The sequence below is a fragment of the Vitis riparia genome, chromosome 10, assembly GCF_004353265.1.
Source record: "Vitis riparia cultivar Riparia Gloire de Montpellier isolate 1030 chromosome 10, EGFV_Vit.rip_1.0, whole genome shotgun sequence".
In the NCBI taxonomy this organism is placed as follows: domain Eukaryota; kingdom Viridiplantae; phylum Streptophyta; class Magnoliopsida; order Vitales; family Vitaceae; genus Vitis; species Vitis riparia.
The window spans coordinates 23,533,741-23,604,283 of record NC_048440.1 but is presented as its reverse complement, the minus strand read 5'-3'; the positions used below and the strand labels follow the sequence as shown (position 1 = coordinate 23,604,283).

The window sequence follows — 70,543 nt, the reverse complement described above, 5'->3', positions numbered from 1 at the left end:
AAAGACCTTTGGAGTCATATTGATGGCACGGATGTTGAAAAACCATCCACTTTTGACAAATCTCAGGATGTTGGGTCTTCTCCTTCATGGGCTGTGCTTGATGCACGCATCATGTCTTGGCTTCTTGGTTCAGTGGAGCCTCATATTGTCACCCACTTGCGGCCCCATCGCTCTGCTCAATCTATGTGGGCTTATTTGAAGAAAGTTTATCATCAGGATAATGATGCTCGTCGCTTTCAATTAGAACATGCGATTGCCATGTTTCAACATGGTAGTCTTTCCATCCAGAACTATTACTCGGCATTTCTGACTCTTTGGCATGAATATGCTGATTTGGTTACAGCGGATGTTCCTATTGCCGCTCTCTATTCACGCGACTACCCGGCGTGATCAGTTTCTTATGAAACTACGTCCGGAATATGAATCTGTCCGCTCCTCTTTACTGAATAGATCTCCTATTCCCTCTCTTGATATTTGTTTTGGTGAGTTACTTCGCGAAGAGCAACGCCTTAGTACTCAAGCTATTTTGGAGCAATCTCATGGCAGTTCCGGGACGACAACTGTAGCTTATTGTCACGGACTTAGTCGTTCACTAAGCTCGTGCGGCACTTAGACAAGCCAAGACGCTTGATCTTGCTAAGTCAGCCTTACTCCCCAATGCTTAGCTCACTCGGCTAAGACACTCGCGACTCGAAAGCTTAAGAAGTTTAGTAGGCAACTCCTTAAAGAATGGAAGCTCTATTAACTCAAGGAAGCTTTTACAAGTGCTTGAATGCTCACTTGCTTGGTTAGAAAGTGATTTGGGTGGTGCCTTGGCCAAATGAGGCCCTCACCTATTTATAGGCACCAAGGGAACTCTCTAGAACCTTGGAGGGTTCCTTACAAATCAAGAATATTCTAGAACTCCCTACACTAATCTATGTACTTCCTTATGTACAAGAAATCTCTAGAATTCTCTAGAAAGCCCTGGACTCCTCTCATGCCTTCCACCATAGTGTAGAGATGTGTGGACATCTCTAGGCATTTCTAGAACCTTCCACACTCTTCCCACCAATGGCTTAGTGTAGATGGCTCCAGGAGTCTCCAGAAGCTTCCCTCCTCCTATATAAGCCCATGGGGAGGGTCATTTGAAGCATCCTGTGACATTATGCTGCCCAAGGACGCGGACCACCTATGCATTCTAAAAACTTGCAGTGTTTTTGCTGCAAGGAATATGGGCATATTGCTGCCACTTGCCCTAAGAAGTTTTGTTTTTATTGCAAGAAGAAGGGTCACATTATCAAAGAATGTCGTATTCGCCCCCAGAATCGTCAGGCCCAAGCATTTCAGACTTCGGTTATTGTCCCTCCTGTAGCCACACACGACTCTCCTTCAGCTGCGTGCTCTGTTCCTGCACCTCCTGCACCAGATTACTGCACCCCAGAAATGGTACAACGGATGTTAATTTCAGCATTATCAGCAATGGGGTTTCAAGGTAACAATTCTACTAAACTCTGGTACGTGGACTCGGGGGCCTCTAATCACATGACTAATAATCCCACCGCTTTGTGTCATGTTCGGCCCTACGCTGGTCAATCTTCCATTTAGACTGCCAATGGCAGCTCTTTGCCCATAGCTGCTATCGGCGATGCCTCTTCTAAGTTCACTGATGTGTTTCTTGCTCCTCAGCTTTCCACGAATCTTATTTCTGTTGGCCAATTAGTTGATAACAATTGTGCTGTTAATTTTTCTGGTAATGGTTGTGTTGTGCAGGACCAGGTAACGGGGAAGCCGATCGCGAAGGGACCTAAAGTGGGGCGCTTGTTTCCACTATTTTTACCTGTTCCAGATTTTTCTCTACGTTCTTCTATTAAGTCTTTTGCTTGTAATAATGTTTCAGATCTTAATATGGTGTGGCATCGTCGTTTAGGCCATCCCAATACTTAGATCTTATCTCATGTATTGAACTCTGGTTTACCTGGTAATAAGGATCATTGTTCTTTATCTCTTGAGTGTGATTCTTGCAAACTTGGTAAAAGTAAAACTCTTCCCTTCCCTTTGCATGCAAGTAGAGCATCTCACTGCTTTGATCTTATCCATAGTGATGTTTGAGGACCTTCCCCGATTAGTTCACATGAGAAATTTAAATATTATGTGACTTTCATTGATGATCATAGCAGATTTACTTGGGTCTACTTTCTTCGCTCTAAATCTGAGGTCTTTCGTACTTTCACTGAGTTTTTAGCGTATGTTGACAATCAATTTTCTACTTCTATTAAGACATTACGCACAGATTCCGGTGGTGAGTATTTGTCTACTGAGTTTCAAGCATTCTTGGCTTCTAAGGGTATTATTCATCAACGTTCATGTCCCTCTACTCCTCAACAAAATGGAGTTGCCGAACGCAAAATCGTCATCTTTTAGATGTGATACGTACTCTCTTGTTAGAATCTTCTGTTCCATCCATGTTTTGGGTAGAGGCTCTAAAAACTGCTACTCACTTGATTAATCGTTTACCTTCTCAAGTCCTACATATGGAGTCTCCCTATTTCCGCTTATTTGATAAGCAACCTAGTTATGATCACCTTCGTATTTTTTGTTGTGTATGCTTTGTTCATTTACCTCCTCATGAGCGACATAAATTATCTGCTCAATCTGTTCGATGTGCTTTCTTGGATATAATATGTGTCAAAAGGGATTTGTTTGCTATGATCCTACATTACATTGTACACGTATTTCTAGGAATGTTATTTTCTTTGAAAATCAACATTCTTTTCCTGTATCCTCTTCTACTGTGTCATCCTCTTCTACTGTGGTCCTTCCCTCCTTTGAGCAACAGTTCTTAGATCTTCATCCAGTCATTTCTCACTTTCAACCAGGTATTGTGTATACAAGACGCTCCCGCCCACAGTCTCTTTCAGTGGCTCACCCGATATCTGATCCTACCACGCTCCAGATGTAGTCAGTTGCAGCACCTTCAGTACGTCGCTCTTCTCGAGTGTTCGTACCTCCGAATAGGTATGGATTTCCCTCGTCCAGTTCTGGCAATTCTATTTCAGCCCTTACTGCTGCATTGTCCAAATTTGATATTCCCACATGCTACTCACATGCTGCTAGCATGATTGTTGGAGACAAGCTATGCAGGAAGAAATTGCTGCTCTAGAGGCCAATCACACTTGGACATTGAGCCCTGTCCTCCCACTATTGTTCCTCTGGGTTGCAAATGGGTTTACTCAGTCAAGGTCCGATCTGATGGAAGTTTGGATCGTTACAAAGCTCGGCTTGTTGCACTTGGGAATAATCAGGAATATGGTGTCAATTATGAAGAGACCTTTGCTCCTGTGGCTAAAAGGACTACTGTTCGTACAATTCTAGCTCTTGCTGCTTCCAGTGATTGGCCACTACATCAGATGGATGTAAAAATGTTTTTCTTCATGGGGATCTTAAAGAGTGTATTTATATGAAGCCACCCCCGGGATTGTTTCCCTCTCCGACTTCACATGTGTGTAAGCTTCGTCGCTCTCTTTATGGTCTCAAACAGGCTCCGAGGGCCTGGTTTGATAAATTCCGCACCACTTTATTACAATTTTCATTCAGGCATAGCAAGTATGACACTTCCTTGTTTCTTCGGAAATCAGACATGGGTATTGTTGTTCTTTTGGTTTATGTTGATGACATTGTGATCACTGGTTCCGATTATGCTTTACTTGGTCAGCTCAAAACTCATCTCTCCGAGTCCTTTCATATGAAAGATCTTGGGTCTCTCACATATTTTCTTGGTCTTGAGGTGCATCATAGTCCCTCTGGTATTTCCCTCAATCAACATAAGTATGCGAGTGACTTGGTGGCTACAGCTGGTCTACAAGGGGCTACTTCTGTTGATACTCCATGGAATTAAATGTCAAGCTTCGCAAAGAGGAGGGCGACTTACTTGTTGATCCAGTTTATACAGGAAGTTGGTGGGTAGCCTTGTTTATCTCACCATTACTAGACCGGACATTTCTTTTGTTGTACAGCAAGTCAGCCAGTTCCTTCAGACTCCTCGTCATCTTCATTTGGCTGCTGTTCGTAGGATCATACACTATGTTCAAGGCACTTCTACTCGTGGTTTGTTCTTCCCTGCAGGCAATTCTACTCGCCTTGCTGCTTATAGTGATGCTGATTGGGCTAGTTGTGCGGATACCCGTCGCTCCATCACTGGTTGGTGTGTGTTCTTAGGTGATGCATTGATATCTTGGAAAAGTAAGAAGCAAGACAGAGTCTCTAAGTCATCTACGGAATCTGAGTACCGGGCGATGTCTCTTGCTTGTTCTGAAATCATTTGGCTTCGAGGTTTGCTTGCGGAGTTAGATTTTTCTGAGACCGATCCTACACCTCTATATGTCGATAATACAAGCGCTATTCAGATCACGGCCAATCCTGTCTATCATGAGCGCACAAAGCATATTGAAGTGGACTGTCACTCTATCCGTGAACTTTGAAGCTCGTGTTATCACTCTTCCACATATTTCCACCGACTTACAAATGCTGATATCTTCACCAAGGCTCTCCCTCGTCATCGACATTGCTTGCTAAGTAGCAAATTGATGCTTGTTGATCAACCTGCATCAATTTGAGGGGGGCTGTCAAAGGACACTTTGTTGTCCACACTTCCCCTTATTTAGCCCACACTTGCTGTCCACACTTCTTTCCTTAATTTAGCCCACCCTTCTTTCCTTATTTTAGCCCACAATTGTTTCCTTATTTCTCCATTTATTATTCTGTACAGTTAGCATATATTATTTGGCAGATTATAGTTTACATGTATAGGGCTAGAATCATGCTGGAATTTATTTGATTTTATTTGCTTTCCATGTAAAGCATCCTTGTAAAGTCTATATATAATATACAAAACTCAAGGCCAAGTATTCGGTCATTCACACAATATTTTGACACTAGACAAGTCAAACTTCATAATCCCCAAAAAGATCAAGTGGAGTGAGGTTGAGTTTCCTGAAAATTGACATTTTGCTAATGCCGTTCCTGCCATAGAACAGAGATCTGAAAGGATTGAACAATTGTTCAATATCCTGATGGGGGAGGAGATCTGATTTTCTCCAACTCTTTCCGTCATTCTAGCAGTCCTAGAATTTCAGATTATGAGCCCTCTAGAGCTTCAAGCTCTTCTATCCCAGTAAGAACCACTAGGGTAGAAGAAGGTTCCAGTTCAGAAAATCCTAAGAACATTAAGCTAACAGGTGTTAGAAATCACACCAACTTGGTCAAACCCTTTTACTCTGATGAAAATGAGTCTACATAGGAATCACATCAGGATGAGTCCCTTGATATGTCTCCTACGTATTCCCAGATGATTAACACAATAGGCTTTGAGGATGAGGACTTTGAGATCAACAAGAATCTTTTAAGAAAGGACTTCTATTCTGAAGCCAATAAGGAAAGAAAAGATTGGTTCTTTAGCACTGTCCCTAAAGACATTAGAACCCTTTACCAAGAAGAATTCTATGCATATTTAAGACAAGAAAAGAAAAACATTAAGTTTTGGATCTGGTTTGAACTCTTCAAACAAGAGGAATATCCAGACTATCCCTGTAAGCGTATTAATAACACATCTACAAAAGCTAAGATATGGAAAACCAGTGACAACATTGTCATAAATCCATTCATCCTCCTGAAACTAGATAGAAAAGAATATTAATGGAACCATAGTTAAAGCTTCACCTTTTAAGACTAAGCCAGAGGATAAAGGAACTGCTAGTGCAGCTGATATTAGAAGAATCATGGAACAGAACAACTACACTAATATGTTTCTCATGACCCTTGGTAATCAACTCAACAGGGTTGAGGAGATCATTGAAACCTAAGATCACATTAAGAATTCTTTTGTTAAGAATGACAATAAGCCTTTGTTTAAGCCTTTTGAATTCTCTAAGAAATTCCAGGAAAATCCTCATATTGATCAAACTTTCATTGATAGAATTAGCCAAAAGGTTAAAGATAGCCTTGTTATCCCTAAAACACCTCTGCCTTCCCATAGGAGAATCAATTTGGTTAAGAAGAATGTTAGTTCTAAAACAAAGGTTAATGGACAAATTAAGATAGTTAATGAACCTTCTAATCAAACGGCTTTTAAGATTGAGGATCATTGCAACAACCAACCAAAGACTATAAATGTCCTAAGCCAAGAGCAAAAGCTTGTCCTAGATACTTTAACTATTTAGGATTTTCAAGAAGAAATAAGGCAGTATAAGAAAGAAATTAAGGACTTAAGACAACCCGCAAGTTTAGGGTTTTTTACCCTCCATGACCAAATCAATAGGGTTGGTTTTTACCACAGTGATCCTAACCAGGAAGACTCTAAAGAAGTTCTTGAATCTTCACAAGTCAACAATGAAGAGATAAATGCATACTTAAATACTATTAGTAGGGTTATCTTCCAGGGGTGGGAAGTCACCCTTACTATAGTAATTAAGAACAAATTTATCTTTGATATTGTTGCTTTAATAGATTTAGGTGCGGCTTTGAATTGTTTACAAGAAGGCCTTATACCTATTAAATTTTATAAGAAAACTAAACAAACTCTTTTTGGAGCCAATGGCAAAAGACTTGCCATTAGATATAAGTTGTCAAATGCTCACATCTGCAATCAGGACATTTGTATTAAGCAAACATTCATTCTGGTAAAAGATCTTAAGGAAAAAGCTCTCCTTGGAGCCCCTTTTTTAAGCACTATTTATCTCATGAGGATAGATAACCATGGTATAAGGACAAGACTTTTAGAAAAGGAAATTCTCTTTAAATTCGCTAATCCACCTGGTGAAAGGAACATAAACACTTTAAGAGATCAAATGATTCAAGCAAAGGAAAACCATGTTAATCTCTTAAAACAAGAAATTAATCTGGTTAGGATAGAAGATCAACTAAAAGTTAAAAAGACTCAAGTTGCAATAGAAAATCTTAAGGATAAGATTGTTAGAGAAGTTTGCTCTAACATTCCTAATGCTTTCTGGCACAGGAAACAGCACGAGGTAGAATTACCTTATGAACCAAACTTTAGTGAAAGACATATTCCAACTAAGGCCAAACCTATTCAAATGAACAAAGATTTGTTAAGATATTGTGAAAAGGAGATCTAGGATCTTCTTGACAAAAAGTTGATAAGAAAGTCTAAGTTTCCTTGGAGTTGCTTTGCCTTCTATGTTAAAAAACAAGCTGAATTAAAAAGGGGAACACCTAGACTAGTGTTTCACTAAAGTCTTATCTTAACAAATTTGTTAAGAGTCTATGTTCCATTCATAGATAGTACCATTGGTGTATGAAGCTTGAGTATACTGATTTCTTTCCTCAAACTGCATGTCAGGAAAGGTAGCTCTAGGGTAGTAATTCCTAGTCTTAGGGGCTTCCAGGTTGTTGATACTTTTTAAAACAGTTTGATTATAGGGTTCCTCAAACATTTTGATTAGTTCATCAGCCTCTTCTTCCGAACTAATGTCACCCTTAACCATATTGATTCTCTTATGAAGCTGAACTGTCAGCGGGACAATAACATTATCCTTAATCTTCTGGTTAATTCTATCAATAAAAGCTTGGTTAATTTGGGGATTTTCCTGGAATTCTTTAGAGAATTCATACAACTTAATATTTTTCTTATCAGTGTGGTCATTGGTAACCCATATCTTAGCTTTTGTAGATGTGTTATTAATACGCTTACAGGGATAGTCTGGATATTCCTCTTGTTTGAAGAGTTCAAACCAATCCAAAACTTAATGTTTTTCTTTTCTTGTCTTAAGTACGCATAGAATTCTTCTTGGTAGAGGGTTCTAATGTCTTTAGGGACAATGCTAAAGAACCAATCTTTTCTTTTCTTATTGGCTTCAAAATAGAAGTCCTCTCTTAAGAGATTCTTATTGATCTCAAAGTCCTTGTCGTTAAAGCTTATAGTGTTAATCATCTGGGAATACATAGGAGACATATCAGGGGACTCATCCTGATGTGATTTCTGTGTAGACTCATTTTCTTCAGTGTAAAAGGGTCTGGCCAAGTTGGTGTGATTTCTAACACCTGTTAGCTTAATGTTCTTAGGGTTTGCTGAACTGGAACCTTCTTCTTCCCTAGTGGTTCTAATTGGGATAGAAGAGCTTGATGCTCTAGAGGGCTCATAATCTGAAATTCTAGGGCTGCTAGAATGACGGAAAGAGTTGGAGAAAATCAGATCTCCTCCTCCATCAGGATATTGAACAATCTGTTCAATCCTTTCAAATCTCTATTCTATGGCTGGAACGGCATTAGCAAAATGCTAATTTTCAAGAACTCAACCTCACTCCACTTGATCTTTTTGGGGATTATGAAGTTTGACTTGTTTAGCATATCAGAGTGAAAGAGAGTAGTCTCGCCCTTAAGACTGGTGCACAGAGCTCTAGATCCAACGCTTGTGGTCATGCTCTTATAGGCAAACCTGGTTATGATGGAAACAGGACTGTTTCCTTGCTTGAACTTAAAGCCATGGGTCTTAACATGAAGAACAACGAAATCTAAGATGTCGACATCTCTTAATCTAACTGTGAAGTTAGGGAAACACTGGAAGTAAATAGGGCCATCATTCAATCTAGCTTAGACTGCACCTATAATAGAATCTTGATAGTCGAGATGTCTATTATCTCTTAGACACATGATAATAGAGGTGTTTAAACCTAATCTTGTTAAAGGCTTAGTTACAACTTGAATCATACCAAAGTGTATGAAGTTGTAGTGGTCTTTCTTATTCTTCTCTATGGACTTACTATCCAGGAGTCTTATGACTTGATCGTCTTGTTCCAAACTTATTGACATTTCAGAGGTTCTAATGGTGTAGTCTGTAAAGAACTTAAAAGTTCATTTCTTATAAATTTATTGATTAGATACCTTGGGTAACTTCCAATCATCTAAGTCATTTTGGATCTTAGGATAATTGATCTTTTCACTGTTTACAACAGTATCTTGAGAATCAGTGGATTTCCTAGACATGGTTTTGAAAATCGAATTCATTTTAGGGTTTTAATCTAGAGCATAATAGCAGATTGACATACCTAATGAGACATCTCCCCAGCCCCTTACAACCCTAACAAACACCTATCCACGACTAACAACGGGCTCAACCTGGCAGGGATCGCACTCCTTGGCACACTGCTACTTATCATAGGATAGCTCAAAACACCCAAAACAAACCCGACTTCCCTTCCCGTGGCGCTGACTAGTCATCACCATTATAGGGAAGGTAGCTTGTTGAATCATCAAATTCTGCATAAGAGTTTTCTTGGGAAAAGCTTGAACTTCCTTCATCAAGGATTTTCTGGAATTCTTGAGGGGTTTTTGTTGCTATCGGCATGGCTTGGAATTGTTGTTTTTTGAGAAGAAACTGTGACATATCATCACCAGTTGAAGCTTGTGTGGGATGCTTAAGGAAATATTGCTTGACTACTTCCAGGGATGCATCATTTTTCAAAGCGTCTCACCATTTGGTCTTAAAAGTCCTTCCAAGAGTTGGAAAGACTGCCGATTCATTTGCAATGATAATGTAGTCCCACTGGACTATCCAAGCAAGGCCAAATTTACTGAAAAAGAATAATAAAAGGGGAAAAGCTGAAAGTTCTCTGGGGATAACAAAAGAACTGTTGAATAGCTTAAAGCCGTTCAAGATGGGCTTAGGAAGAATCTTAATAGACAGACCAAAATAAGTCCACCAATTGTGGAACCAAAATGGGAAAGAGAAAGTTGATGCTCAGATGGAAAATAGAACATCCATGAATGATGGAAGTCCCTGTTTTGGATCAGAAAAGCATTGAACCACGCTCTCTGATAATCCTAATAGTTGAAAAATCTTGGTTTTGAAGGTTCAAAGAACTCCCTTGAGAAATTGGGATTTCCACCCCATTGCTTAACAATAAGAATTTTATAGATATGACAGGTAGAAAATGTCAAATCCAGATTTCCGTATTTATCAGCGTTATGCTTAATTTTAACAGAGCCAGTTTCTACGAAGATTGCATATATATATATATAATAGATAAATAAAGCAAAACTATCAATCCCATGCATTTTTTTTTTTAAAGGATAGGTAAATATGTGAATATATAAATAAATAGATCACACACATGCATACTGTACAAATTATGTAAGTCATGCAACCATACAAGAAAGTGAGTTAAAAAGTGCCTAAGTGACCTAGGGCGAACTTAGTGGGCTTAGGTGGGCCTAAATGAGTCTAACCTAAAGTGCACCTAAGTGAAGCCTAATCTAAACTTGAAGAAAAAACCTAAGTCTAAATTAGGATGCTAAGAGTCACAATGGGAAGCCAGATAAACCCCTCAAACAAAGTCTCCAAGGTGGCAAAAAAAAAGGTAAGTTGTATGAGTAGTCATAGGCCACCAAGAGACTAATGTGGAGCACTCGAAGTGAACTTAAAGACATGTGCTAAAGGGACAAAATGGAGGGTCTACAATCCAATTTTGCATCAAATTTTCCAAGATTGTCTTTGGTGTTTGATATAAAACATTTGCACCCAAAGACTTTGAAATAACTAATGTTGGGTTTCTTATTTTTCCAAAGCTCATAGAGAGTTTTCTTAACAATGGACCTCAAAAATATTCTATTTAAAACATAACAAGAAGTGTTAACCGTTTCGGCCAAAAATATTTTGGTAAATTGTTTTCATTTAGCATGGGTCTAACAATTTCTTGAAGAGTTCTATTTTTCCTTTCAACTACCCCATTTTGTTGAGGAGTTCTAGGAGCCGAAAAATTGTAGTTAATTTCATGCTCATTGCAATACTCTTCAAAATCAATATTTTCAAATTCTCTCTTATGGTCACTTCTTATACAAGTAATTGTAAAACTTTTTTCATTTTGAACCTTATTGCAAAACTTTGAAAACTCATAAAAGGCTTCATTCTTTTGACTTAAAAACAAGACTCATGTGTATCTAGAGAAGTCATCCACAATAACATATGTATAAGACTTTCCTCCAAGACTTGGTGTCTTAAAGGGACCAAATAAATCCATATGCAACAACTCAAGTGGCCTAGATGTGGAAATGAAGCTTTTGTTTTTTAAAGAGTTTTTTATTTGCTTTCCCACTTGACAAGCTTCACAAACTTTGTCTTTTTGAAAACTTATTTTGGGAAGGCCTCTAACAAGTTCATCTTTATTGAGTTGGGAAACGAGGTCCATGTTAGCATGTCCCAACCTCCTATGCCACAACCAACTTTAATCATGCATGCTTAAAAAGCATCTATCATGACCATCATATTTTGAAATATTTATAGCGTAAATATTATCACATCTATGGCCTATGAAGATGGTTTTTATCATTTTGAATATCCTTGATGATGCAATGAGATGCTTTAAAAATCACTTTAAAACCTTTGTCACAAAGTTGACTAATGCTTAAAAGGTTATGTTTTAAACCATCTATTAATAAAACACTTTCAATAAGAGAGGATGTGTTATAACCAATGTTGCCTTGACCAATGATTATTCCTTTTGCATTGTCTCCAAAGGTAACATATCCTCTTTTTTTCTTTGTAAGAAAAGCAAACTTGGATTCATCTCCAGTCATGTGTTTTGAGCATCCACTATCCAAAAACCACTTATCCTTCTTTGAACCCTACAACATAAAACTCAAGTTGATTTAGGTACCTATATTTTTTTGGACCTTTGAGGGCTAGTGGCCTTGGATTTTTCAATCCAAACCTTTTTAGCTTTTGTATTTGAATTTTTTTTAGAACCATTTCTTAAAGGACATGTACTACTAATGTACCCTCCTCTTCTACAAAAGTTGCAAGTAGTGGCAGGACTTGCACTTTTGGATTCTTTTACAAAATAGTTTTTAAAATACTTTTGATTTTTTAAAGATTAGAATCCTAACCCTTGTTTGTCAAAAATACATTTTTGGTCAGATAGAATCATTTGAAATGATTTTTGTCCACAAGAAAAAATTGAAAGAGAGGAGGTCAACCATTCATTTTTCTTTCTCAAAATCTCATTTTTTTTTTCAAGATGAGTTTTAGAAATTTCAACAATTGAAAATTTTCTTTTACTCCTCTAAGTTATTTTTCAAGTTGTTGAATTTTCCTTTTAAGAGAAATATTTTTCAAACTAAGTTTTTCAAAATCCTCATACAATTCTTCAAAAACATCATGCATATCTTCATCACTAAAGTTAGAGTTTACCTCATCAAGTTCATCTATTGTCATGAAGCAAATGTTTGCCACTTCTTTCTCCTTTTCTTCTTCGAAGGATTCTTCACTTTCACTTCAAGTGGCCATCATCGTCTTCTTCATTCTCCTCTTGGCTTCACTTTTGTAGAGATGACAATCATATTTAATGTGTCCTGGTTTCTTGCATTTGAAACACACCAAATCTCTTTTCTCTTCCCATCTTTCCTTGTCACCATGAGATGAAGATTCCTTTTTAGAAAGGTCTCTTTTAGAGGTGAACCTTTTTCCTCTAAACATTTCACCCCTCATGTATTTGTTAAGCTTTCTTGTGATAAGGGTTAAATCATTATCTTCTTCACTTTGTTTTTCTTCTTCAACTTCTTCTTCTTCCTTAGTCGTAGCTTTGAGAGCTATGCTCTTCTTCTTTTTCTCTTCACCTTCTTGTAGCTTCTTTGTCAAATTAATTTCATATGTCATTAATGACCCTTGTATGCCACTTTGATGGGAGTGACCTCAAGATCTTCATCACATTTGCGGATTCCTTGTAGGTTTTTCTCAATGCTTCAAGACCATTGACAATGTCGGTAAACCTAGTAATCATCTCAACAATAGTCTCATTTTCTTTCATCAAAAACAATTCATAGCTATGAACAAGTAAATTGATTTTTGACTCTTTCACTTAATTTGCTCCTTCATGAGTTATTTCAAGCAATTTCCAAATTTATTTTGCCAATTTGCATTGACATATTCTATTATATTCATTTCTATCCATAGCGCATTGCAAAGTGAAAATGACCTTAGCATTTAATTGAAAATTTCTTCTATCAAGCTCATTCCATTCTTGCTTGGATTTTGGAACCATGACTCCATCAACTAGTTTTGTAAGAAAAGTTGGGTCATCTTCAATGACGTCCCATACATCTAAATCGGTTGATTGTAAATACCAAGTCATTTTAGTTTTTCAATAGGGATAGTCGGTTCCCGTAAAAAATGGAGCTTTATTTTTTGAAAAACTTTCAATGTGAGATGAGCTTGATGGAATAGTCATTTCCTTTTAAACGATTAAGTCTTAAACAAAAGGTCTAGCTCTGATACCAATTCAGAAAATAAAGGCTAAATTTAAATGAGAAAAACACCCAAGAGGAGAGGTGAATTGGGTTTTTAAAATTCTTTTTGAACACAACAAATTCAAGCACAAAAAAAGCAAATATAAAGAGATAAAAGTTAGAGAAATCAAACTCAGATTTTATAGTGGTTCGGCACTTCCTTGCCTACGTCCACTCTCCTCAAGCTCCTAACCGAGTGAGTGTTCCACTAACTTGAAGCTTCAACCAAGCTTTTAATCTCCTTTACACTTGGATTTCGGTTCCAATGGGTTCTTACACGATCTCTTCAAGATTCAACTCACTTAAAGGCTTTCACACTCAATTTAACAAGAATGAATCCCTTAACCTAGCTCAATGATAGCTCAAATACAAATCAAAACTATGATGAATCACAAAGGTGCACTAAAGGATATGCAAGTGAAGATTTAATGTACCAAGAAAGAAATGAGAGCTTTTAAGATAAGAACAAGTGGGTAGACAAATAAATGCAAGTGTTCTATATCTCACAAATGAAATGGAGCTCTCTATTTATAAGTTTCTAACCTCGGAAGCCAAGAAAATCAAAAAGCAACCTCAACTGGTCGAGCTTGAGGTCGATCAGTTCACTAGCCATTGGAGCATTTAATGCTTTGGCAGGTTACCATTGCTTCGACTGGACTTTGACCGAACCTCAACCGGAGGTCGACCAAAAAAGAGGATACCTCGACCGGGAAGGGAAGGCTATCGGAAGAGAGAGATTGTTTTTGCACTCCTTGACCGGACCTCAACCGGGCAAAGGGAATCGGTCGACTGGTACCCTAGCCGGTTTGCTTAGTGTCTCGACCGATTCAACGTTTTGGCCTTGAAAACCTATCTTTTTCTATTATTTTCTTTTCTAACACTTAGGCAAGGTCTTTAGGTAAATTAATATACCAATTTTAAAACGTTTTGCCTAAGATACATTTGATAAAACTCGGGTTTTAATGAAATTGTAACTTTAAAGAATAAATCGAGTTTTCTAAAGATGCATGAAATGATATGTAAAACCTAAGTGCACCCATGCATTCATCTTACATTTGTTTCCTATGATTAAAGGTATTACAAACGTCTTGATTTTGTATCTATTAGGTCCTTTGATGAATTTCCAAATTAATACCTGAAATTCTTTACAATTCAAATTAATTAGTAACTTAATCATGGTTTGTTATCATCAAAACCTGATTAGGAGAACCCTTGAGTTAACATATTTTAAATTTACAAAAAGAGACAATCACACTATTCAACTCCCCCTCCCCCCCCTCTCGGGTTGGATTAGCCTAATTTTTCTAACAAATTTAATACAACATTGCACCCAACACCCCACCCATGCATCTTAAGTCATATGGCCTACATTAGTTGCACACATCCCAAGGCATACGGTTTATGGTAGCAAGGTAATATGATTTAATACAACAATGCACTCAACACCCCTCCCCTTACACGCATCTTGAGGTGTACTGTCTATAGTTGTTTTGCTCATCTCAAGGCGTATAGTAGTTGCACACATCTCAATGCGTACTATTTACAATGGTTGCGTGTATCTCGAGGCATCTGGTCTATTGTGGTTGCATGCATCCCTAGGGTTCACCCATCCCCTATAGGTTTTAGTTTAAAAAAAAAAAAAACGCATTGCAATTTTTAACCCCCTAGGGTTCACCATCCCCTATAAGTTATATTTAAAAATAAATAAATAATAAATAATAAATAATAAATGGGTTGTCATCTTTTAACATTTCTCCAGGTTAGTTTCAAATAGTTGTATTTCTGTATATGGGTTCTAGTGTATCACTTGATTCTCAGTTATTGGTTTGGGGTTTTCCTCTATGCATTTGTTTTTTTTCTTCTTTTTTTTAGGTTGTTAAAAACTGCATGTTAAAGTTCTGATGAAAAGAAATCAACAGAAAAGACAATAGGAAGAAACCTTGGAGAAGGGCAGCCACAAAAGATCATCAACAAAGCGTCAAAAGACTGATGAGCCCTCCATGATCATGAAATCTACTGAATCTGAAGTGCTGGATGCAGCTCATCCAGATGATGAAACACCTGCAACCAAGGGCAAGAGTACATCTGCCGATGGAAGATGAAGAAGAAATGCAGGACACAAACTCTCAAGACAAGGCAAGACTTCTTTCCTTTTCTTATTATTTGATTGAAACTGTTTTCATCTTTTGATAATTTACTTTTTATTTTCACACAATAAAGAAAGCATTTGCAATATTTTTCCCCATCCTTATCAGCCTATGTGCTGCTCATACAGCACAATGCGAGTATGTGGCTGCTAATGTGCAGAGTATCAACTAATACTTAAAAACCATGATAATGTTATAATATTGAGACTTGAAGATTCTTATTCTACAAAAATTTACAAGAGTTATTGTTTTTTTAGTTTTTCAAATCAAATCAACAGAGGAAAATGTGGTACACCAGAGGAATTCCATTGAGTTGCTACTTCTACTGGAGACAGCCAAGTCATTAGGTCAACCTTTTATCTTCCAAATTGTGTGTCCTGCTCTTGTTGAATCTGCCATGACCAGGGAGCCTGAATTTGTTGCTTTAATTATGCCATGAATGGTGGAAGATAATATGTATTTTTTTGTTCATGCATAATAATGTGCTCCTGTAGACCATAACTTTAGTTACAATTTTCATGTAATTTTATATTTTATGCAGAGCAATGAAAAGGTAAATATGCAGAATAATGAAGGGGAAGGAAAGGCCAGTGGAGATACTGAGCCTGAAAAAGTGGCAGGGATGGAAAAGGAAGGCACTGAGAAATCTGGTGAGGAGGAAACTGACAATAAAACTGCAGAAATAAATGAATGGGCCAATATTGGAAAAGAGAGGAAAGAAACTCCTCCATTGTTAACAAGGTGGCTGTTGACAAGGAACTACTGCAGGTACATTCCTAGAAGCTTTCCACTCTCCCTTGCTGTCACCCCTTCCATTTGGACAAGTAGATTACACACTGTTCATCACTCATTGATGCCTCTTTTCTTAACTTATACAGGCTTTCAGATTTTTTTACCAGAACCAAGTGGGCTACATTAGGGTAACATTTGAAATGTTTATTTTAGCGCTCACATGGTAAAGGTTGTGAAGGGATTTATAGCAATTTGCTTGTCTTTTCAGTGGAAGAATTTTTTTTTTAATAGGTAAGCAAAGCAAATATATTAAGAGCTCTTGGAAAAGGCGCACAAAGTACAAATGAAGTATACAAGTAGCAGCTGAATACATGCAAAAGGAAAAAAAGAAACAACAATCTAATTTTTATGAATTTTTCTTGGAACTGTAGTTGGTTTCATTTTCTTTTCTTTTATCTTTGATTTCTTCCTTGGTTCTCTTCCCCTCAATGGTTGTGGTGACTTAAACTGCATCAGGAATTTGTGCATAGTGCACTCTTGGAGAGCAACACAGGAAGGGACGATTGCATGATTTACAATAAGCTGGTGAGAATGTCCGACATTTGAGGGTGACCAGAAGGATCATTTATATGAAGATTACTTTTTCCCTTTGTGATCATGGAAAAAAATATGAATTTAAATATTTGTACTTCGGCTCTGATTTTCCCATAGAATGGAGATATCATTTATATGAAGATTACATTTTCCCTGTATGAAGTCATATTTTTGGTTTTTGCCATTGAACTATATCTCCAGCATTTTTCAGCATTTTATTGTCCTTAAATTCCTTTTGAGATTCAGAAACCCTGCATGGTTGCAATTATTAAAACGGCCAAAGCCAGGAGCTTGGCTCCTGCATGTCTGCATATTACGTGGGGCTGAAGGTTACACATTATTCATCTGGTAATCCTACATCTTCATGTTACTGTGATTCACAAATTCTCCTCAAATGCTTGGAGCCATGGTTGGTGCAGTGTTAGTACTTTGATTTTGAAACATGAAGTTGGTGCATGTGTTAAATGTCAATAAAGCATTAACTAAACATTATTCATCTAGTAATCCTACATCTTCATGTAACTGTGATTCACAAATTCTCCTCAAATGCTTGGAGCCATGGTTGGTGCAGTGTTAGTACTTTGATCTTGAAACATGAAGTTGGTGCATGTGTTAAATGTCAATAAAGCATTAACTAAACATGAGATCTTCTCAAGTTGATACATTAATAAACTAACTTGTAATAGCTATCAGCTAATAGCCAAGCGAAATAAGAGTCCTCATTGCCTGTTTCTTCACCACCTTACCATATACGCCTCTTGCTAACTTCATTGCTCTCTCTATTTCCACTACCCCACCTCCACCACTTCTCTTCAGTCCAGCCATAAAGGCCTTCAAAACCCTCTCATCACTTCCCACAGCTTCCAAAACACCATCCACCACAGCCTCTACTGCTGGAATCCGCCTACCCCACCTCTTTATCGTTTTCTCAGACTCATAAGCTTCAGAGTAGGCAGCCCAGAAGGATGCCCTCAAATACCCTTTCTCCTTTCCCTTCACCATCCATCTCCTCATACCTTCTTCTAGCCTATAAACTGCATCACCCATGTCAAGTCCTCTTTCAAGTCCCATCTGGATCTCTTGTATCTCCATTTTGGAGCATAACTGCTCTTCAAACTTGCACCTCTTGCAATTACACTGGAATCCCCATGTCTTGGCCATATCCGTGCGCTTTCTCCAGGGTGAGAGCACATCAAAGTATGCGAATGTGATCTCTTCCCCTGCCTTGACATCTCTGGAAGCATGAACTATTACATGATCCCCCACATGCAAGCGCCTCGCATTGGGGTTACATGAATGGTTGATGAATGCAGGCAGTATCCATAACCCCACACCATAGTAATCACTATTCTTCCCCAAAACTTTAGCTGAGGTCGCATCCTCAACTAGGGAATTCACATCCAAGATGCTTAAAATTTTGCCCATATCCAGCTTTCCCATTGAGAGGCCACTCTCCTCTGTCTCAGGCCTAAAGAGATTCACATCAGGAACCTCAAGCACATCCTCATCTTCCCCACTGGATAGCACCGAAATTAAATGATGGAGTCTCTTGCATTTTGATGCCGATTCAACAACTTTATCAATAAAATTCTTCCACATGACCAACTGTATATTATCCGCCGAATCATCATTCTGCTCCGGTAAAATGCACCTTTCTGTAGCAATTGCCTTGGTAACCAAGACTAAAGTCCCAGCATCAACGTTCTTTGTTGCAAACAGGCCACGCCCACTAATCTCAGACTTCATAATCTGCACTGCACCAATGTACTCTGCCAGTTCCGGAAACTTTCCACGAAACCCATTTACGACCCAATCAGAGAGGTCAAAGGCTCCAGTCCTTGACTGATGCTCAAGTTTCTTGCATCTCTCCAAGTACCCTTCAAGGGCTCCACATTTCAAACCAGCCTGAGGATCAAGAAGAGCTGCTTTGAAGCAGTCCAATGCCAAGGAGTATCTATTGAGACCAAGCAAGATTTTACCTTTGCAGAGCAGAGTCTTGAAATGGGTGCACTCAATTTTAAGTGCTCCATCACAATCTTGGAGAGCATTGGCCAAATCACGCAGCCGAGACCGGGCTTCAGCCCGGTTGGAAAGGGCTAAGCAGAGGGATTTTTGGAGTTTGAAGAGATGATCGGGATCAGAGTGTTGATGGATACGTGAGATGTGCTGTTGGCAGAGAGAGATGAAATGAGAGTAGGCTTGTACGGACTCGTTCCATTCTTCTCTGAGGAGGAGCTCTGTAGCTCTGGATCTGAGCTGCTGCATCAGCTCTTCTCCCATCTCCAGATCTTCTTTCATCTGCTGCTGCTGCAGGAGACTCCCTCTTCTCTTTTCTTGATTTTGGGAATTACTATCGAAATTTAAATTTGGGGAATGTAACGGTCATATTGACTCTGCCTTTTTAAAGTATCGTTTTCTGGTCAGGTTTTGTAACGCCAACGGCTATATCGGGTATTGTTTATGTTTATATATATATATAGAGAGAGAGAGAGAGAGATATTTGTGAAATTTTATAATCACCCCTTCTCTATTTAAGAAACTTATACATTTGTATATAATACTAGTGATATTTGTATATAATAGTAATTTTGAATGTTAATTTACTTGAATTAATGTTTTATAGTAATACTTGATTGTTGTTAATTAGGTCTACTCATTGAATTTTTTTTAATATGTAATTTTTGGGGATTAAAATATGCTTATCATAGTGCATTATATATATTTTGGGTATGCAATATTCGATTCTTGATTGTAAGAGATGAATTTGAAGAAAAATTTAATGTAGTGGGTTGGTGAATGCAATTATATGTTACTGAGGTATAATTCTTTAGTCGAGGTTTTGACATATTTTGGAATTTTGATTCAAATATGTTAATTTCCTTATTAAAAAAAAAAGAAAAAAGAAAAAAGAAAAGAATTTAAAGAGTTTGATATATAACTTCTTACTAATAAAATGGAAGTTAAAATTATTCAATAAAAATAATTTAAGATATTCTAACTTTCCATTGTTGATTATATTACTTGTATAAATAGATTTTTTTTTTTTTTTTTTTTTTTTGCAACATCAAGTCCAAACTTTAAATAGTTCATATTAGTTATTTTAACTTTAATAAAAATTAACATTAGTTATAATTATTTGTTTAAACTTTTTGTACTTAAAAAATCAAAATAACTAACAAATAATTTCTTTCTTAGTTATATAAAATATTGGATTAACAATAAAGAATAAAAATATTTAACTAAAAGAGATGAAATAATCCCCAAATTGTGAATCTAATCATTCTTATGTTTTTTTTTTTTTTTTCTTGAAAAGCAACTTATTTTTTATATAAATGTCATTTATCATTTCAAGTATTTATATGTTGGTTTTCAAATAAAATGTTATTTTTACAAAGAAAATAAACAATGACATTTTTGTCAAAACAAAACAAAAAAATGATAGAGTTAAATTTCAAAATTTAGGTTTTCACTTACCCTTTTAATCAAATAATCCTAACAAAGATCTAATATGAGATAATGGACTAAGCGTAATTAGATTACATTTTTAAATACATTATCACAATATATATTGGTTTTTTTTTTCAAGTTTTTATTACTTTGCAAGCATTTATTAAAATGCTTAAAAGGAGATTTCTTCACAAAAATTGTATGTTTATCCTACCTAGTAGCCATTAAGAATATGAAAAAAAAAAAAATTTGATTGTCCCAAAGTTGGAGGTGTTCAAAAGATCATGTTTTGGTCATTTCTTACTCATGCCTGAATTTTAGTTTTTAACCCATATTGTTCATCAAATGTTGTTAATCAATGACAAGCTAAAAAGGACAAATTGACCGTGATTCTCTATTTTCCAAAATACTAACCATTTTTATGTGGTAACTTTAGCGAAGAAAAATTAGAGAAAGAGTTATCATGACTTTTGTAGTACTCCAAGTATGGTCCTTTGTTGTATAAAGAACTCATTATCACATTATTTTCCAAAGTCTATCATAAATAAATCTCAGTAAACCGGTTCTTCTCCCCTTGATATGTGAAAAAAATAATCATTTACCATTAGGAGACTTCAAGAAGGGACTTATTGAATCATGGGAAATTCATGGTCCATAACCTGCAGGAACTAAGTAATTTACTAGAAATAATAGTAGTTGGGTGGCTATATTGGGTGACATTAATCTAATACACAGAAGACAAGTTTTCTTGTATGACCAACTTGGATTGAGAAGTCAAGGTCTTCCTGCAGCTTTATGGTACTGAACTTTCAAGGGAAACTTGTGTTTTGGGCTTGCTATTTAGGAAATATATGGCTTTCGAACCAAAGCTTATGAAATATGAGAATCAGCTTTTAATATGGAAAGTAATATCGTTTTCGTGCACTCTGAGCCAACTCCATTTTATGTGCCAAGATTGCCCTTCCATGTCTTCAAGTTAGCAACATCCAAGCCTCCATGTCAACACCGATCAAAATTGAATAGGTAAAAAACACAAAAATCATAATTTAAACTTCCCAAAAAAAACACCCCACCCCATAGCACCTCTAATTTCCTACATCTGAGATTTTCCCTCTCTCTCATTTGATACTCATTTCTCTCATCTTTCTTCACGCCCTTTCCAAGCCGAACCAGAGAACCCTGTATATTTTTCAAAAATTTATCTCATTCCAGTTCAAAAGCCCTTAATCCCAAACTCCAATCTGCATTTTTCTTTCTTCAACCCCTTCTCCTCTCAAAGTCCTGACCATCCGAACCCGATGATGCCCATTTTCCCAAAACTTAATGCTTTCATTTTGCCCTAACCCCACTGTGTTTACAGCGAACCACATCCTCGTCAGGTCAATCCTTTGGGTCCCATGTATTTTCTTCTTACACTGTTCTCTTTTGCTGTTAGAAATCAGACCATTTTTTTTGCTAAGATTTGCCCACAAAATGCTGGAAATGCTATAATGTGACTCTGATGGTTGCAAGTTTTCTTGTTTTCTATTTCGGGGAAAGGAGAAAACCATATGAGAAATTGAGCTCAAAGCACGGATGAATATGAAATAAGATTTTGTTTTGCTTTTCGCATACATTTATAAGTTTTCTTCTTATCTGTTTTATCTCAAATGTGTTCCTGTTCTGATCTCATGGTTTCTTTGGATTGATCAACAGTTCGAGAACATCATAAACCAAATTACTAGAGTGCCATTTTTTTTCTTATTTTTACTTTTTATAGCGAATTGGGTAGGGGACTCTGGAATCAGGAATGACGGTAATTGTTAAACCGATCCACAAAGATTGGCTGGTTTCTGAGCTTTCGTGTTTTGATTATTATTATATTGTTGTTTGATTGAGGAGTGTTTTCTTACTGAGAAAGTTCGGTCTCCATTGATAGTAAGGCTCAGAAACTTCCTAAAAATGGAGTCACGTTCACATCCACTGACTCAACAATCGGTTAATCAGCATAGCTACCTCCAGAATATGTTGCCTGCCTCCAACACCTAATCCAATAAGACCAATAGTGCCACCATTCGTAGGACAACATACCACCATCACCACAACTTTAAGGAGATGTGTGGACATTTACAAATTTAATCTTGAAATTTGACATTTAAAAGATAGCAAAATGCATTAGAATCTTCCACCACAAGGTTGTAGTTTGAACACACAGATATTGCAAATTGAGTAAATTTTTTAATTTTATTTTTTATTTTATTTTTATTTTTATTGTTTATATATATCTGGTTAAGGCACTACATATGGATTGATATTGCTAATGATATTCTCTTCACAGGCACAAAAAGGATTAGTCTTCTCTATGAGTTCTCTCTAGAGTACTATATGTGAGACCATGAAGAAATTCAGTTCCCTGGCATCAGCTATGATATCAAAACTTGAAGACAAAATCCTTTGATATGTTTCATTTTGTGTTGAAAACACTTGAGTTTCTTAGTATACCAACTAGAATTAATATAGTCTATGTAAAATATATTGGTTGAGATGCTTTATGAAGATGAAAATTAGATTTTTTGCTTATCCGAGTTTTTTTAATGTGTTAGTTTATTGGAATGAAGTGGTTATACTTTTGCAGAAGTGGTTTTTAGTTTTTTTTTTTAATATATTTAATAATATAGTCAGATTCTAAATAAATTTGTCTACTTGAAATGAATGAATATGATCCTCGTTGTGAAGTATGGGTCACAAGGTAATGGACTTAAGGCTTCCATGCAAGCTCATGTGATTCTTTCCCCTGCTCTTAGATAGTTGAATGAGTTGAAATTGAAAACGGGGAGCAAAAAGAACTGGACATTTGTGGCTAAATCATGAAAGCATAGAAGGGCAAATAATAGAAATTGTGTCCATGATGAAACAACTATTGCCTCTTACACCAACCCGCATTGATTCATGTTTGTGAATCATTTGAAGAATCAATATCATTTTTGTTGCAGGATTTAGTTCTTTCATCTGCTACCCAAACTTCATGAGTTTTAATTGGTAACTACCAAAACAAGATGCTTCAAACCATATGAGGTTTTTTATTTCTATTATTATTTTTATATTTTGGTCGTAATGTTATGCTTGGGTAAATTTGTCTTCCTTCTAGTCAAATTAATATTAATAAAGATAATTTTTTTTTCCAAAATCAAAAGAGCAATTGGATTGAAAAAATAAAGAATTTTTAACCATCTTATTATTCTATGATGGACATGAAAAATTAGATGGAAAATAAGAGGATAGAGGGTCCATTGATGAGTCTACCTATCTCCGAGGTATCCATTTTATTATTATTATTGTAATTAGAATACCTTATTTATAAGTCATACATTTATAAATATTATAAAATAAAAATATAATACTTTTTATAAAATAATAAATATTAATTTATCAATAAATCAATAACCCTATTAAGATAATAATTTTTCTTGGTCTCAAAAGTATTATTTATAAGGTTACACAAAAATGATGTTGCAGGTTACACAAGATTCATTCCATTGGTAACTGATATTATTGCTGCTAAGAAAATAGGCAAATCTTAACCAAAATCTATATATGATAATGAGAATTACAAACAAGAGATCTTTGGTAAATTAAACAACATATCCCTAAATCTGTATTGACTAAAAATACAATAATCAATTCACCTAAACAAAGTACAACTACTAGATAACAATAAAAATTTGGAAGGGCCAGACTACATCTACAAAGTCCACAGAAGTAGAAGCTACAACTCCTAGTCCCTTGTCTCCAATGCAATCCAATATCTGCATAAATCATAGGAACTTGTCATACATCTTAATAAAGAAAGCGTATTGATTTTTAGAGATGGTAGTTAGGTTAAAAGTTAGTACCCACAATCGTTGAAGTTTCTTTTAGTAGTGGATTAGCTTTATCAACTCGGTTCCATGAATCTTTAAAGCATAATTCAAGTTAAAGGAGGTCAAATTTGAGCAAATGGGATAAATAACTAGTATGTAGTTGCCATAGTTGCTATTATGAATGACTATTGCAAAAGATAGTACAAAACGTATATAATTCACACATTTTAGGATAATAATAGTGATTATTAACTAAAAAAATTCAAAATATAACATGTCAAGTTTAACTAAGGTAGTACCTAAGGCCGGTTAAGGTAGTACCTAAGGTACAGTCACCAAAATACCAAAGGTGAACCAATTGACCACACTAATTGATCACATAATGGCATGCTCTAAGGGTCACAAATGATGTAAGTAATATCCACAAATGAAGTTCTAAGGCTTCAAATAGGTAGTATCCAAGTTTACTAAGGTAGTACCTAAGGTCGGTTAAGATATGTAGTACCTAAGGTATATTAAAGTAGTACCTAAGGTATAGTCACCAAAATACCAAAGGTGAACCAATTGACTACACTAATTAATCACATAATGGTATGCTCTAAGGGTCATAAATGAAGTAAGTAATATCCACAAATGAAGTTCTGAGGCTTCAGATAGGTAGTACCTAAGTTTTACTAAGGTGGAACCTAAGGTCGGTTAAGATAGTACCTAAGGTAGAGTAAGGTAGTACCTAAAGGCTATTAAGGTAGTACCTAAAGTATAGTCACCAAAATAGCAAAGGTGAACCAATTGACCACACTAATTAATCACATAATGACATGCTCTAAGGGTCACAAATAAAGTAAGTAATATCCACAAATGAAATTTCGAGCCTTCACATAGGTAGTACGCAAGTTTAACTAAAGTGGTACTTAAGGTCGATTAAGGCAATACCTAAAGTAAATCAAGGTAGTACCTAAGATACAAACACCAAAATACCAAAGGTGAACCAACTGACCACACTAATTAATCACAAAATGACATGCTCTAAGGATCACAAATGAAGTAAGTAATATGCACAAATGAAGTTTCGAGATTTCACACAGGTAGTACCCAAGTTTAATTAAGGTAGTACCTAAGGTCAGTTAAGGTAGTACCTAAGGTAGATTAAGGTCGTACCTAAGTGCTATTAAGGTAGTACCTAAGGTACAGTCACCAAAATAACAAAGGTGAACCAATTGACCACACTAATTAAACACATAATGACATGCTTTAAGGGTCACAAATGAAGTAAGTAATGTCCACAAATCAAGTTTCAAGGCTTCACACAAGTAGTACCCAAGTTTAACTAAGATAATACCTAATGTCGCTTAAGGTAGTACCTAAGGTCACTTAAGGTAGTATCTAAGGCTTACTAAGGTAGTACCTAAGGTACAATCACCACCATACCATGGGTAATCCAACTCATGACCCTATTAAAATGCATACTGGCAAGCTTAGTTGTATGTGCAACCGAATATACTACAAGTTCCATCTGGATTCAATGCCACTTATAGGTCATATGGTTATTTGGGAATAATATGACTTCCAACAACCTAAGATAAAAGTCGAAGTCCAGCAATGACTCCAAAATCGTTGATGTGCTCCATTTCAAACAAATGAACTAAAGAACAATAAATAAAAATTAATTACCTTCATATTTCAGTTTGGAGTTAAGGCAAAATGCAACATAATGATAGGAAGAGATATCTTGTTGATGAAACCAATATTTTGGATTTCAGCTTTTTGTTCGAGTACGCACTGCTATAGTAAAATTATAATCATAGTTGTGCCTCTTGAAGTCGTATTTTAACCGAACATTCTTAAAATGCAGTGCTCCGTGGTCTCATATGTAGTACTCTTGAGAGCACTCTTAGAGAAGACTAATCATTTTTTGTGTCTGTGAAGAGAATACCATTAGCAATATCAATCCATATGTAGTGCCTTAGCCATATATAATAATAATAATAATAATAATAATAAAATATAAAATAAATTTAAAAAAGTTACTTAATTTGCAATATTTGTGTGTTCAATCTACAACCTTGTGGTGAAAGATTCTAATGCATTTTGCTATCTTTTGAATGTCAAACTTCAAGATTAAATCTACAAATGTCCACACGTCTCCTTAAAACTGTGGTGATGGTGGTATGTTGTCCTAGGAATGGTGGCACTATTGGTGGTATGTTGTCCTAGGAATGGTGGCACTATTGGTTGTATTGGATTGGGTGTTGGAGACAAACAACATATTCTGGAGATAGCTATGCTGATTAACCGATGGTTGAGTCAGTGGATGTGCATGTAACTCTATTGGAGTGAATCTAGATGGCTAGTTCTAGGACAAGGAGTAGATGACTAAAGCTCAAAGCAAGCAAAGTGGGGTGGGCCTTGACCAACTCTTTGCCTAACCCATTGAGACCAAGTTGTGATCTTAATAAAAATCTTCAAATACATCTTTGATGCAATTAAGAACTTATAAGTAGTCAATGATATATATGTTCCCACATCTAGCATGTAGAATTGTGATATACTGCACAAGGAATATGAGAATGAGTAAATTTTCTTTTTATCTATTCTTTCATTTTAATTAATTTTATTTTTGGGACAATTGTATTTTCAACCCAGTTGGGTCCAAAAATTAAGATTTTGCCAATAAAAATTGCATAATTGATGAGAATGATATAAAATATGAAGAGACTAACATATCCTTTAAAACTATTTTGAATATTTTCTACCACAATGTTTGATAAACTTTTTTATTTAATTTTTTTTAAATAATTATTCTAAAAAATTATTATTATTAGAAAACTAATCTTTAAAAAAATATATATATATATTCTAAAAATATATCATTTAAAAAAAATAATTTTAACATATTTTTACTTATTTTTTACATACATAATTTTAAATATATATATTTTCCAAGATGTTTTATTTTTAAATAATAATAATAATAATATTTTATTTTTATTTTTTTGAAAAATGATGTATTTTTTTTCCAAATCACTAAATTAAATTAAAATTTATTGAGGTTTACAAAATGAATAAAATTTAAATTAAAGTTTTTTTTTTCAATAGTCAATAAAGGTCATTTTTGGAAAGATAAAAAGTTCATATCCTTCTTCTCAATTTTCACACTTCCTCTAGGTCTTGGGCTTAAATAGTGAACTTATATGGACCAAAACTTAATTTTTGGACCCAACTAGGTCCAAAACACAATTCTCTCTTTATTTTTGAAACCATTACATTAATTTCTCTTAGTTCTATTATCTCAACATTAATTCAAAAACCTTCTTTACTCAAATAAATTAAAAAATGTCCATGTTAAAGGCGAAAAAAAAAAAAGAATACATGGAAACACTTCACCACCAAAAATTAGAAAAGTATTAAACAAAAGGGTTCCGAATTGGACCTGTAACACCATTTTCAGGAAGTTTTTGAGTCTTACTATCAATGGAGACCAGACTTTCTCAGTAAGAAAACACTCCTCAACCAAACAACAATATAATAATAATCAAAACACGAAAGCTCACAAACCAGCCAATCTCTGTGGATCAGCTTAACAATTATCGTCGTTCCTAATTCCAGAGTCCTTTTCTCAATCCGTTATAAAAAAATTAAAAAAAATTAAAAACAAGAAAGAAAGGCACTCTAGTAATTTAGTTTCTGATGTTCTTGACCTGTCGATCAATCCAAAGAAACCATGAGATCAGGACAGGAACACATTTGAGATAGAACAGAGAAGAAGAAAACTTATAAATGTATGTGAAAAGCAAAACAAAATCTTATGTCATATTCATTCGTGCTTTGAGCTCAATTTCTCATATCATTTTCCCCTTTCCCCAAAATAGAAAACAAGAAAACTTGCAACCATCATAGTCACATTATAGCATTTTCAGCATTTTGTGGGAAAATCTTAGAGAAAAAGATGGTTTGATTTATGACAGCAAAAGAGAGCAGCGTAAGAAGAAAATACATGGGACCCAAAGGACGGACCTGACAAGGATGTGGTTGACTGGAAACACAGTGGGGTTAGGGCAAAATGAAAGCATGAAGTTTTGGGAAAATGGGTATCATCAGGTTCAAATGGTCAGGACTTTGAGAGGAGAAGGAGCAGAAGAAAGAAAAATGTAGATTAGAGTTTGGGATTAAAGGCTTCTGAACTTAAATGGGAGAAGTTTTTGAAAAATATACAAGGTTCTTTGGTTCGGTTGGGTGAGGGAGTGAAGAAAGATGAGGGAAATGGTTATCAAATGAGAGAGAGGGAAAGTCTCAGATGTAGGAGACTAGAGGTGTTGTCAGGTGGGGTGTTTATTTGGGAAGTTTATATTATGATTTTTGTGTTCTTCAGTTGTTCAATTTTGAGCGGTACTGAGATGGAGGCTTGGATGTTGTTGACTCGTAGACATGGAAGGACAATCTTAGCATAGAAAATGGAGTCGGCTCAGAGTGCACGAACGATAATATTTTCTATATTCAAAGTTAATTCTCACATTTCATAAACTTTTATTCCAAAAACCATATATTTCCCATGTAACAGGCTCAAAACAAAGTTTCCCAACTTTCAATACCATAGGACTGGGTTAGGTAGCACATGAAACTAATGCATAGCAGAGTATCTAGAGAGACTGCTACTATTATAAAAATAACCATTAATTTCTCAAATATATAAGAAATGTATCCAAGTATAATAGAAGTTTATATCAATATCAAATGACAAAGATCCTCGTCTCTTCAGAAAGTAATGAACCAAAAAATTTTGAATCTCATCCTTGGACCATACTGAAATCCATTTAAAATGCCCATGTGATGGGCTAAGTTAGGACAGCCCACCAAAGGACAAAGCTTCAGCTCTTGGGCATATTGTCACAGGATGCTTCAAATGACCCTCCCCATGGGCTTATATAGGAGGAGGGAAGCTTCTGGAGACTCCTGGAGCCATCTACACTAAGCCATTGGTGGGAAGAGTGTGGAAGGTTCTAGAAATGCCTAGAGATGTCCACACATCTCTACACTATGGTGGAAGGTATGAGAGAAGTCCAGAGCTTTCTAGAGAATTCTAGAGATTTCTTGTACATAAGGATGTACATAGATTAGTGTAGGGAGTTCTAGAATATTCTTGATTTGTAAGGAACCCTCCAAGGTTCTAGAGAGTTCCCTTGGTGCCTATAAATAGGTGAGGGCCTCATTTGGCCAAGGCACCACCCAAATCACTTCCTAACCAAGCAAGTGAGCATCCAAAACACTTGTAAAGGCTTCTTTGAGCAATAAAGAGCTTCCATTCTTTAAGGAGTGGCCTACTAAGCTTCTTAAGCTTCCGAGTCGCGAGTGTCTTAGCCGAGCAAGCTAAGCATTGGGGATCAAGGCTGACTTAGCAAGATCAAGCATCTTGACTTGCCTAAGTGCCGCACGAGCTTAGTAAACGACTAAGTCCGTGACAAGTGGTATCAAAGCGCGGTTACGAGGTGGGCATAGCAAAGGAAGCATGTCAGGCTCTAACGTGGAGGAGAGTAGCGAGCAAACCCGTGGGAGGGAGACCGAGCCTACTGCACGGGGCAGGGGCAAGAAGGATAAATCTCGTGATGCCGTTGCCAACATGGAGGCAAGGTTAGCTAAGGTGGAGCTAGCCATGGCGGACACTCGGGAGGGGTTGGACTTGATCGAGCAAGGCATGGAGAAGGGCTTAGAGGATCTAAGGGAGCAGATCCAAGACCTTCGTGAGGGGGTGCAAGTCTCACAAGTTCAGCCAGTGTCACACGAGGAGTTCATGTCCTTCCAAGGAAAGGTCTTGAGCATGCTTGCTAGCATGGAGTCAAGGATAGAGGCCTTGGCCACTCGGATGGAGTCCCGAGACCAGGAAGTTAGGCAGGAGTTGGCCATCTACAAGGCCATTGTGTCGGCACAGGTCATGGCCACACATGAGGCATCTAGGGTGGAGGTGCCGAAGCCACATGGGTTTAGTGGCAAACGGGATGCCAAAGAGTTGGATAGCTTCTTATGGCATATGGAGCGATACTTCGAAGCTATCGCATTGACGGATGAGGCGGCTAAGGTGAGAACTGCGACCCTCTACCTTACTGACACAACTACTCTATGGTGGCGTCGAAGGTTTGCCGATATGGAGAAAGGCATTTGCACCATAGAGACGTGGGAGGACTTCAAGAGGGAGATCAAGAGGCAGTTCTACCCTGAGGACGTGGCTTACCTGGCTAGGAAAAACATGAGGCGTCTCAAGCACACAGGCTCAATACGCGACTATGTCAAGGAATTCTCTTCACTCATGCTTGAGATTCCTAACATAACTGGGGAGGAATTGCTATTCAACTTCATGGACAACCTGCAAAGCTGGGCCGAGCAAGAGTTGAGGAGGCGTGGTGTCCAAGACCTAGCCACGGCCATAGCAGTAGCCGAGTCCTTGGTGGATTATGGAAGGGGAGACTCCTCCAAGGATGAGCCTTTCGAGGGTAGCCACGCCATGGGTGGGGGAGACGAGGTTCCAAAGGACCACAATGCTCCTAAAAAGGGATCAGGCAAGATGCCTAACGTCCGAGAAGAAAGGGGTAAGGCGGAAAGGAAAGAGTTCACGCCTAACCAAATGCTTCCTATGTGACGGTCCACATTGGGCACGGGATTGCCCAAAGAGGAAGGCGCTTAGTGCCATGATCGAGGAAAGGGAGCAGGAGGACGAAGCACGTATGGGCTCAATGCAGCTACTAGGTGCCCTCCAATTCAACCCGAAGCCTAGTACGCCTAAGACCTCCTTACTAGCAGGGGTGCAAGTAAAGGAGGAAAAAGGGGAGCGAGCTGAGGTAGCCCGCACACACATGGAAGAGGTCACCAAGGGAAAGGTGAACTCAATGGGTAAGAGGAAGCAGCACTCTAAGCATCGAAAGTGCACGGGTCTGCATCCATCTGGAGCCTCACGGGAGAAGGAGGTGAAGAATATCCTGGCTGAACGGGTCACCAGGAGACAAGGGGTCCCTCCTGTGATAGAGTATCTAGTCCGATGGAAAGGACTACCCAAGAGGCAGGTAAGCTGGGAACATGCGGATGCCTTGAGAAAGTTCTGGAAACACATCGAGCGGTTTCAGAACGAGGCAACGACGAGGACGTCGACGGCATCGGTGGGGGAGAGTGTCACAGGATGCTTCAAATGACCCTCCCCATGGGCTTATATAAGAGGAGGGAAGCTTCTGGAGACTCCTGGAGCCATCTACACTAAGCCATTGGTGGGAAGAGTGTGGAAGGTTCTAGAAATGCTTAGAGATGTCCACACATCTCTACACTATGGTGGAAGGTATGAGAGAAGTCCAGAGCTTTCTAGAGAATTCTAGAGATTTCTTGTACATAAGGATATACATAGATTAGTGTAGGGAGTTCTAGAATATTCTTGATTTGTAAGGAACCCTCCAAGGTTCTAGAGAGTTCCCTTGGTGCCTATAAATAGGTGAGGGCCTCATTTGGCCAAGGCACCACCCAAATCACTTCCTAACCAAGCAAGTGAGCATCCAAAACACTTGTAAAGGCTTCTTTGAGCAATAAAGAGCTTCCATTCTTTAAGGAGTGGCCTACTAAGCTTCTTAAGCTTTCGAGTCGCGAGTGTCTTAGCCGAGCAAGCTAAGCATTGGGGATCAAGGCTGACTTAGCAAGATCAAGCATCTTGACTTGCCTAAGTGTCGCACGAGCTTAGTAAACGACTAAGTCCGTGACAATATGCTGCAAGAACAAATACCATTGACCAAACCCAAGTGCTAGATTTAGGATAAATTGAGAACGAGGTTCTAAAGAATCACAAAACCAGCCTAAGTCAGCTTCATGGAAAGATCAATCAACTAATAATATTTCTTAATTAATTCTGCCAACGTCAAGCACCATTGGATATTTTAAATTGATTGTTGCTGGCTATGCTTCTGTGGTTTACAATGAATATAAATCCCTGTCTTGGCCTTGTTGGATCATATGGTGGATTATGATGTTGTGTATATCTGCAAGAGGCTGCTTAATGGCTTTTGTGGTGCACTTTGCATTGCATTTAAGAAATGTGTTCGTTTGTCATCATCCGTAATCTGTTTTATTATACATGAGAAGATCAAAATAGCTATAGGTCACTTTTCCTGAAGTCAAATACAACCTGTTGCCTGATAATTGTGCATTTCATAGAAATATGAGTTTGGTTCTTATCCTATTCTGCTTTTCTTTACCTAACAAAAGAACAGTTAGTCGTTAAGATAGAAGGTAAATACAATTCCTATTGACAGAGTTGAACAGAAAAGCACAACTGGCTGTACTGTAATATAGACCCTCATAAGAGTGATGGAACAAATTGTGGGTGATCTTGTTTGAAATCTTTGGAACATTTCAGTTGATTGAAATGAATTATCCTTCAAAAATCAAGTTAGAAACTGGAACTGAGATCAATTGTATTCATGAAAGGGCTCTTTTCTGCATTATACAAGACTAATAGGATTAAACTCCAGATAACAATATTAGTGTATATTGGTCCACAATATGATGAAATTGTGTACTTGTTCACCAGCTCCATCAGCGAGGCCCAATATTTGAAACTGTCAAACCATTGACAGAACAACCACAGACATTTTTTTCATCGCAGTCAGTGAATCTCCCAATGGAGAAGGCAGGTCGTTCAGGCTGGCGAAGGGTTACAGTTTCACTTTTCAACATGACAACAACGGATGACATGGTTGGCCTGTCAAATGCATCTTCTTGAACACATAGTAATCCAATATGGTAGCATCTCAAAAATTCATTCTGGCAGCATGATTCAGTCAATAATGGATCCATCAACTCCAACCCCTTTCCTTCATTCCATAGTTGCCATGCCTACAGCATCATGCAGTGGGGTCAGACTAAGGTTATGTTTGGTTCCGGAAAATACTAAGGAAAGAAAAAAAATGTAAAGGAAAATGATTTTTTCATGTTTGGTTGTCATATGAAAAATATCAAAGAAAATCAAATATAATTAAAACTAATTAAAAGCTTATATATTTTTAAATTATTTAATCTTTATATTAATGAGTTAAAATAAATAAAATGAGTTTGAAGTAACAAAAAAATAATTTATCAACTTTTAATCTTTTTTTTTTTTTTCCTTTTACTTTTCCTTTGTATTTTCTTTCCCTTGCATTTTCCTTCAAATTTTCTGGGAACCAAACATAGCCTAAAGCAAAACTTAAAACAGCAGTATCATCTGGAGAAGTACAGTTTAAGTTAATCCAGATAAACTCACATATGATATGAGGCTAGGAGCGCGCTTGGAGAGATGGAAGCCAGAATTCCTCCTCCCAGTTATGATCTCAAGCAAGAGAACTCCGAAGCTAAAAACATCAGACTTAATGGAATATAGCCCTTCCATAGCATACTCTGGAGCCATATATCCACTATCCAAAGAAGAAGGGATGAAATCAAAGTTGGGGATGGCCAGGGCTAAGCATATAGCATGGTGATGGGTATTTTCTTGAAAAAGATCAGTACAAGCTATTGTTTAGACAGTCAATCACCAGCAAGGAAATCTACTGAAAATTAATCACTAAGCACTTACTGTGTTCCAACTATTGTAGCCGTGATAGCTTCACCTTCACTTCCTCCAAATATCCTTGCCATTCCAAAGTCAGAGATCTTTGGGTTCATATCACAGTCCAATAGCACATTGCTTGCTTTTAGGTCCCTATGAATGATTCTAAGTCGAGAATCTTCGTGAAGATAAAGAATCCCTCGAGCAATTCCACCAATAATATTAAGCCGTCTGCTCCAATCAAGTTGTGCACGTCTCCTTGGATCTAAGAATACAAAGTAAAAATGACAGTTTCACTTTAAAGCAAGCCTTTTAGTATTGAATTTGAACAAAAATAAATTCAAACCCAAAATTAAGAGCTTAGAGAGAGCAAAATGATGTATACAAACCAAAGAGGAAGACATCTAAGCTACTGTTGGGCATATATTCATAGACAAGCATCCTTTCCTCCCTGTCCACACAAAAGCCCAAAAGCCTGACCAGATTCTTATGTTGAAGTTTCATTATTAGCAGAACTTCGTTTGTGAATTCCTCTGAACCTTGCTCAGAATCGCTTGAAAGCCTCTTAACTGCTACTTCCTTGCCATCACGCAATACACCCTAAAGAAGAGAAAACACAAGGGTAATTCTCAACATTCAACTAATTAGAATTAGAAGTCATTTTTTACCTTGTAAACAGGACCAAAACCACCTTGTCCGAGCTTTTTCGATTCAGAGAAGTTGTCAGTAGCTTCATGTATAGTTGCTAAATCAATAAAGGGAAATTCCTGAGAATTCAGACTTTTCCTTCCGTGAAATTGAGATGGACCTGTGTAACTGGGGTCGTGAATATCAGGTAATTGAACTTCTCGATTTAGATATTGTTTTCTCTCTGAAACAAAAGCAAGAGAAGGGGGTGTGTCAATAACAAGGGGATCCATGAGGCAGAGAGAAACCACAATTATTTATGAAAATATACATTAGTACAATCATTACCTTTTTTCTTTCCATTCCTCGTTGCTAGACAATAGACATAGAAAGCCAAAGTTGCCACAACCAAAGATACTGATACACTTGTAATGATTAGAATCATCCCTGTTTTCCTTCTTCCATCTGCATTTGAAAAAGCACATGAATAAAAATCAAAAACTTCATTTGCTGGTTATCATTAATCTCATTTCATTTAATGAAAACTATCATGGTAAAGATTTTGACTGTCTACAAATACTTGCCTTTCCTTGTCCCTGGATTTTGTGGAGAAACAGGAGCTTGGGGCTCAGTTGCGCCTTCATAGAAGGGGTAGAACTCATACCTTAGATAGCAACTACGACTGAGAATCCTAGCGCCCCGTGAAAAATAATAGACTGCTAAGATTTCTGTTGTGGCAGTCTGAAGGCATATACTACAGTTATCTGGTGACAAGTCTGGAGTGCATTGCACTAGAGCATATAAGATATCTGTATCTGTAAAGACTACTAGTTTGGTGGCATACATGTCAGTTGAAGAATTGAAAGCTGCCTGTTTGATAAGGTTCTGCAGGGCATCGTTCAGAACAGATCTAAATCTCAGCTGTAGTACTCAAATGGCCTAAGAATGTTTCATTAGAATAGAGAATTTGGCATTCTTCCTCCCACACGATGGCTTCATTCATGTTTGGACAAAGTTTCTTGACATCGTATGCTGCTGTAGATATGCAGTTTCTGCATTGGTCATTTGTAACATAATTGAGGCACAGAAAAGCACCATTAACTCTGTCTAGGCCATTTCCAATGGACGTATTGTCAAAGTGGGAGACAAAAGCTTTAGAAGGTAAGGAATCAAGGAGATTTTCAAGATTACTTTGGAAGAGACTATTAAGTCCATAAATAGTGGTGATTGAACAAACATTGTAAGGAGGATCAGCACAGACAAGATCAGGAAAGCCAGCAAGAACAGAAGAAATAAAAAGCAATTGAATGGCTTTTGAGGCACCTTGGGAGGTCATCATATTTTCCCTTTTTGAGAACTGTCTGGACAACACTGATGCCCAGTTTCCTCTATCCCTTTAGACTATAAACTGATCAATAATCAATTGAATTTTCCTAGAAAAGGTTTTTCTGGATATTAGGACCAGTATTCGGTCCTTAGCAACCTGAGTTTCTTGGAAAGTTTGTGTGCTTAGAAAAATCAGAGACAAATTTGACTTTTGTTTCAGGACAGAGTCTGGTAAAATATCCATCAAGGCTGTAGGCTACGTGTGGCCAATTGACTATAGGTTTTTCTAGGAAGGTGTCTATGCTTCAAATATTAAATGTAGCTGGAAGGGGCCACACCTTCACCCGAAGAAGCTGGACTCCAGTTTCATATTGTATGGAACACAGGAGAACAGTATTAATTCTAACAAAATATTAATAGATTTTGCCGCAGATTTTCATAGTTTTTTAAACATTCAAAAAAAAATTCTAATGTTACTCAGTTAGGATTAATACATAGGAAATCAACAAATTATAATGAACTAAAGATAAAATCAATGTTTTAATCTTTTCATGAATGATGTGGTAATTATGTTCTAATAGAAGTTTTGAATGAACTCAAATATTATAAAACTTGACGAATGGTAAACCCTGATTATGTCATATCCTACATTCAAATGCAGGTTTTTTCTTCTCGCCTTCCTCTGTAAATGACATGACAGTAAGCAGGAGAGGAATACGGGTGGTCAAGACTCAAGCCAATGTTTGGTAGATAGAGTTTCATAACTGAAGCCACATATGGATCAAATCAACTTTAACTTTCTTTTTCTAACTTAAATCTTTGTTGCTTCGAGTCTTTGTTGCTTTATACAATAAAAACAGTAATTTTTTTCCTGGTCAGACAAGATAAAAATGATTGTTGTTAAAAATAAGGATATGGATAGAGACTGATAAGGCTTGCATAAATCTCAGCTCGAACAAAATCTCAGTCAATAGAGAATATTTCTTAAATATTCAACTATGGCTGCTGTTAGCCTTGCTACTGACCGGCCTTTTTGTCGTCCGGAAGTCCAATGTGCCACATCGGTTGATTACTAATATTGGTTGGGCCTTATACGTGGAGCTACTTCTACCCCCATTAACCTAAGCTGTTGAGTTCTGGCCTAGCTCACCTATGCTCACTGACATGGATGTTAACAATTAAGTGGGGGTGTATGTGGGCTACCTCTACCCCCATTAGCTTAAGCTTTTGGGAGTGTATGTGGTCCCACGTCACATTTCGTCTTTGTATCATTAAGACTTTATGCTAAAATATTATTATTTATTATTTATTATTTAATTCTATTTAATGTTTGGGTGATTAAGATCCCAAGTACGAGTATATTAACCATAAGTTAATGGCCGGTGTTTTATTATTATATGGAAATACACTCAGTTGAATGATAGGAACCGGATTGCCCACTGTTAACATTAACAATGACCCTCAATCGCACAATCAAGCAGGCTGCCCATCTCCAACGAAGGAACTTGCTCTCTCTTCTTCTTCAACAACAAACCAGACGCAGTGCAATGCAACAACTCCACTCTCACTTGATCACCACTGGTGCACATTCCCACTGTATGGATGTTACATCTTGGAACGTTTTGCTTCGACACTATTCTCTTGGCATCTTCCCCCAAGAAGCTTTCTTGCTCTTCAGGCACCTCCGCCTTCATCATGTCTATCCTCCACTCTCCTTCGACAGTTTCTCCTTTTCTTTCCTTCTCAAGGCATGCGCTAATCTACAGCACCGCGAGGGGGGACTTCAACTCCATGCTCTTACTCTTAAGCTTGGATTTGAATTTCACGTCTATGTACATACTGTTTTGCTAAACGTGTATGCAGCCTGTGGGGCTTTTCTTGAAGCTAAGCAAATGTTCGATGAAATGCCTGTAAGAAACTCTGTTACTTGGAATGTCTTCATTACTGGTCTAGCCAAACGGGGTGAGCTTCATCTTGCTCGTTCTCTCCTTGATGAGATGCCAATGCCAACAGTTGTTTCATGGACTACTATTATTGACGGATACACTCGGATGAATCAACCCAAGCAAGCTCTAGCTTTGTTTCTCACTATGTTTTTAGATGAGGGCATCAAACCTACTGAAATAACACTTTTAGCCATTTTCCCAGCCATTTCAAATCTTGGGGCTCTTGAGATTTGCCAATTGATCCACACATATGGAGAGAAAAGTGGATTAAATGCATCTGATATCAGAATTAGAACTTCCCTTCTTGATACTTATGCAAAGTGTGGGTGCATAGAGAGTGCATCAAGGGTCTTTGGAGAAATAGCTGCCAAGAGCAGAAACTTGGTCTCATGGACATCAATAATCTCCGCATTTGCAATGCATGGAATGGCGAAAGAAGCCCTAGAAAATTTTGAAAGAATGCAGAAAGAATGTTTGAAACCAAACCGAATAACATTCTTGAGTGTTTTAAATGCTTGTAGTCATGGAGGATTGGTTGAGGAGGGGCTCAAGTTTTTCACAAAGATGGTTAACAAATATCAAATTTCGCCAGATGTTAAGCATTATGGATGCTTAATTGACATGTTGGGCAGGGCTGGGAGGCTAGATGAAGCAGAAAAGATGGCTTTGGAGATTCCGGATTATGTGGTTAATGTTGTAATTTGGAGGACGCTTTTGGGTGCTTGCAGCTTTCATGGTAATGTTGAGATGGGTGCAAGAGTGACAAGGAAGATATTAGAGATGGAGAGAAAATATGGAGGGGATTATGTGCTTTTGTCCAACATCTTTGCTGGTGTTGGAAGGTTTTGGGATGTTGAGAGGGTGAGAAGATTGATGGATGAGAGGAATGCCTCCAAAGTTCCAGGACTGAGTTTTTTCTGATTGACAGAGAAAGAAGCCATTTTTAGGGAAGTTTGGAAAGGTTTTCTGGTCAGTTAATATCCTTTGTGGTGATCAGGATTAAGGACCTGGCTGTTTCTAGAACCAATTATAAGTTAGGGAGTCATGTTGCACCAGGAGTTCATTTGGGAATTGATCCATTTAACGTCTTAACTCCTGTGTTAAGGGTCTCTTCACTAGTTGGGGACTCGGGGGAAAATTCCTTATAATCAAGTGGTTGGGCTTTTGGAAGGATGTAGACCTTTTCTAAGGCAATGACCTTGACCTTTTTGGGGGTTTAATAGGCGCAACCTTAAGGGTTGATTTGGCAGAATTTTGGTGGTAGACGAAGATGTCAATCAAATAGTGACTTCATCTCCTTTTCTGTTTTCAAAAGCAAGCCAGAAGACTGTTAAATATTTTTCCTGGAACATATATTCATACAGTGTTTGGAGACAGATAAAGACCAATGACTTTGGATGCTATCATCCAACCATCATAAGGTATATGCTGAAAAACCACTTATTGTTTAGTTAGAAGTTAGAACACAGGTCTCACTCATAGATATCATAATGTTCCTTTATGAAAAATCTTGCCACTTAGAATATGTTTGATACTGGTTTTAGGAAGCATTTCTAACCTTTTTAATAATTGAAAATTTTTATCAAAAAAATTATTTTTAAGTACTTGAAAGGTTAGAAACACTTTTTAGAATTATTGTCAAATAAGCTCTTGGAATATGTTTGACAATGTTTTTATTTAAAGCACTTTTAATAGAAGTTTTTTTAAAAGAATTATATAAGTATCTGATGCTTCTTCAGAAAACATTATTATTGAAAATGCTCAATATTAACATGCTAAATGGCTCTGAAAAATTGAAGCCACATGAATTTTACTCCCATAGCTTGAGATCCAAACAATAGCTGTCACTGTGTACTGGAAGTGTACTGTCCTGCTGGAACTAAGCTGCAGGATGGAATGTGCATATAGTCGGTAGGGTTGCTGTTAATAATTTTATTTCATACTGGTCATTTTTCAAATAGAAAGGCTGTAGGAAGTTTTAGATATTCCTTTTTTTTTTGGATAAATTTTGCTTGTTGCAGGCTGTAAACATGGTCAAGAAGATGCCAGCTTACAAAAATAGGCTGTGGGTATTAGAACTTGAGTGCACTGGAGGTGCCACAAATAAAAAGAAGAGTCACAAGCAGATGAACAAGTATGACCCTATTTTTATTGTGTATGATAACATGATAACAATGAGATTATATGGATATGATGCCATTTTATTATTATTATTATCACTATTATTGTTCATATGTTTACCAAGCTCTATGAGCATTCCACCCTCTTGAATTTCTTGATGTGCCCTTTTTCTTATGGTTTTTTGTTTATCCTTACGTGTGGGCAATTCATTGATGGTTTTGAACTTGTAGTTAAGACAGGGCGATCCATGTTTTTTGGCAGGAAAATGGACGAAGAGCTCAGCAAAGAACTTGAACTGCAGATAAAGGGGGCTGAAAAACCCTTTTATATGGAAACTTATAGGTGTCCGTATTGTACTCCTACCTTTGGTTTGTAGATTAATTAAGACAGGGCTATCCATGTTCTTTGAGTGTTCTCTGGTGACTTGAAAGTCTGCTGATGGGTGTTTGAATTGATAGCAAAGCTAGATTATTGCTGCAGTTGGTTGAAGCATTAGGAGTTTTGTTATTATATGGAAATACACTAAGTTGAATGATAGGAACCGGATTGCCCACTGTTAACAATGGCACTAAAAGAGTTGTAATTTTTGGATGATATTTATAAAAAAATGCATAGCCAATCATGTGATGTCATATATATATATTCAAGTTTTTTTAATGATATCATAATTTCCATTGTTTGTATTCATTTATCTTAGTTTCATTCATTTGTATCATTTTTCATGGGTCCAAATCTCTCTCTATGTATATCTATACCAGAATTTTTTGTTCTATAACAATCACTAGGTGTCCTAGCATTTTCCTATACCCTCATGGGCAGCATCTTGGCACTTAGAGTTAGTGTGAACTCACATCATCTTTGTTGTTATCCCTGCAGAGTATTCCTTGTTGTTTATTATTATTATTTTTATTTTTATTTTAAATTTTTTGAAAATGATTTGAAGTCATTCTTGGACTATCTTTTCAAAAACTTATTCTTTTTCATCCTGACAATTATTAAAAATATATTTTCAGTTTATATTAAAGCTTTATAGGGTAAAAATGATTTTTACATAAATATATCTTAAATGAACTCTTATTAATTTGGATGCATAGGCAAAAACGCTCAAATTAGAAACAACAACAATTAGAAATCTATGGAAAAAAATGGAATTGTTTTCAAAGTTTATTGTTACTTTTAGAAGCAAAAAATCAATATGTTGAACATTTTATTATTATTATTATTATTATTATTATATATATATATATATATATATATATATATATATATATATAATGGAATTATTTTTGGGCGCTTCTTAAATATATTTTTCCAAACTAGATTTGTTAAGTTCTTTTTAAAAAATAATTATAATAATAATTAGAAACACTATGTCATTGTTTATTAATTTCTATAGACTGGTTTGTTGGGAAATAATTTTTATATTTTAATAATATAAACATAATATATTTATGAAGTAAATCCTGTTTCAACCACTTCCAACATTAAACCATGAGAAGATAATCACCATCCCGGTTTCAAGAAACATTGATTCCACTTATGCGCTTTCATGTAGGTGCTTTTGAAATTTCGCAGGTCTACAAGACTCTATCTATTTAGATTGAAAACTCCTCTTTCATGAACGTTAAGTTATGATTAGGACTATCTTTTCAGAAACTCGTTCTTTTTCATCTTGTGACTATTATTAAAAATACATTTTTAATTTATATTAAAACTTTATAAGGTAAAAACAATTTTTACATAAATATATCTGAAATAAACTCTTATTGATTTGGATGCATAGACAAAAATGTTCAAATTAGAAACGACAACAATTAGAAATCTATGGAAAAAAATGGAATTATTTTCAAAGTTTATTGTTACTTTTAGAAGCAAAAAATCAATATGTTGAGCATTTTATTATATATATATATATATTATGGAATTATTTTTGGGCGCTTCTTAAATATATTTTTCCGAACTAGATTTGTTAAGTTATCTTTAAAAAATAATTATAATAATAATCAGAAACACTGTGTCATTGTTTATTAATTTCTATGGTCTGGTTTATTGGAAAATAATTTTTATATTTTAATAATATATTTATGAAGTAAATCGCGTTTCAACCGCTTCCAACATTGAACCGTGATAAGATAGTCACCGTTCCGGTTTCAAGAAACATTGATTCCGCTTATGCACTTTCACGCAGGTGCTCTTGAAATTTTGCAGATCTGCAAGACTCTTAACTATTTAGATTGAAAACCCCGCCTTCGCAAACGTTAAGCTGCGACTATGGCCATTAATCTTAGCAAGCTCGCCCTTCTTCGCTCCTTCACTCCAATTCCTCGTCTCATTTCCACTGCTCCTGGCCGTTATCATTTCTCTGTATGCTCGATCGACGAAGCACCATCTTTGGGAAGCTCCACTAGGACTGGTTATTTCAGCACCCTACCTTTTTCTGTGAATGAAATTATTGTAGTGAACCTGTTTGTTGAAATGTCTCTAAGGGCAGAGACATTGTTGAAATGAAAATTAAGAGCGTCAAATAATGATGGCAATTGGCAATGCTAGTTTCTTATTTCATTTCTTGGCAATTTTCTTGACAATGGAAATATTGGAGAATTAGGGAAAAAATATTAATTAGCAAAAGGTATTCCGAAAAGTTCGTTTTGAGTCAAGCATGAAGTGAAGAGTGTGCAACAAGATTGTTTTTTGCCAAACTAGCGACATCAGGTATGGATTGTAGAATTTGCCCCTGAAAGTTTGCGAAATGGTCTGAATAGATGGCAATTAATTGTTTGTAGGCACTACATTGTGACTGCAAGGATTACCATTTTCATAATAAACATGAATGTTTACATTGAATGTATGTATGCCAATGAAAATAGCCAACCTATTTCCCAATAGTTTGAGCTTTTGGGTCAAATGATAGTTTAATGCCAAAACAGGAGATCAATTTGATTTTTGTTTGTCTATTTGTCAGTCATATTTGTTACCTGTCCACACGAGGGGATGTTATCTTGATATACATTTTTTCCTAATATCTCACTTTTAATGGTGTGTATCATTTATAAGTCCTAAATGAGTCAGGAGTCAGTTCAGTCGTCATCCTAATTCATAGAAACCTTAGCTGCTGATTGGTTGAGTGTGCTCCTGAAACTTGAGTGCCTAGTGAAGTATCGCCTTGTTGTTTAATGGCCTAGCCTCAAAAGGACAACAAACATGTTAATTTTAACAATGTTGGGCTGCAATATATTTCTGTTTTCAGAAATATTTGGTGCAATTGTACCTAGGTACTAGGTCCAATCCACCTCTATTATTACCATCATCTGGCACCTGTTACCTAGTATAATTGTATGGCCCATTAAAAGTGTAAACCAGCATAACTAAACATGAAAAATGCTATCAGTAGCCTTGGCTTTGAAGATGAACCTCATTTGAAGTTTTAGTGTTCACATGCTTGAATGTAAATTTTTTCATTAGAATACAAATATGTTATGTATCTTTTCAAGCATGGATTATTTCAGTAGCAGGTTTGTATAGTTTCTTTGCTTTCAGATGCTAACTGGCACTTGCACATGCTCTGATTTCGAGATTAGAGGATCGTGCAAACATAAATCACCAAGAATTTCAGAAATGGCATAATGGAGGTGGGATGTTCCACAAGACTGCTTGCATTGAATCCACAACACTCATTGAAATTGGTGCAGTAGTTCATTCAGAATGTGTCGTTGCTGCAAACGTTCATATTGGATCAGGAACTATTGTTGGACCTGCTGTGAAAATTGGTGAATCAACAAAAATAGAGTATGCTTCATGGTTTATTCAGCAATAATTGTTTTTGCATCCATTTGATTTTTCTTCATTTAGTGTGATTTGAACTGTAGATTAAGGTATTATGGTACCATTTATGCTTGTTCATATGTACAGTTCCATTGAGGCAACTGTACCATGAAGTTTGCATACAAAAATATCTATTTAAACTGATTTATGAGTCTTGCAAGTTAAAATCTATTGTAGTTTGGTGATACCAAGAACAGGCCCATTTGTCTTCCTCCTTTTTGTTTTCTAGATTATTTGAGGTTTCAATATTTTCTTTCTGTTTTCTCACATGCTCACAAAATGTAGAACTTTATCCTAATTAAGACTAGCTACATACTCTCCAGACAGTCTGACTGTCTAGGTTTCCCTGGATGAAAGAGAATGAAAGTTTGGATAGATTAGATGAGAGACTCTGGGCTTTCATTTAAGATTTGTTATCAGCAATCTTGAGCCTAACCATTGTATGCCTAAACCTTGGGAATTGAAGTTCTTAATATGATGTTTTCCTCTATTAATCAAGTCTATGCTTGATGTAAACCTTGTTGCTCTCCATTTTACATTTAATGTTATTGCTTTTTCTGCTCCTTATAGAACTCCTATATATATATATATTTTTTTTTGATAAGTTTATAGAACTCCTATATTTTCTGCAGGTATAATGTTTCAGTCACTAATTGTACAATAGGTGATGCTTGTTTTATTCACAATGGAGTCTGCATAGGTCAAGATGGTAAGGCTGGATATCAAACTTGGTATATAATGTAGTGCTTGAGGCTTAATGGATGCATTAGGTTCCTAAGCCAAAGTTTTTGAGAATACCATGAGCATCCTTATGCACATACCAATTGGTATGTGTCACTTCTATATATTCCAAACTAAGCAACAAAAAAATAAAAATAAAAATAAAATAAATAAATTAATAAAAAATAGAAAAGGAATGAATATAAATACATATATATGTTTTGAACATAAAGAGAGATCAAAACCATGATGATACTGTATTGGTTTTGTAATTTTGGTTTGGGAGCCTACAAAGGGTGCCTTCTTTGCCCCAAAGATGGCTCAAATATCTTGTGTACCCAAGTTGCATTGACACAAAACAGGAACTTTGTTTTTAATGTTTAGTGTATTTAGGTGTTAGAATTCTGAAATTCCTTGTGTGACTATTCATATTAAGGTCAAGGATTTTCAATTACAGCATAGGAAATATTTGTAGTCATTGGCATGCAACGTATTTAATGGTGTTTTTTACGTCTTATTCTTTTAATTGAAGGTTTTCTTGGTGTGAATTTCTGATTAAAAATCATATGCTTTATTATTGAAACCAACGAAATGGTTAATATGTGCACAGAAGGAAAAAAAATAATTATAGATTTAGCTTTCTTTGTCATCATTATTTGATGCTCAGCTAGTCTCTCTTATCTTCATTGAAAACAGAAAATATCCATGTATGAAATTTTCTTGTCTTTTGGGTCTAAAATCTGGATCTGAGGTAATGCCTTCTGCACTAGAAGTATTTAAAGTTTATTGAGCTTAGAAGTTCATCTTATTCGCATTCAATTCTCCATCACATCTATTCCCAGTTAAAAGCTTTTCTAATTGATGTATATAATTTGTAAAGTAAGATCCACCATTGAGCAATAGAAATATCCTTTCACCTTCCTTAGTTCATCTTTCAGAATTATTTTGTGTTCCTTAGTCGTGTTATTTTGAAATGAGATTGCTGCTTGGATTGTATTTTTATTTCGAAGTTGGATGTAATGTTGTTTCCTTACAGGATTTGGGTTCTTCGTGGATGAGCATGGGAACATGATGAAAAAGCCTCAAGTTGGTGATATTTAGATTTTGGAATCAAAATTTTAATTTATTATGGTTCTTTGGCATTTCTCTTTTTTAAATATTAGACCTTATAGTTTTAGTATGAAACATCATAATCTCTTAAGCGGATAATTCAGTAATTTGAAAGGCTCATCAAGTTATATTCATGCTTGTGAGAATACCTTGTTTCAAGTCTGTTCTTATATGTAAGTTTCTTCTTTGTTTTGGCTGATTCACATGTTCTGGCTGATATGTCTTCTGTGTTTACTGGTGTCTTACAATGGTTTTGGATACTTGCAAACAAATCCAGATTTATTGCTTTCCAAAGAAAAAAAGAGACAGAGACAGAGAAGAAAGAAAAAAGAAAAAAAGTGCACTAGAGCACGTCTATCATGACTTTTTGAAAGAAAAACTGTTCTGAAATACTTTGTTTCTTCATTGTTTTATAATCCGCTCTGAAGAAAAAAAGTACACTAGAGCATGTCTATCATGATTTTTTGAAAGAAAACATGTTCTCAAGTGCTTTATATATCTTCATTGTTTTACAATCTGTTCTGAAGTTTTTTTTTCTTTATTATTTCATGATGTATAATGCAACAATGTTATGTATGCATGAGTTATTTAGTTTAGATCATGCATGTATTTTCACTTGATTGCTAAGGAAAACTCTTGATGGTTCTTCCACATAATCGCTAAAGAAACGGGCAAAAAATATGTGTCCAATGTATCATTTCCACAAACATACATATAGGCATGTACCTTTGTCTTGATGATAAAGAGGTCTGGCATGACATCTTGTGTCTCTGCCTGCAGAACATAGATTCCACAGTATTCTGATTTCTTCAGAAATATGCAAAGCTCAAAAATGATTTCATTACCAAGAATGCTGCTTGATATTGGAATTTTCTGAAGTTCATGAGGGCAAACTCATTAAACATGTTATGCTTAAACTGTTCTTTCTGACTCCATTCTTTTTAGTCTTTTATAGAGTAGATGAATATATACATTGGATATCTGTTCTTGGATAGCAATTTAAGTTTTACTATTATTCAGATGCAGAGTGCAAGGATAGGGAATCACGTGGAGATAGGTGCAAATACATGCATAGACAGAGGCAGGTGAGATATATGTTGCCTTTGACTACTCCAGAGGGCTGTGACAAGTATTTATTTACTTTTTAAGTTAGTTTGCCGTTGCAAACTCTTCAAGCTAGAATACTAACTACACAGCTCATTGATTATGCAGCTGGAGAGATACAGTAATAGGGGATCACTCAAAAATAGATAATTTAGTTCAGGTTGGTTCTTGGCTTCCTTGATTATTGGTTAACTTGTTCAGGGTTTTCAACTGCCTGTCCATTTCACTTTGCAGATAGGTCACAACGTAGTAATTGGAAAGAATTGCATCCTTTGTGGACAAGTTGGCATTGCAGGTTCAGTGACGTATGTCACTCTAATTATGTTTTTGTTTTGAAAAAGCATTATATTTTCCATTGCTTCTCATCCAACTGAATCAAGGATTTAGTGAGGTTTTCTCAGTTGCTAGGAATTGCTATATATTCTTGTTTTCATATAGGATGGGTGACTATGTGACTTTAGCAGGAAGAGTAGCAGTTCGTGACCATGTATCAATTGTATCAAAGGTAAGATTAGTTGACCCTAATTAAGAGAAATTAATTCAAGTCTTAGCTTTATGTTCTCTATTGTAGAACATTATGCATTATTTCAATATTTTTTTACCTATAACTTAATGGAAGTGCCCAATGTCCTGCATCGAATTGTTTCTCGGTGCATTTGTTTTTTATTAGCATGATATGATCTTAATTGTTGGAATAAGGTTTTGTTGATTTATATCCTATATGAGGACGTTGGTATATCTCCATCAAGACCGATGTGAGCAAGTACAAAGAGTTTTTGGTAAATCCGGTACAGAGTGAACTCCAACAAGTGATGATTGGTGTTTTGAAATAAACAGTTTCCTGTGATGATGGATATAAAATGTCATGGATGATGAGATACATGTTTGGGCTTGCTGGATTGTTGGTTTATATGGCTTGCAGAGCATTGACGGGATGGCTAAGGCTGTATCTTTGTTTAGGGTGCATATGGACTTAATAATTGTGTGTGAACTATTTGATAATAGACCCTAGATTAGTACTGGACCTCTTTACTATTTCGTTGATATAAGATATTATACTGGATGGGAGTTTGCAGGTCAGGCTTGCAGCTAATAGTGTTGTCACCAAGGACATCAAAGAGCCTGGGGACTATGGCGGCTTCCCTGCTGTAAGAACTGTAAAAACTTTTGTCTCCATATAAGATATTTATGTGTAGCCAGAGTTGATAGTATTGTGAGTTGATCAGCCCAAATTTTGGACATACATTGAACATGCAAGTTTTTTCCCTGGATTTTGCTGCAGGTTCCAATTCATGAATGGCGAAAACAAGTTGCTGTTCTTCAAACTTTGAAGAAGCGGGCTCCTTAGAGTTGTCAAGAAACGAATTTGTATGTCACCAATGTAACATTTATTGTTGTGATTCTAGGGTTGCAAGCAAAAAATGAAGAGAGATTAGTATTACTGGTTTAACCAAAAAGAAAGGAAAGGGAGAGAAAACAGAGTGAATGCTCTGATTCTTTTTATTCTCTGCATTTCTACAGAATAAAGCCAAAAAGGCTAGTTTTTATATGGGAGCTAGAGTAACAAACCGTAACCCCGACTCTCAGCTCGGATAAAAAAAAACAGAGAAAGGGTAATAACAACCAAAGGTTAATAATCAGGGGTACTACCAACCTTTATTACATAAATGCCAATATGCTCTAATAATTAGAAAGGAGCTAAATGGCTGTTTTACAACAAGTGGAATACTGGGACCAAGTGGAAAGCGAGAGGAGACTGACAGAGGAGGAATTCTCCAGCAAAAAAGAAGCAAAAGAAGGATATGCTAAGTGAGTTAAGTTGGAGAAGATACACTGGAGACAATTCTCAAGGGAGCTTTGGCTAAGAGAAGGGGATAGAAATACGGGGTATTTTCATCGAATGGCAAACACGCACCGAAGGAGGCATACCATGGAAAGAATAAAAATCAGTGGGGTTTGGCTGTCAGAGGAGCAAGAAGTAAGGATCGGAATAGTAGACGCTTTTCAATGGTTACTAACGGAAGACTCGGAGTGGAAGGCGGATATAGGGGGGTTAAATTTGAATCAGATTAGTCAACAAGAAGCGGACACCTTGGAGCTTCCCTTCATGGAAGAGGAGGTCCATTCGGCCCTAATGGACATGAATGGGGACAGGGCTCCAGGTTTGGATGGCTTCATGGTGGCCTTTTGACAATACTGCTGGGAGTTTGTGAAGGAGGAGGTTTTGGAGATGTTCAAGGAGTTCTATGAGCAAAATGTCTTTCTCAAGAGTCTCAATAACACGTTTCTGGTTCTTATCCCAAAAAAAGGAGGGGCGGAGGAGCTGGGGGACTTCAGGCCTATCAGTCTCTTGGGCGGGCTGTATAAACTTTTGGCCAAGGTGCTGGCCAATAGGATTAAAAACGTGATTGGTAGAGTGGTCTCTTCAGATCAGAATGCCTTTGTCATGGGTAGGCAGATTTTGGATGCATCTCTAATCGCAAATGAGGTGATTGACTCATGGCAAAAAAAAGGAGAGAAAGGTCTGATCTGCAAATTAGATATTGAAAAGGCGTACGACAACGTTAATTGGCAGTTTTTGATGAGGGTTATGCAAAAAATGGGATTTGGGCTAAGTGGAGGGAGTGGATATGGAGCTGCATCTCGACTGCTAAATTCTCTGTGTTAGTAAATGGGGAGCCAGCTGGGTTCTTTTCTAGCTCTAAAGGGCTTTGGCAAGGCAACCCTCTATCCCCATATCTGTTTATCATGGGAATGGAGGTGCTGAGTGCCCTTATTCGGAGGGCTGTGGAAGGGGGCTGCATCTCCGGGTGCAGAATCCGGAGGGGCAGGGGGCAGACTGTTAATATTTCCCACCTTCTTTTTGCGGACGATGCAATAGTTTTTTTTTAGGCTAGGAAAGATGACATGACCTATTTGAGCTGGATTTTATGTTGGTTTGAAGCCGTCTCAGGGCTGAGGATTAATCTGGCTAAAAGCGAAATTATTCCAGTAGGGGAGGTGGATGAGATCCTTGAGATGGCTGTGGAGTTGGGATGCAAGTTTGGTCAGCTGCCAGCAACTTACTTGGGGCTGCCCCTGGGTGCGTCCAATAAAGCCGCTTGTGTGTGGGATGGGGTGGAAGAAAGGATGAGGTGGAAATTAACCCTTTGGAAACGGCAATACATCTCCAAGGGTGGTAGAATCACACTCATAAAGAGTACTTTGGCTAGCATGCCATTATATCAGTTGTCCCTCTTCCGTATGCCTAGGACAGTGGCAAGAAGACTAGAAAAGTTGCAAAGAGATTTCTTGTGGGGAGGGGGAAGTACGGAAAGAAAAGCCCACCTAGTCAATTGGGAGAGGGTGTGTGGGGTAAGGAGAAGGGGGGGCTTGGTTTGAGGAAGTTAGTCCCTTTGAACAAAGCTCTACTTAGAAAATGGGTGTGGAGATTTGCTCGTGCCAAGGAGGAGATGTGGAAACGTGTTCTTGTGGCAAAATATGGGCAAGAGGAATTTGGGTGGAGGACTAAAAAGGCAAATGGGGCGTTTGGTGTTGGGATAATATGACTTTTAAGGTAGGAAAAGGCACCAAAATAAGGTTTTGGAAGGACCCTTGGTGTGGGGATGTGGAGCTAGCTCGGAGGTTCCCTCAACTCTTCAATGTGGTTGCCCAAAGGAGTGCCACAGTGGGGGATATGTGGGACCAGAATTTTGGCCAAGGAGGTTGGAATCTAAGGTTCATTAGAGGCTTCAATGATTGGGAGCTGAACATGGTAGACGAATTGCTTCAAATCTTAAGGAGTCAAAGAATTACCTTGGAGGAGGACTTGGCCTTATGGAAGGGAGGAAAAAATGGGAAGTTTGGCGTTAAGGAAGCGTATGGGTTGATGATCAGCCATAGTGTCCCTTTGTTTCCTAAAAAGGGCATTTGGGTGGAGAACGTTCCTTCCAAGCTAGCGTTCTTTGCGTGGGAAGCTACTTGGGGGAGGGTTCTTACCCTTGATAGGCTTCAAAAGAGAGGATGACAGCTTCCTAATCGTTGTTAATTATGTGGTAGTGATGAGGAAAACGTTAATCATCTTCTTATTCATTGTACAGTGGCTAGTGTGTTGTGGGGGATTGTTCTTAGTTTGTTTGGAGCCCAGTGGGTCTTTCCAGAAACTGTAAAGAGGCGGTTCTTAGCTGGAAGGGTTCGTTTGTGGGCAAAAAGAGGGAGAAAATTTGGAGATCCATACCGTTATTTATTTTTTGGACGGTTTGGAAGGAGAGGAATAGATTAGCATTAAGGGGGGGGGGGGGGGGGGGGGGGGGAGTTAGCTATACAGAAAGTTAAGAATTCTTTTGTTTGTAATGTGTGGGGTGGGCAAAACTGTATAATGGTGCGGAGCCTCGCTCCCTTATAGGTTTTTTTGGAGTGGATAGCCTCCAGTTAAGGGTCGGTGGGTTTTTTGTTCCTTTTGTTTTTTTGTTGTGAGGCCCTCGTCGCCTCGTATACTCCCTGTATGCTATGCGGCGTTTTGCCTTTTGCTATTATATGTGTTTACTTATCAAAAAAAGTTAATTAGAAAGGAGCTGCGTTAGACACTATGATCTGATATCTTCCCATGCTCTTAATACGAAATTTTGAGCTAGCCAATTATTAGTCATCGTTCTAGATGTGATCCATTTTCTGTTTGCCATGACGAAATTTATAAGGAGGCCGTACAGGCCATTAGCATTTGTTTCGTACAACAGAATGACTGATGATATAATGGACGAGTACCTGAAATTTATTTGTTAAAGTAAAATTCCTGCTATAATTTTAAGGCCAAACTAACATTTACATTTATTCCTAGGACCGGGTGGCCCTTAGTTTCCATTTCTTTGAAGCATGAGTTAGCTTAACTTTTTTCTTCTTACCCAAAATCTTCCCATCTGAACCAATCTTTATAAGACCTTGCAAGTTCATCTGATGGTGCTTACTCTTATGACCCAATGTTCGATATCTAATGCTTGTTACTAAACCAACCTTCATCTCAGCTGTTGCATTCCGAATTGCAGCAATAAGAGTTTTCCATACCTGTCCATTTCCATCTATACGATCAACTATTTGGCGGGTTTCGTCCTTCCCTTGATAGAAAGAAGGTACGGTTTTCTGCCCCACTGTGTCCTGCCCATAATAAAACGTCATAAAAATATCTTCATGGTAAATACCCGAGTCTTGGTTTGGATTATCAATTTCGAGGTTGAATAAGACAGCTCCGTCTTGGCTGCCTTGGTCAACCAAGGAAGTTGCGTTGCTGCTATTTGAACTTGGAACAGAGAACTCAACGATGGTGTATGTGGGGCTTTTGGGTCGTAAGCCTAGCCAAAGAAAGAGTGCAAGGAGACCCAAAAGGCCTAGAACTTGGAAAAGCCATAGATAGAAGCTTTTGTATTCAAACATTTCTTAATCGTTGGTAGAAATTGAGGGAGTTGAGAGGATTCATAAAACACCTTGGTAGGTGATGATTTGGAAAGCACAAATAATTTAAGCAAGATGACAAATGGTTCAAACTTTCGGGGAAGGTTGGCAGTTGAAGGGGAACATTTTAGGTGCCTTTCATTCAAGGTTAAGAGGAATTATGCCTTTCTTCCAGGGTGTTAATATGCTTTGTGCAATGTGTAATGAGCTTCTACGTGTAGTTTCATGGCATATGACAGGAGCAACATGTGAGGAAGCTAGCTGCTTAGTTTCCACCTGGAGTCTCTTGCACTGTAGGAATATACATGGAGTGCTAGATGGACCCTCTTAGATGCCTTCATCTGCTCATGCAAGTAAGCAAAATTTATCAGGTCAAGTAGTCTATAACCATTTCATAGTTTTCTACTGCCCAAAAAGAATTACCAAAATTGAACCATAGGCAGGTCTTGTTCACTCTTTGGTTACTTTTTCCATAACCATGATTACTTCTCAGAAGATAACAACCAAGATGGCTGCTGGACATGGAGTTTCGAGACTCTAAACCTAGACATGCAGGAAGGCTTTTCTCTACCAAGCAGGAAACACTATGAAACACAAAAAAAAAAAAAAAAAAAAAAAAAAAAAAAAAAAAAAAAAAAACCAAAACAAGAACGAAACATTTAGAAAGTTGTATTGTATGGTATCATAAAGAAAACCATTTAGTCTTTCTTTCTTCTGACTGAACAAACCTAGATTTCCAGATTTTTTTTACCTTCACCTAGCGATGTAGCTCTGTATATTTCCCCCCTAATATCCTTCCGTCTGACCCAATTGGTACCTGTGCTTCAAAAGCCACTGACCGATGCTTGGTCTTGAAGCTGAATATCTCATACCTGATTACAGTTTTCAAGCCCACTCTCAAATCTCGCTTCCTCACTATAATTCCTCTCCAAAATTGTTGGTCAACATTCACCAACACATGGAATGTCACAGTCTTCTTATGGCCTTGATAGAATGCTGGCAAACAGTTCACTCCCAAACTAGCAATCAAGGTGAGTAGAGGTCACTGTAGTAGATGCCAATACCTTTGTTGGGGTTTGTTATTTGGAGGCTGAAGATGATGGAGATGTTCCAGGCAGAATCATTCTTATGGGGTGGTGCCGGGACAGACTCATTTTTACGGAATGCTGTAGAGTTCTAGCCATCCAAAGCCGGGGTGTAGACATTGGAGATGGTGGAAACTGGACATTTGGGGATTAGGCTCATCCATATTATTACTACTAGCGACCCTAATATAATCACAGCTTGGAAATACCAAAGACAAATAGCCAAGCAGGCTCTGAAGATTCGAAGCCGAATCATTCTAGGAATTCCAATTGTTTGAATGGTCGGTATCCAAAACCCTAAACCCTAACCCTTTATAGGAAAAGAGGGAGGCGATGAATGATCTTGTCCCTTTGTTCTCTAAAGACACTGTTTCATTAGATTAAAACTCTTTTCCATCAACTGCATTACATGGAAAGCAAAAGGTAAGTGTGAGATGGTTCCTATTAAGGAAACCTAATCTTCTTGTTGAAGGCAAACCTTTTGAATCTCTCTCCCTTTCTGGGACTTTGGTGAGAGACTCAACTTTTTAAGGAGTTGCTGACAGAGATCTTCTAGGTAAATGCGGCCCATCCAATATGTTCAGATTCTATTTTCTACCCTGTCCTTGACGTTGCGAATGATGCCTGCTTTCCTTTTTCTCAATGGTGCTTGCACACAAGACCTTCAGACCATGCAACTCTAATCAGTGTATAACAAGAATCATTTTAAGAGTGGTGGTTGGTATCAAAATCAAAATCTGTATTGTTTTATAATTTATTCCGAAAGAGCTTAGTTACATTACATATGAACCTTTGTGCTATTCCTTGAAAGTTAATAGCTTTTTTTTTTTTTTTTTTAATTATTTCATCCATCATTAAATCCTCGTGTTTTTTTTGACATCATGTAAACCCTAATCCCAATAAATGGACTAGGATCGGATGAATTTACTTTTCGTAAAAAAATAAAAACAAATAATAAATAATAAAATGGTCGAATCTCACTTCAACACATAAAATGTGAAGGTGATCAGCTATGATTAATATATTAAAAAAAGAAGAAGAAAAAATTACTAGGATGAAGATGTATGATGTATCCTAAATTCCTAATTCCTATGGTATGCTCGTAAAACTTTTTAAACAATTCACCTTGATTTTGTATATTTGGATTCTGCATTAATTAAGTGTTTTAATGATACTACTCCAATAATCAATGTCAATGATATCTTAAAAAAGAATTATAAATTTACAAATTAAATGCAAATCCCATTACCAAAAACACATGCAATTAAAACTAATTAAGCCACAACCCACCCCCCACCCCCCTTTAAATTATCAAGTGAAGTAAACCGGACACCTCTTATCCTTGTAAGCACCCAAAATGTTTCCATCCTGGCCCACCCCAACATCACAGTTGGCATGCATTCTGTGCCCCTTAGTCTTCCAGGTGGACACCTTAAAGCGAATCGTCGACGTCAGTTCCAGACCAAACACCACCGTCCCTTTCGCCACGTCATTCATCAGCTCCATCGTACGCTCGCTGTTCTCCGTGATCGAATTCCCATTCAACTCCTTGTAGATGACCGTTGTGTTCTTCGGCTCCTGGTAAAACGGGAACAGCAACGACGTCGTTGCGACCCTTTGGTCCTTGTAATAGATGGACGCCTCCATTGAATCGTAGTAAATTCCGATATTCTGGTTCGAGTTTCGGGCCGTTACGTTGAAAGTAATTTCGGTGAATCCGGCTCCCTCCGTCAAATTCGGAACAGAAAATTTATGGATGTGGAAGCGGGGGCGGTGGGGGCGGAGACTGAGCCAGAGGATGAAGGTGAGGAAGCCTACTACGAGGAGAAGGCCTAGAAAAATGGAGCAGATGAGCTTGAAGACGCGGGTGGTGAGGCTTTCTCGGACGCGGTGGGCGTAGTAGCGGGCAGTGTGGTGGCGCTTGATGGGTGGAGCAGTTTGGCGGCCGGTGGAATTCATTGTGGGAAGAGAGAGAGAGTGGGGAGAGGGGTTTGATGGACAAGTGTTTATGTAGGAAGAAGGTGGCGGCGTAGGGAAGGAAAGTCGAAGGAATTTGGGTCTTGTGTGGAGAAAGAAAAGAATAGTTTTTTGTTTTTTGTCTGCCAAACTGATTCTGTGATGAAGATGGTTATATATATATATATATATATATATATATATATATATATATATTAGCGTTTTGGTAATGTTTGAAATTGAGATTTGGGAGGTGGGGATGGATTAATATCTGATCTGATGCCTGATGCCTGATGGTATATATATCATGTGTATGTTAACTTGTTGGTGAAGAAGCCCTCCGCCATAGACCTCATAAATATTGATAAATGAAGGTGGTTTTGTTGATACAATCATACAAGAATAACTAAAGTGTAAAGGTTTCCTACTGTGCATTCCAAGCATATTATATATGCCAACTGCCAAGACCAATGCTCTGTTGACAGGCACTTTATGTAAAGTTTTGATCATTCCTTAGTGAGTAGCAATCAGTCTTGCGGTTTTTTCCTGCCAGACCATTTCTAGGCAGGGAGTCGATGAGTTTGCTAGCTGTTTTTCTCTTAGTCTTCAAATGGAAGCTGGAAACTGCGTTGATAATATTTCTCAACCTCAAAATGCTCGCCCACTTAAATTACCTGCTGTCGAAATTGTGCATGTGGTACCTTTATTTATTTTTTATTAATGTTAATTTTCTCATTGATTAATTCCAACGCACATGCATGCAATACCAGGTGTTATATGAGCTCACAGTCATCACCGTTTTGGCCCCCCTCAACGCCAATCTCAAGCTGCTCTCTGCTATGGCCGACGACACGAAGGAACTTGTTATCAAAAATTAAAGTTACTCTATCCTTGTGGAATTTGAATCAAAGAAACCCAGACCCTAAATGAAAATATATAAACCATAAGTCAAGACATGTTTGGACAATATTTTTTCCATTTTCATTCTCCAATAAATTGAACTCGACAAAATGGGAAAAATACAGACACAAATTGGAAAAATACAAAAAAATAAAATCAATAAAAGATTTTATATTTAATTTTGAATGAAATACTTTGTCATATATATTTGAAATCAGATATTATATTAAAAGTGTCATATATGAATATTTTGTTTATTAATTAATTTATAGATTATATATATATATATATATATATATATATATATATATATATATATATATATATATATATATATATAAAATGTTGATAGCTAATGATAAAAAAAAAATAATGGTCATTTTTGAATTATTTATATTGGTAACTGAAGAAAAAATTATTTAATTAATAATAAGAAATTATTAGTTGTAGCATCATTTTTATCACTATTTTTATCATGTGGTTGATAATTTAATATTAAGAGGGTTTTATATTTAAGAAATTAAAAAAAAAAACAGTTTATTATATCTAATCACTAATTATCACGGAATTAGATGATGATATATGTAATAACATCCTTAATAAGATAGATTAAGCAAATGATCATTGATTGCCATCACTATTGCCTAATAGTATTGTAAACCCCCATTTTGGGGTTCATTTTTGCAGATATTATTTTTCCAGGTGGAAGGCTCTTAGAAGGCCATGTGTCGCATTGGCCATTGGGGAATCACCATAGTGGGCTGAAGGTGCAATGAGCCAACGACACGTGTGAGGGAATATTCAAAAATGGTTTTGAAGATTTGAGGGTTGCGGGCTGTTACAGAGGAAGGAGCGTTTTTGTTGCGAAAACGAGAGGGAAACGTCTGGTTGCTTGGGAAGGAGGAGATTAGCTGGTGATTCTCTTGAGGAGGTTATAGATCTTTTTTTGGTTGTTGCTGGAGAGGCAAGATAAGCTTGAGGGGCAAGACAACTTGAGAAAAAAAAAATCTTGAGAAAGATCACTAGAGAGAAGAAGGGGATAGAGTTGTAGGGGGAAAGAGAGCTGAAGAAAATCAATTGAGGAAAAGGAAGGTAAGGAGAAGAAAGAAAAGGAAAATTTGAGTGAGGTGAATATTTTTTGGAGGGTTGCAAAGAAGAAGATAAACCAAATGAAAAGAGCAAACGGATGGTACAGCCATATGACAGTTCGTGGGTTTTCTGGGGAACTTCTGGAGAGAGAATAACAAGAAGTCCAGCACACCTTGTTGGAGAGGATCACTTTCAGGTATGTTTATTGTGGATTTCCCATTCATTCCCACCGGTATGTTCTTCTTCTCTTTTTCTGCTGATTCTTGGATGTTGTTTGTTGATTGGGAGTAAACATTGAAGATTACATGTTTGTTTCTACTGATCTCTATGCTGTTTTGTTTGTGTTATATCATGTTCATATATCTCTTTTTAATGGTTTTTGTTGAGGATTAGTTTGGCCCTGTTTCAGTTTCCCCGTGAGATATCTACAACCATGTTTTGATTTTCATTTAATACCCGTTTAATTTCATTCACCCATATCTAAGCCCATTGATTGAAATGTGAAACGTGGCTTGTACGGATTCATTTTTTTTTTCTACCCATTGTGCTTTGTTTTGCTGTCTTCCCCTATTCCTGGTACCCGTCCATGGTATGCATCAATTTTCTCATTTATGTCTGAGAGAGCAAGGAACTATAGAGGATGTATTCTCAGTATGTGAGTAGGAAAGGTTACAACATCACATCCAGCAATGTCAATGAACCCATTTCAACTGTTGTTTCTCAAGCTGATAGGGTCTAGAATTTGGATGTGTCAAAATCCTTAATGAGCAAAAACAAGTTGTACCAGAGGTATCTCAAAAGGAGACACAGGGCATGCAGAGTTACACTCCTTCCTCAAAGACACGTACTAAGGTGTAATGGCAAGGAGTAGCAGTCGGATGTGCTGTTGACTTGACTGCATTGGAAGGATATGATGAGCTTATAAGTGAGCTGGAGAAAATGTTCGAGATCAAAGAAGAGCTTTGCCCTCGGAATAAATGGGAAGTTGTTTTCATTGATGATGAAGGAGATATGATGCTTGCGGGTGATGATTCATGGCAGTTACAGGCACCATAGTTGGAGATATTTCTCCATAGTGGTCAAATTCTAAATGGCGTTCATTGAAGATTCAATAGGATGAACCTACAACCATTCAAAGACCAGAAAGGGTTTCTCCTTGGGATATAGAGTCTTTTTTAGTTTCTGCTTCATTCAACCTTACTCAACCACCTATAAAGATCAAGAGGCCCAGACCTCTTGATCTTCCATTTGCTGAAAATACTTCCAGTTCAGTTCCTTCCCTTTTCTGGTATACTGTATCAACCCCATCTTGTGAACTAATCCAATTAGGTGGTGTGACTGAAATCCAAAACAATGAAAGCCAGGTACTCTGACCTCCGAAGCCAGAAGAAATTGATGGCAATGTTATCCATAACAGCAACTGTGGCAGCTTCATCGGGCAGCCCGAAGGCATATGGTTTTCTTTTCCTTCAGTGAACGTCTCTTTAAACCTGTTCCAGGACCTAACAGAAGACAACAACACTGTGTCAACACGATCTATTCTATGTGGCTACAACATTTCTTTGTCATCAAGGCCTAACAATGGCCTAATATCTTATTAGGTTGAAAAAAAGAAACAAATTGAATCTTTTATTGACTGTCGGTTGTTTGGGATTGATATGACAAATAGCTCTAAGGACACTACTCTTCTGGAGATGTCATGTCCTAGTTATTCTATGAGGCTGGACTCCACCCTGGTGTTCTAAATGTGGATTTCGGATTTGGTCCTACAGTTGGGGCAGCTATTTCCAATCATATGGATGTGGACAAACGCTTCAAGCTCTTTTGCTTTTGGGATTTTCCAAGCGTCGATGATTTTTTTTTTCAGGGAGCATTTCTAAATAATTTTCCAAATCCTAGTTTTTCAAATAACTCAACTCTTTAATTTTTCATCCTTAGAATTTTTAGGTCATAAAAATCCCATTTTCAATAAAATTTTCCTGCCATATTCTTTCTGGCAAGCAATTTTTTGCACTTTCCTTGTTTTTTTAAATGTTTTAAAATAAGCATGAATTCAATTCTGTAATTCCAAATGTTGGAATTTATGAAATTGATTCATGCAAAAATAAACCGGGCTTTGGTGGGAGCCCAACATTAGTGATATTTTTTTTCATTGACTGATTTATCGCCATGCTTGATTGATTTACTTTGTGACACATGCAATTATTATGTGTTCGTTTACTAACCTTTGTTTTCCATGAAGCAATCAACTTATTACTCAGATACACTTTTTGTCTCTCTTATTCATTCGATTATTTTTAGATTGATATTCTTTAGGTACCCATATTTGATCAATCAATTGTCATACGTGCTTCATTTTATTTAGTAGAGACCCATTTTAAGGGCTTAGAGGGGTGCTATGGTTTTTATTGTACATTCCCAATAAGTAACCTGACCCCTAAGCCCAAATTTGGTTTTTTTTTTCACAAACCACATTTTCCAAATAAGGAGTCACACATAAAGTTTTCTTTCTTATTTTGTTTTCCCTTTAAAAATAAAACAAAAATAAGTGGCGACTCTAAGTCATTTTCTAAAAAATAAATATTTTTCAAATAAAAAACGAGTTCATCATCGAGTGGAAGCGCATGAGTAGAAATGCAGGGTCCAAAAAATGGCAACTCCACTAGGGATCACTAAAGGGTCAAGCTTAAACATAATTTGAGGCAAATGTGGCGTTTGATTGGTCAATCAATAGGTACACACCTCTCTTTGTGCTTTTGTTTGCTTGATTGTTGATTGCATATTGAAAGCTTTTGATATCATTATCCTTGATGCATGTTTGGTTATTGTATTCGTTTGAGGCATTGGTATGTTGATTATATTGATTGATCATTTTGCCTATCCTCGCATATTGACTCTCATTGCTGTATGATTACTTTACTCATCCCGACTTGTATATTCTTAGTGTTGTTTATATTTTTCATCTTGATATCTTTATTTTTTCTATTATATACCATTTTGATCACCTCTGAGCATGCCATTTATTCTTGTTAGATATTCATCATGAATTTTGTATTCTTGATTAGCTTGTGTGTGAACATGGATGATATATTTGTGCTTTGCTTGACTGTCTGTTGCATGACTGCTTTTCTCCTGTGTGATTGCATGTTGTTTGTTTGTGTGGGCTACACATCTATCCTCTTACCTCCAACCCTCTAGTTTCGGTCATTTCCTTCATTTTGGTTCTCAAATTTTCAAGTGTGAGGCCTTATGTGTGCTTGTTCCTTTGACTGAGCTAGATGTTAGGAGTATGGTCTAGCGACGGACTATATCGATGTTTGGGAGCATTCTGGAGCAGGTCGACACACTAATGCTGATCAAAGTCTGATCTTTGAAGGCCTGTATAGCCTAAAGCTAGCTTTCATGGATATTTGTATGATCAATGTGTTTCCTCTTCTGCTTTAGTTTCACAGGATTTTCGAATGCACCCACACCACTCACTATGCACTCTAGTTGACTATTGAGCATTAAGAGCTACGAGAACTTTCGTCATAGGAAACCCCCTGGGATGTCGAGGTAGTGCATGTGTGGAGGTGATGACCACCTTGCATGGAAGCACCCCGTCTCTTCGGAGGCGTGCAGAGGGTTGCGTATCGCCGGAGGGTATGATCGCTTCTACTAGGGATCTTTTAAAGTCCACCCATATCCTTTTAGAGCCACCCTGACCTTATAGGTTGAGCTTTAGATCTTTTGTCTAGGATTTCTCTCCCTACACGTGGGTGCATCTAAGGGCCTTCAGAGCCTTTATGGCTACAGTTTGGGTCCATTACTTCCTCTTTTGGTCTCTAGTTAAGAGTGCATAGAAATTAGTACAAGTTTGAGTTACAGTCGAACAGTCTGTCTACACTTTGATGTCTTGCTCATTTTAGTTCAGATTAGTACATCTTCCGTGTTTTTCCCATGCCATACTTTTATTCCGTTCTTCATGTTTTTCAGGATCGACTATTCGTTCTCAATCGGTATTTACCATCTTGGGTTAGAGTAAAAGGGATATTAGTTCAATTTTATGAAAGATTAGACATGAATCAGCAAGTTGTCACGGTTGACCAGTTCACGACCGCCATGGCTTCTATTAAGGAGGCCTTAGCTAGTCTCAGACAGGAGATAGGCAATTAGCAGAGTAGACCGCCCGTAGTTCAGGATGAAACGCCTTATGATTCATTGCCACTTCCACCACCACCACTTGGTCCTACAGTGCCACAGGCCTTACCATATATATTACATTCATTTTGAGGTTACCCCACCTACAGTAGTACGGACCACAGTCATTGAGGATACTCACGCACGCATGGACCGTATTGAGCAGGGTATCAAACAGTTGAGGGTATCTGACAGTTCAGCGGCTTGGGATGATCTTGAGGGTATACCAATGGCCAGTTTACCGATCAAGTTTAGGATGCCTGAGATTAAGAGGTACACGGGCATTGGTTGTCATCGCATTCACCTTCGACTTTATAGTACAATGATAAGGGCCCATGGGTTAGATGAGTCATAGATGATCACCCTGTTCCCATTATCTCTTAGTGGAGCGGCCCAGCTTTGGTTCGTATCTTTGGAGTCCTCACGATGCAGGACATGGGACGACTTAGCCCATGAGTTTTTGCGACAATTTTCATTTAATATTGTCATAGATGTATCGAGGAGAGAGCTTAAGGCTTGGAGACAGAGATTAGGCGAGTCTGTTTCTTCCTTCATCTCCCGCTGGCGAGGAAAGATAGCAAAGATTGTCGATAAACCATCATAGAGACACCATATACATATGGTTTTGAGGAGTCTACAGCCTAGGATTGTTAGACACGTGGTCGGACCTTTTGCAGACTTCAGTGCTTTGGTTTTAGCTTTGTATGATGTTGAGGATGGAATTTCGGGAGGATTATGGATAGATTCTTCTATTGTTGACGCTAAGGGGAAGAAACCATCTGGAGGGCAGAGATCAGCTGAAGTGGTCACTAATGTGGGCACTATCACTTCTACTAGTCAGAGGTCTCCCAGGCGTCATCAGCCAGTACCATAGCCTACTGGGACTCACTCTTCTTATCATCTTCAACAGTATAGGCCACGAGCACCTCCTTAGTTATATGATTAGGCCTACTTGCCTCCCACACTAGCATTGCCTTACTATGCCGCATATGGCACAAAAAGACCTTCTACTTCATATCCTACCCCAGTACAGCCATGCTACGCAACACAGATTGTCACGAGACCTACAACTTCCTATCCTAGACCTACAACTCCATAGACTTCAGCTCATTTTGCTTTGAAGACATAGAGACAATTTTTACAATTGGGTATGTCATTGAGCCAGGCTCATCAGAAGCTCACAAAGGCTGGATTGTTGATAACTCTTGCTCCTAGGCCATTGCCTTAGCTTGTCCCACCATAGTTCATGATGGATTTACATTGTGCATATCATCAAGAGCCAACGCATGAGACTAACAGTTGTACTACTCTGAGACATGCCATCCAGGATTTGATTAATCAGGGTTTGGTTCACTTGGGTTAGCCGAGTGTAACCACAAACCCATTATCGGCCCATACTACACATGCAGTTCCTCCTCCAGCCAATGACATACATTTCATTGACTTTGCTGAGCTTGATGATCATATCCACATGCTGAGTTGGGATGAGTCAGAGCTGGAGCCTATAGTAGCAGATGGGATCATTGGGGGATTTAATACTGTTTAGGAGGTCGAGCTTCAACGTCTTGTCCATTAGCTGCAGTTGAGTGATGGAGCTCCTGGCGCTTTTGCGTCTACATTAGCCGCCCCATCATCTTCAGATTATATGAGCCTCATGACACTCTATTTCCCGGATGAGGTCGATGAGGATGAGACATTTGCTAAGATTAAGGACATGGTGGATGGGGTTATTCCACATGACGAGTACATCGATGAGATGCTCACGATGAGTATGAGTTAGATCGATGGGATAGTTTAGCCTGAGCTTAATTCGCCATTTGATCTATTTAGGGTGTCCGCCATAGAGGTTGTAGAGGAGATCCAGACTACTATGAGTTTTCATATGATGTTATAGTTGTTGATGATTTGTTTTAGGGCACTATTGGCCCAGTTGAGGGAGTGTCCAACTTTGTGGACCCACCTCTTTCATTTGATGTTTTATCGGGATTTGTCTCTCATTCTGACGATGTTCATGATTTTTCATGTATGGATTTGAGCATTTTCGAGTATCTTCCTGTCTCTTGTGATATCACTTTATTTACATCCTCTTTACCCACATCACAGATATTTGATATAGATGATGAGATTTCACAACATGATTCAGATGATGACTCATCTTCTGCTTTTGATCCATGCCCCATTGATCAGAGAGTTTCACCTGCTATAGGAGATACGATGGTTGTTGATTTTGGTACAGCAGATTGGCCTAAGGAGCTGAAGATCGGATTGGACTTATCTACAAATAAGAGAAATAACCTCATCTAGTTGTTTAGATCTTATTTGGACGTTTTCGCATGGTCTTACAAAGACATGCTAGGCCTTGATCCATCTATAGTCCAACATCGTTTACCATTTCTACCCCATGACAAACCAGTTAAGCAGAAGTTGAGACGATTGCAACCTCGTTGGAGTTTGCAGGTGAAGGAGGAGATTCAGAAGCAGCTTAGTGTAGGATTTTTATCAGTGGTCGAGTATCCCGAGTAGTTGTCCAATGTAGTCCCTATTCCAAAAAAAAAAACAGCAAAGTGAGAGTTTGTGTTGATTTTCGAGATCTCAACAAAGCCAGTCCTAAGGATGATTTTCCTCTCCCATACATTGACATGCTAGTTGATAGTATGACAGGTCATTCGATGTTGTACTTTATGGACAGATTTTTAGGGTACAATCAGATTCTGATGGCTCTAGAGGACATGGAGAAAACGTCTTTCATTACCGAGTGGGGTACTTATTGCTATAGAGTCAAGTCATCCAGGTTGAAAAATGTATGACTACCTATCAAAGAGCAACGACCACTTTCTTCTATGACACGATGCATCGGGATGTCGAGGTTTATGTAGACGACATGATAGTGAAATCACGAGATAGAGCAAATCATCTAGTAGCTTTTGAGAGATTCTTTGAGAGGATCAGACAGTTCAGATTGAGACTGAATCCCAAGAAGTGAACTTTTGAAGTGACTTATGGGAAACTGATGGGATACATGGTCAGTGAAAGGGGCATAGAGGCATATCTAGATATAATCAAAGTCATCCTTGACATGCCTGCATCGAAGACCGAGAAAAAGATCAGAGGCTTCTTGGGTATACTTCAATACATCAGTAGATTCATTGCTAGATTGGTAGACATCTATGAACCCATTTTTCGACTTTTGAAAAAAAGACAACCTACTGTTTGGGATGATCAGTGTCAATGCGCATTTGAGAGGATAAAAGAGTACTTGTTGTCACCTCCAATTTTGGTGTTTCCTACACCAGGTCGTCATTTACTGTTATACTTGTCAGTCTCAGACGTAGCTTTGGGTTGCATATTAGCTCAGCTCGATGATTCAGGAAATGAGCGAACTATTTATTATTTGAGTAAGAGAATGTTAGATTATAAGACGAGATATGTCATGATTGAGCACTTCTACTTGGCATTGGTTTGGGCTACTCAGAGACTAAGACATTATATGACCGAGTATTCAGTGCACTTGATATCCCGTTTAGATCATCTGAGATATTTGTTTAACAGGCCCGCTTTGGTTGGTCGACTCATGAGATGGTTGGTACTTCTAACTGAGTTTGATATCCATTATGTTACTCAAAAGTTTATCAGATGGAGCATTGTTGCGGATCACTTCGCCTTATTACCAGTTTTTGATGGTAGAGTTATTGATGATGATTTTCCAGATGAGGATGTTGTTGTGACTAGTATGTCAGGTTGGTGCATGTACTTTGATGGTGCGACCAACCATTCTGGATACGAGATAGGTGTCTTGTTGATATCCCCTCATGGTGACCACATTCCTAGATTTGTTCGTTTGGCATTCTCAGATCAACATCCTGCCACAAACAATATTGTTGAGTATGAGGCTTGAATCTTGGGATTAGATATAGCTCTTGAGCTTGGGATTAGATAGATGGAGGTGTTTGGTGACTCCAATCTGGCGTTGAGATGGATTCAATGCGAGTGGAAGACTAAAGATGTGAAGCTTAGGCCTTACCATGCATACTTAGAGCTACTGGTTGGGAGATTTGATGATTTGAGATATACACATCTACCTAGAGCACAAAACTAGTTTGTTGATGCCTTAGCTATTCTAGCTTCTATGATTGATATTCCTGCTAATACCATTGTTCGCCCTTTACTAATTGAGTCTAGATCTGTTCCTACCTACTATTGTTTGCTTGATGATGCAAAGTTAGATGATGGTTTGCCTTGGTACCATGACATATACCAGTTTTTGAGACTTGGTGCATATCCTGAGGCCGCCATGGCCAAAGATAAGAGAGCATTGAGACAATTGGCCACCCGATTTGTGATTTGTGACGAGACTTTATACAAACGATTAGTTGATGGGATGTTGTTATTGTGTCTAGATTGCACCTCTACCGATCGAGTAATGAGAGAAGTTCATGCGGGAGTTTGCGGACCACACATGGGAGGACATATGTTAGCTCGCAAGATCATGAGGACTGACTATTTCTGGTTGACTATGAAGACAGATTGTTGCCAGTTTGTTCAAAGATGTCCAGAGTGCTAGATATATGGGAACCTCATTCACGTGCCACCTTCAGAGTTACATGAACTGACTTCACCATGACCATTTTCAGTATAGGGTATAGACATCATTGGGAATATTTCACCATCACCGAAGTCTTCTAGTGGTCATGAGTTTATCTTGGTTGCCATTGATTACTTTACCAAGTGGGTGGAGGTCTCCTCATATGCGAGATTGACATCAGCTAGGGTTGCTAGTTTCATCATATCACACATTATTTGTTGCTATGGAGTCCTTTATGAGCTAATTTCGGATAAAAGAGTACATTTCAAAGCAGAGATTGACACTTTATTACAGAGATACGGTATCCAGCATCATAGGTTGTCTGCATACAAGCTGCGAATAAGAATATTAAGAAAATCTTGCGGAGGATGGTTGAGACTTCTCAGGATTGGTCAGAGAAGCTCCCTTTTGTATTGTGGGCTTATCAGACATCTTTTCACACCTCTACAGGAGTCACACCCTACTCCTTGGTGTATGGTATGGAGACAGTGTTACTAGTTGAGATTGAGATGGGTTCATTGAGGATAGCATTAGAGCAGCAGATTTCAGAGGCAGATTGGGCTCAAACTCGATTAGACCAACTCAATCTCTTGGATGAGAGGAGATTGAGGGCAACAAACCATGTTCGTGCCTACCAGAGGAAGTTAACCTGTGCTTTCAAGAAGCGGTTCAAGTCTAGATCACTATAGATAGGTGACTTAGTTTTTAGGGTCATCAAAGGATTGATCAGAGATCCTAGAGGGAAGTTCAGACCTAGTTGGAGCGGATCTTAGTTCATTAGGGAGTTAACCCTAGAAGACGCTGCATGGTTGATAGATCTAGATGGAAATCAATTCTCAGAGTTGACCAATGTAGATCAGCTAAAGAGGTACTATGTTTGAGACCATAGTCGCAGGATGGGTGGCCATCATTTCGGTTAGCCATATACCCTTTCACCATTTTGATATATAGATCATTACTAGCCCATTGAGCCTCGCACGTGCATTATAATCTTTCTTTCTTATTGTCTTGGTCACATTTTGGCACCGGGATAGGGGCTTTTTAGGGTATGCATGCTTTGTTTAGGAGTTTAATGAGCCTTAGACCTATGGGCACATTCTTCTCATTATCTTTTCCTACTACTACATTACTGCATTTCATCATATCTCATTGGTTGTGTTCTTCATCTCATCTTCTTTATTACATCTTTTGTTTGTTCTATTTCATTTTCTTCCACTCCGAGTGGTGATCCTCCTCAGTTCATTACATGGAGGAGCCACTATTTCTTTTCAGTTTTGGCATTCAGAGCCACCATCTCTTCTCGGTTTGAAATTCAGAGCTATCAGTCCATAGTTTGGCATTCAGAGCCACCATCCCTTCTCAGTTTGGCATTAAGAGCCACCATCTTTTCACTTTGGCGTTCAGAACCACCATCTATTCACAGTTTGGCGTTCAAAGCCACAATCTCCTTACAGGTCGACATTCAGAGTCGTATCTACAGTTTGGTGTTTAGAGCCATATTTTTAGTTTTGCTTTCAGAGTCATTGTTTGTTTTTAGTTCGACATTCAGAGTCATCCTGTCTTTCTTCTATTTGATGTTCAGAGTCACATATTTAGTTTGACGTTTAGAGCCACACCTTCAATTCGGCATTCAGAGCCCCATATTTAGTTGGCATTTAGAGCCGTCATTTGTCCTTAGTTTGAAATTCAGAGCCATCATGTTTTTTTTTCGTTTGATGTTCAGAGTTGCATCTTCAATTCCGTGTTCAAAGCCACATCTTTAGTTTGGCGTTCAGAGCAGTATTTTCATTTTGGCATTCAAAGCCACATCTTCAATTAGGTGTTCAGATTCGTTGTTCATTTCTAGTTCGAAATTTAGATCCATCATATCTCCTTCAGTTTTGTAGACCCTCAATTTTGTCATTCGACACTTGCATTTATCTTAGGGGTATCACATGTACCCAATTTTTTTCTGTATGGCACCGCCATGGCCCCTTTTTGGGCTTGATCGGTTTTCGAGTCTTGTGTAGGTTCATCTATGGTCTAATGTAGTGTGAGTGTGTAGTTCATTTCGGAGTGTCGTCATGGCCAATTCCCTAGTTGTTCACATCATGTTAAAGGAAGGAAGTGAGGTATCCCCAAAACTTCAGTTCAGTTGGAGTTCATAGGAGTAGGTTCGAATACGGAGCACTTGGGCTTGTTTCGATCATATCTCCCTCATCTAAACTCAGAATCATGTACCGTTTTTTTGAAAGACTCCTTGTTCTTCAAGGAATATTCTTTCAAAATTTCAAATTTTTTCTCAACTGGCTCGACTGGTCCCCAAAGTTTTAGTTCAGTTGGAGTTCATTTGAGCATGTTTGAATTCAGAGCACTTGGCCTTGTTTCGATCATATCTTCCTCATTCAAACTCAGAATCATGTACCATTTTTTATGGACTCCTTGTTCTTCAAGGAATATTCTGTCAAAATTTCAAATTTTTCTCAACCAACTCAACCGGTCCCCAAAGCTTTAGTTCAGTTGGAGACCATGACGAAACACACTGGATTGTTTTATTCATTTCTCTCTCATCCGAGCTCGGAATTGCACACCATTTTTTTTTTGGATTCCTTATTATTCAAGGAATATTGTGTCAAAATTTGAGATTTTTTCTCAATCGGTCGACCGGATGGGCAACCGGTTCAACCGATTCGTCAAGTTTTTTTTTAAGTGGTCAACCGGTTGGCAACCGATCGATCGGTTCGTTAGGGTTGGTTGCGAACGGCTCTATTTTTGGCATTTTTTGTGCCCTTGTTCAGGCTGGTTTGAGCCCTGGTGCTCTAGATGGGTTAGGATGATGGTTTTATGTCCGATTTGGGCCATTTTTTCGGGTTGATTGCAACCCACCTTGAATCCATGTGGATTCTTGGCGGGCAAGAAATTATGAAGTTATGAGGGGCAGCTGCCCAGCTTAGGAAGATGGGAACTAAATGAGTTAAGGTTTCAAGGCTGAAGATGGGGATTTCCAGAGCTGAAGGGGAAAGAAAATGGGGTGGTGCGGATGCTGAGGATGGAAGTTTGAAAGAATGAAGAAAAGATGAGACATTTGGAAGAGAAAAAAGATGGAGTTTTTGAGAAATCTGGGTAGAGAGATTCTGTAAAATGAGAATTGAAAGTGTATGGGAAAATTCTAGGGGTCTCTGAGGGTTTGGCACCTAGAGAAAAAAAAAAAAAAAATTGGAAAGAGAGGTTTGACAGGCTTGAAGAGAAACAGAGAGAACAGGGAAATGAAGAAAAGAAAGAAAACAGAGGTCTGAGAAGAAGGGAGAGTAGTTTTGAAGAAGAAGGGGTTCGTGAAGAGAGAAAATAGAGAACAAAGAGATGAGAGGTTTCCAACATGGGAGGTTTTGAGAGAAAGGTTGAGAAAGCAAGAAGCGGAGAGCGAGAAAGTAGAATTGGAATCCAAACGTATTCTTGCTTGAGAGGAGAACCTATAGGTATATTTGTTGTAATTCCCTTACTTGTTTCCATTTATCTCTCTATTTTTCATCCACTCTTGTGGCTCTTGAACATTGTTGGATAGTTTGGTTGTGAAATTGTGTTACTACTATGCTTTTCTTTCCATTTGCTTTCAATTTTCATCAGAGGGTAAGCTTGGATGTGATTTCAGTTGTGCCACTGATCACGGATCCTATCAACTTCCACATGAAATGGGTTTCCAATTGATAGGTCTTTTGTTTGCTCTCCATGACCTTCTTTGTTTTTTTTTTTTTTTTTTTTTTTTTTTTTTAATTTGGGGCTACCTATCAATGATCTGGACTTAAACTCCAGGTCTTGTGGCTACATGTAGAGGTTCCATGTGGCTGAAATTTCGGTTTTCTTCTTGGTGATTCCAGTAGCTGCATTGGGGGGGCTTTAGGTGGCTGAATTTCAGCTGGATTCATAGGCTATAGGAGGCTGAAATTTCAGTTTGTTCCATGAGATTTAAGTAGCTGTAGGTGGAAGGCTTCAGGTGAATGAAATTTCAATTTGGTTTCAGGGGATTTAGGTGGCTGCATGTAGATATCCGTGTAACTGAATTTCCAACTGGGTTTCTTGAGTTCAGGGGGGCTGCATTATTGGTTGATTAATGAGCTCTGTGGCCTTAGTTTTAATAAGGTTGGGTGGCTCGGGTTTGGCCTTCTACAAGGAACACGTTACATTGTTTCGGTCAATTCTCCTTCATCCGGGCTCGGAATTGAGCACCGTTTTTTGTTGTTGGATTCTTTGTTCTTTGAGGAATTTGCTGGTAAAGTTTTAGAATTTTTCTCAATCGATTTAACCGGTTGGGAACCAGTTCAACAGGTTCTGCTAGGCAGCTCCGTTTTATAAACACATTGCATTGTTTCGACCAGTTCTCCCTCATCCGGGCTCGGAATTAAGCACCATTTTTTTTTTGGATTCCTTGTTCTTTGAGGAATCTGCTGGTAAAGTTTCAGAATTTTTCTCTATCAGTTGAACCGGTCGGGAATCAGTTCATCGGTTCTGCTAGGCAGCCCTAGTTTTAACATGTTTTGACCCTCATTTTTGTTGTGGCTTGAGCCCTTGGGTTCCAAGGCACTTGTGGGCCACCTTTAGGGCCACAGTTCGATTTGGTTAGATTTCATGTGAGCCCACTTCATGGATGAGAAGAATGTGGATTAAGCAAGCATGGTTTGGTTTGATAGAATTTAGATGAATATGTGCAAAAGAAAGCAAACCATTTATTTCATTTTGACTTGCTTCCCTCCCTTTTGGGTATGAGATTTGATGTTTATTGAGAGTGCATGTTGTATGCTTGTATTACTTGTCTCACCTTTTTCTTACAGCGCATGGCTAGGGACCACAGGTATGCACTTCGGCTTTGGATAATGAAATTCACATGAATGTTTGGTGCACAATTGCTATGTATATTTGTTGTGCATTTGAGCTTATTGACTGAGCTATTATGCAGCGTTTGGATGGGGACCTCAGGTATGCACTCTGATTTTG

The 70,543-nt window shown here is 37.7% G+C and overlaps 7 protein-coding genes and 1 pseudogene across 15 annotated transcripts; 4 read left to right on the top strand and 4 right to left on the bottom strand.

Annotated features, from left to right (window-relative positions):
- Positions 1-1,077: 1,077 nt before the first annotated feature.
- Positions 1,078-2,382, top strand: LOC117924066. The gene is made up of 2 exons (XM_034842619.1): positions 1,078-1,474; positions 1,753-2,382. Exons 1-2 carry the CDS (start codon positions 1,174-1,176, stop codon positions 1,788-1,790), a joined length of 339 nt encoding a protein of 112 aa, XP_034698510.1. The 5' UTR covers positions 1,078-1,173; the 3' UTR covers positions 1,791-2,382.
- A 12,718-nt stretch (positions 2,383-15,100) lies between these two features.
- LOC117922966 lies at positions 15,101-16,906 on the top strand. 4 transcript variants are annotated; one of them, XM_034841209.1, is made up of 4 exons: positions 15,104-15,411; positions 15,964-16,190; positions 16,301-16,342; positions 16,671-16,906. In XM_034841209.1, exons 1-4 carry the CDS (start codon positions 15,310-15,312, stop codon positions 16,723-16,725), a joined length of 426 nt encoding a protein of 141 aa, XP_034697100.1. In that variant the 5' UTR covers positions 15,104-15,309; the 3' UTR covers positions 16,726-16,906. The 4 variants fall into 4 exon arrangements, with proteins under 4 accessions (XP_034697099.1, XP_034697100.1, XP_034697102.1 ...); XM_034841211.1 differs by having other exon boundaries at positions 15,106-15,411; positions 16,446-16,906; XM_034841210.1 differs by lacking the exon at positions 16,301-16,342 and having other exon boundaries at positions 15,106-15,411.
- Positions 16,907-17,246: 340 nt separating this feature from the next.
- Positions 17,247-19,124, bottom strand: LOC117923267 (the record flags this gene model as incomplete). The annotated part of the gene is made up of 1 exon (XM_034841486.1): positions 17,247-19,124. A coding segment is annotated over one exon (1,683 nt), but the record flags the coding sequence as incomplete, so codon positions are not given.
- A 13,250-nt stretch (positions 19,125-32,374) lies between these two features.
- Positions 32,375-35,794, bottom strand: LOC117923606 (annotated as a pseudogene).
- Positions 35,795-36,964: 1,170 nt separating this feature from the next.
- Positions 36,965-40,236, top strand: LOC117923607 (pentatricopeptide repeat-containing protein At1g09220, mitochondrial-like). Of its 3 annotated transcripts, none has more exons than XM_034841981.1 (3): positions 36,965-38,904; positions 39,505-39,617; positions 39,866-40,236. In XM_034841981.1, exon 1 carries the CDS (start codon positions 36,992-36,994, stop codon positions 38,402-38,404), a length of 1,413 nt encoding a protein of 470 aa, XP_034697872.1. In that variant the 5' UTR covers positions 36,965-36,991; the 3' UTR covers positions 38,405-38,904; positions 39,505-39,617; positions 39,866-40,236. The 3 variants fall into 3 exon arrangements, with proteins under 3 accessions (XP_034697872.1, XP_034697873.1, XP_034697874.1); XM_034841982.1 differs by having other exon boundaries at positions 39,835-40,236; XM_034841983.1 differs by lacking the exon at positions 39,505-39,617.
- Positions 40,237-41,728: 1,492 nt separating this feature from the next.
- LOC117923612 (probable UDP-3-O-acylglucosamine N-acyltransferase 2, mitochondrial) lies at positions 41,729-47,909 on the top strand. 4 transcript variants are annotated; one of them, XR_004652652.1, is made up of 10 exons: positions 41,729-42,017; positions 43,183-43,390; positions 44,059-44,135; positions 45,183-45,232; positions 46,277-46,341; positions 46,469-46,520; positions 46,595-46,665; positions 46,799-46,865; positions 47,430-47,508; positions 47,643-47,909. XR_004652652.1 is itself a non-coding variant. In XM_034841989.1 (10 exons), the coding sequence occupies exons 1-10, from the start codon at positions 41,876-41,878 to the stop codon at positions 47,706-47,708; spliced, it is 870 nt and encodes a 289-aa protein (XP_034697880.1). In that variant the 5' UTR covers positions 41,729-41,875; the 3' UTR covers positions 47,709-47,909. The 4 variants fall into 4 exon arrangements, 2 of the variants coding, with proteins under 2 accessions (XP_034697880.1, XP_034697879.1); XR_004652653.1 differs by having other exon boundaries at positions 47,430-47,517; XM_034841989.1 differs by having other exon boundaries at positions 47,437-47,508.
- Positions 47,910-51,172: 3,263 nt separating this feature from the next.
- Positions 51,173-51,766, bottom strand: LOC117923266 (protein NDR1-like). The gene has a single exon (XM_034841485.1). It carries the CDS (start codon positions 51,764-51,766, stop codon positions 51,173-51,175), a length of 594 nt encoding a protein of 197 aa, XP_034697376.1.
- Positions 51,767-54,052: 2,286 nt separating this feature from the next.
- Positions 54,053-54,856, bottom strand: LOC117923614 (NDR1/HIN1-like protein 26). The gene has a single exon (XM_034841997.1). It carries the CDS (start codon positions 54,826-54,828, stop codon positions 54,181-54,183), a length of 648 nt encoding a protein of 215 aa, XP_034697888.1. The 5' UTR covers positions 54,829-54,856; the 3' UTR covers positions 54,053-54,180.
- Between the last annotated feature and the right edge of the window lie 15,687 nt (positions 54,857-70,543).

Excerpts from the sequence above, each read along its gene's own strand:
- LOC117924066 (XM_034842619.1), top strand. The coding sequence starts at position 1,174 with ATGCATTCTAAAAACTTGCAGTGTTTTTGCTGCAAGGAATATGGGCAT. Across the intron at positions 1,475-1,752 it reads ATCAGCAATGGGGTTTCAAG|GACCAGGTAACGGGGAAGCC; the intron begins GTAACAATTCTA and ends TGTGTTGTGCAG.
- LOC117922966 (XM_034841208.1), top strand. The coding sequence starts at position 15,310 with ATGCAGCTCATCCAGATGATGAAACACCTGCAACCAAGGGCAAGAGTA. Across the intron at positions 15,412-15,963 it reads ACACAAACTCTCAAGACAAG|AGCAATGAAAAGGTAAATAT; the intron begins GCAAGACTTCTT and ends TATTTTATGCAG.
- LOC117923607 (XM_034841983.1), top strand. The coding sequence starts at position 36,992 with ATGACCCTCAATCGCACAATCAAGCAGGCTGCCCATCTCCAACGAAGG.
- LOC117923612 (XM_034841988.1), top strand. The coding sequence starts at position 41,876 with ATGGCCATTAATCTTAGCAAGCTCGCCCTTCTTCGCTCCTTCACTCCA. Across the intron at positions 46,666-46,798 it reads GGCATTGCAGGTTCAGTGAC|GATGGGTGACTATGTGACTT; the intron begins GTATGTCACTCT and ends GTTTTCATATAG. Across the intron at positions 47,518-47,642 it reads GCTTCCCTGCTGTAAGAACT|GTTCCAATTCATGAATGGCG; the intron begins GTAAAAACTTTT and ends ATTTTGCTGCAG.
- LOC117923266 (XM_034841485.1), bottom strand. The coding sequence starts at position 51,766 with ATGTTTGAATACAAAAGCTTCTATCTATGGCTTTTCCAAGTTCTAGGC.
- LOC117923614 (XM_034841997.1), bottom strand. The coding sequence starts at position 54,828 with ATGAATTCCACCGGCCGCCAAACTGCTCCACCCATCAAGCGCCACCAC.